At 38.1% G+C, this 72,089-nt stretch overlaps 1 long non-coding RNA gene across 1 annotated transcript; it reads right to left on the reverse strand.

Moving 5' to 3' along the window:
• Positions 1–20,564: 20,564 nt before the first annotated feature.
• LOC120737613 lies at positions 20,565–41,591 on the reverse strand. Its single transcript, XR_005696779.1, has 3 exons — positions 41,580–41,591; positions 35,830–35,832; positions 20,565–20,914 (listed from the first exon to the last, which is right to left on the reverse strand). It is a non-coding gene; the product is annotated as an uncharacterized LOC120737613 (long non-coding RNA).
• Between the last annotated feature and the right edge of the window lie 30,498 nt (positions 41,592–72,089).

Consider the following 72,089-nt stretch of genomic DNA (forward strand, 5'->3'; position numbering starts at 1 on the left):
TGCCGCTGACCTCTTGTCTGCATTTTGAGTCCAATCATCATGCTAACCATGAATTAGTGACTCAATGGAGTAATCATATTCAGGGTATTTTTCATCCCTTGTTTGTTTAATGCTTATTTAAAAAAAAAAAAATCATGTCAGAAAATGAACAAAATACAAAATAATTTCTGTAGAAACACTAAAAAGTTGAGATTGCTGAAAATTGTAAGTTTCAATATGAGATAATTACAGCAGATTACAATAAAATAAAAGTCTGTAATATAATTTACATTATCATTTCAACATCAATTAGTCATATCCTTTTAAAATAATGTTTAATAATAATAAAGCAAAAACGTAAATCAACAAATACATGGGAGGAACACAAAATGTTTTTTAGTTGTTTTTTTAATGAATATATTACATTGTTGATAGATGTCAATAACTTTAATAAGATCAGAGTAGGGTCAGCCGTAAAAACATAAATGTAAGGTAAAAGCCAAACTGTTTCAAAGTTGGATTTAGAGTGAAAACTTGTAAAAAGAACATAATTCCCTTTGGAGTATATAAACTATAAAGTGTATAGTATAAGGTTCTACGTGGTTTATAAGTTCATCCTCAGCTACCTACTAAATCTATCTAAAGTAATAAAATGATGACGAGAAATCGTCCTTTCTCAATTCTCATGTCGCCATATGTACATCTTTTCTTTCTCTGCTCCTTGTAATCAGCCATGAGCCATATGTTCACAATTTTAATGAGGAGTTTGTTTGTACTTTCAAGTACTAGGCAGTTGTTCATCATTATACCTGTACTCATCAGATATACATACTCAAGATGGCAGCAACATAACCGGACATAAAAGTTTCCGATCACAGCAGTGATTTTTGCGATGTTAATTACATTTTCTTTTTAAAGCTTTTTTTTTTTTTTTTACTTTTTTTTATTTACCATTTCAGCTCAAGTGCTTTCAGCTTGAGCTTGGTGTTTTATGCTTGCACTGGCAGCTCCATATGCATATTAGTCCAGTAATCATGACAAAACATGTAATAGACATGCTGGTCCATCGTGAGCAATTCACGCTTTGTCTCTCCAAAGTGTGAAATGTGCATGCATGCAGAAGTTGCATTGCTAGTGGTGGGAGATAACATGTTTGAAGCTAAAAAGTCGGTAGTGAATAAAAAATGTTGGCTTGCATTAAATATCTCCCTCTGCTGTTACTGCAACGTCCTGCAACTACAGCAAAGCGTGAAAGGGACACAGTTGACCGGCGTGTCTATTACATGCTTTGGCATGATATCCGGTTGCGTGAAAATGCAACAAAATCTCAATGTTCAGGAGGACGAGAAGAGTAGATGTAAGGTAATTAAGACGCTTTTAAACCACATGGAGCAACTTCAACTGGTAAAAACATGACAAACTTTTTCGTTAACTCAACTGAATCAACTTCAGACTTTGTCTATAATAATCCTATGATATTTACTCGACTGAAACTAAAAGAGTTAAGATGCCTACACTATGACTAAACATATGTTTTAATAATTCAAAATAAACATAAATATGCTGTCAAAAAATAATACTGTTTCCCATGTTTTTGTGAATGAAAATATTCAAATGGATTCTAAAGTATCTGGAGAAGTTAGATTTAGAACGTCATGTTTCTGATTATAAAAAAAAGGAGCTGTCTGTGCAGAGGGCCAGTCAGCTAACAGGAGCACCAGCGGACCCTCTGTTCACTCTCCTGGTCCTGGCAAAACTTCATCATGGCAATTGCCTCGCATTTGCTTTGATCTACCTCGACAGTGACAACCGGGGATTAACGGATAGTCAGGGATACGATGTCACAGAGGATTTAGGGATAGATTTTTGATTTACTAGCGCTTGTCCCGTTTGTTTCTGGATGACACATGCGAGAGATGACCTCGAAAAAAACTATAGGATTTGGGTATCCTAGCAACGGCTGGAAAATGGAGCAGTAATTGTGTAAAAGGCGGCGACAGACAAGTCTGTCACAACAAGTACAGTTTTTACCTATCCTACATCCTCAATGGAATAGCAAGCTGCCTTTTCATTCACAGTTGGAAATAATCTTTCAGATCCATAATATCCAGTATTCCAGGGTTTTCCTGACATGATCCCAGGGTTTTTGTGCTTTTGTTTATTATTAGAATTTTTGATTTTGTGATTCTTTAGAGCTTTTCTGTTATTTTCATGCTTTTTAAGAATTTCTTGTGTTTCCTAACCTTCCCCAGCGTTTCCCTTCATATACAGTTTTGTGCATAGATGTGTCTCATCTTTGTTTTTGTTAGCTACTTCCTGTTCTTCTATTCTTGCATTTAGTTTTATTGTCCATAGTTTTAAATATGTCCAGTTATCCTGATTACCCTTATGTTTATATATATAGAGAGAGTGCTTCAGTCCTTCAATAGTGATTTTCCCTTCATTCCTTGTCTCAGCGTCTCTGTAGCCTGTGTTCATGTGGATTTAGTTTTGCTTTGCGTTTCCTTTTGGATTTTGGTGCTTCACAGCCGAAATAAATAGCCTCACTTTTTGTTCAATGCCTTATGAGTCTATGATTGGGTCCTTGACCTGTAAATTATGACATTTGACTCACTGTACATCCACAGCAACAAGTACATTGTTGATGCTGGGTACACTAGTCTTCCAAAAGGTTTACTAAGGCTTACTGGATATTATATCTGAACCTATGTGTTGCTAATATGAACTAACTAAACCAAAACCATTTGCTGTGAAAAGACATTAGATCTGAAAATGTGCCTTGGATTTCAAAGATCTACAATGGTGAGCCCAGTTAAACAACACACTTGTCTGAGCATAGCATTCTGAGTCAGGCCCTCCTTTTAATCTGGCCCATACATAGTGCCAAAACTCAACGGCTCTCGGGGCCAGATCCCATCGAAATGCTTTATCTCCAGATTTCCTGTCAAAACTTTCAGCAAATCCGCTACTCTCACTCCCCTGCAACCCCCCCCCCCCCCCTTATTTTTCTCTGACTCATTTTTTCCCCTGCCATGAATACTGATGTACATTCAGCAAAATAATATTTTTCATTCAGCAGTGCAGCAGTTAAGTGCTCCTTATCACATAGCATTTAGAAATCTGTGCTGAAGTCCTCCAAGTACGAAATATCCCAAGCATCTCAAGCTTTATTTCATACAAAGAAACCTGTCTTGAACTGGTATAGTTTCTATAGCAGTTCATATACAATAATATATGCGTGAATCCATTTATACTAATTTAATTAAATCACAAACCAGAATGTAATAAATACAGCTGACGACAGTAAACTGTAACTGTCACTATCAATGTGTTGTCTCCTTTGATATTTGTTTTATCAAATATCTCTACATAACTGCAAGTGAATGACAGTGACGATATCAACTTCATGCCCTTTTCCCTGTAATCTCAAGAGACGTGAATGGCACTGTCACCATTTATACATGGCACCAAATAGCCAGTCAGTTTCCTTACTGGTGTGAGGAAGAGATAACACAGGAAACATCTTCTTTTGCCAAACGTCTGTCACAGAGTGACTGGAAGAGGAGAAAAAAAGAAAAGTGAAGAGAAGGATTTGACGGGTGACAACTGGAAATCACTGATAGAACTTTGATGATGTCAGACATTGCTAATTATTCATTATGTTTCAGATGGTGACACGCATGTAGACATTTCCAATAAACTAATATGATAATAAAAATTGCAACTAGATTTGCAACTAGAAATTAAATGTGTGATTTTGCTATCATAAATATTGAAAGCCAGGAGAAAAAAAATGTTGCTTATGACAAATGTCATTTGACCTGAATACAGTCACTGGATACTGTTTGTTACACCTTGCCCAGGAGTGGGTTTGGACTCCCTTTTACCTTCCTAAGTGCCACATTTCTCATTGGCACAGATTCAACAAGGTACTGGAAACATTTCTGAGAGATTTTGGTTCATATTGACATGATAGCATCATGGTATTGTTGCAGATAGGCTGCACATCCCTGATGTTCATATCCCAGTGGTGTGCTTTAGAGATTGAGATCTGGTGACTCTGGAGACCATTTGAGTCATGTTCAAGAAACAAGTTTGAGATGATCTGAGCTTCATGATATAGCATGTTATCCTGCTGGAAGCAGGCAGAAGTTGGGCACCATGTCCATCATAAAGGCATGACAAGGGTCGACAACAAAACTCTGTAGGCTGTGGTATTACTCAGGGGTTGAAAGTGTTGCAAGAGCATATACACTACACCAGCAGTCCCCAATCTTTTTGCGCCACAGACCGGTTTAATGTCAGACAATAATTTCACAGACCAGCCTTTAAGGTGTCGCACATAAATACAACAAAATAAAATTACACAACAAAGACGAAAACTGTGGTAATTTGTAAATATAATAATAAACGCAAATTCACTGTGTAACTTTATGAGTAGCGTCCTCCTGAAATCCGCCAACAACATTGAAAGTAACATCCTCCTGTCTGCCCCTTAAGGCTCTCTGGTTGCTATGGTAACACGTAAATATTTCTTTCAAAATAAGACACATAACTACAACACAGGAAAAGACCCAGGGAAACCAAGTTAACGATAAAAACCCTGAAAACCATAAATTTCATACCAGAGGCTCAACTCTCGGGGACCGGTACCAAACGACTGTCCGTGGCCCAGGGGTTGGGGACCACTGCCCTACACCATTATAGCAGCAGCAGAAGTCTGAGCAGTTCATACTAGACAGGATGGGTCCACACTGACAAAGCATATAATTAGTACTGGATCAGGTGACCCTGAATCCTCCCTCAGGTGGCCGCCCCTCCCTGAGCCTGGTTCTACTCGAGGTTTCTTCCTGTTAAAAATCAGGGTTCTTTTGTTAATAGGGGACCATCTGACTGTTGGAGTTTTCTCTGTTATTATTGCATGGTCTTTACCTTGCATAATAAAGCACCTTGAAGCAACTGGTGTTATGATTTGATGCTGTATAAATAAAACTGAATTGAATCTAATTGAATTTTGATATTGTTTATGCCTAATTTTGACCATAACATCCAAATGTTACAACAGAAATCAAAACTCAGACCAAACAATATTTTTTCCAATTTCTATTGTCCCATTTTGATCAGCTGGCATGAAATCCAGCCTCAGTTGTTTGGCAAATGATCGTTGTGTTGCAATATCTTAGTAAATCAGCAGATTCTGAAATGCAACAACCATGTCGTGTTCAAAGTCACTCAAATCACCTTGATCATGTCTACTGAATGTGCCTAAATCAAGTTGCTGCCAATGTGGTTGGCTGATTAAACATTTGCTTTATTAAGCAGCTGAAGAGGTGTGCCAAAAAAAAGTATAAAAACTCAATCATTTTCATGTATTACCATGACTTCTTTGCAAAATATATGCATGTTTCTACACTGCTAGACACAGCAAAATAAAATTCCCATGTCCACTTTAGTGTTAGTTTACATTTCTGATATTATTTTGTTTATTCTGTAAGGATTGACGTCAGTGTTCAGCTGAGGCATCTGTTCACTGAGCTGCAGCACAGCTTCCAAGCCTCTGCTGAGATTTTAGTTTTCAAATTCTTCTTCTATTCTAATTTCTAAAGTGAACTCTGAACAGGATGCAAACAGTTTATAAAATTCTCTTATGGTATACTTTCCTTAAAAGTCCTTTGTCACCATTCTTTTCAATAGATCATATTGGCTACAGCTGAAAATAAATTGCTAATTTCACCTGATTTAATAAGTTTGGGGGTTATGTAAGTGAATTATGTTGCATTATTCAAACATTTAATCTCCTGGTAAAGAATCAAGGGATTATTTTAAGCAAAATATCCTATTTAATTAATACAAAGACTTCTTAATAGACTTAACAGACTTCTTAACCCCCGATAAAAAAAAAAAATCTGCAATAAAAACATGTATTCACTTAATGTCATAATGCTTAGGCATACAAACAAATAAAAGAGATTATTTATATAGATTTAATCGCATGTTCACACATGGCCATACAAACCTGACTATACAATGACTTTACAATATTGAAATGCTGCTATAGTCTATGTATGTATGATATATTAACCTTACATTTCTTAATTATATGTGTATCATAACCCTTAAAACCAAGTTGATCAGATAATTAAAAATGTCATATTGACAAAGTGTGAGAATAAAAAAAATATAAAAATATAATTAGCCAAATTTAAGTCGGGCACTTGAAAAAATAAAGAGTTGTGAAACAGGACTACAGAGCTGTCTGCACCTCTACCGGCTATTCAAGAGCATATTACGTCATTAAAAGTGCGTCATTCCATGTCAATGTTGAGTCTGCCCTCCTTCATCTCCCCTTGCTACTTGCTACCCACGTCATACACACATGCAGTCTCAAACACACATTTTCCCCCCAGTTTATTCTTCTTTTATTGAACATTTTTAAACTGCCATTTTTTTTCTTTTTTCTCCTGGCTTCTCTACTTCAGAATGTTAGAAAAGCAGAGTGTCGAGCTGCAGCTACACAGACTACACTGTGTGCGTGGAGAGAGTGCACAGCTTTGATTTTGAAAGCCTTTGAAGATATATACTTATTTGTGTTGTGCATGTGTACATATGTGCCTCTGATGTTGTCAACACTTTGAAACATACTACATATTTCACAACCATGACATCATCTGTAGTGCTTTCTCTTCTCTGCGTGGACGTGTGATTCTGTGAGCGTAGTCCAAGCAATGTCTTAACCTCCCGCATGACATATAATCTGAGGAAGCGGATACATCAGTGATGCCAATCAGTCAATCAACCAGGAAAACATCAACATCAGTGGGGTCTGAATTAGGATCCCTGCAGAAAACTACCCACTGAGACTCCAGGCCTCAGGGCTTCAAGCACTGTGCTCAAACAGCAGTGCACTCTGGCAAATTTTGTTGCTTTCATGTTGTAGGAAAACATCATTTAGCTTAACACACACACACACACACACACACACATATATATATATATATATATATATATATATATATATATATATATAGTCATTTTTTTTATCCTATCAACTGAACTGGAAGCTAATGAACTGAAAACATTAGCTAAAGGCAATAGCCTATATTAATTGACTGAGATACCACATATTGATTTTTTTTTTTTTTTAATTCTTATAAAGTACAATGACACAAAATGCAAGGAAGTGATGGGAAGTATGGTGGAGGTGGAGTATGGTTTAGTAGGCTGCTAAACTCCTGGTGGAGTTTAGCAGCCTCATGGTCAGCCAGTTAATGAGTGACTTCACACTGAGTTCTAGATAACAGGTCTAAGTTTAGAAGATTTATGGTGAAGATAATATTATGTAATTTGGGGGAATGTGAATACACACAGAGCTATACTTCCTCTGCCATTTGAACAAAATTTGTCATCTTCCAGTGACTACAATCGGGATTGATAGTGTAATAAACTGACCACATTATATCTGGTTGAACAATTTTCTTCTGCTCATATTTAGAATCATATCTCTTTAAAGATGTCTGCATATGAATCTGCTGAATCTGCTAGTAAGGGACATATTTTGGAAGCTTTCTGGTTTCAATTTATCGTTCGCTTGTAGTCCAGGTTCTATTGAAAAATCATGTTTGAGCAGAGAGCAAAAAGAGTGACTGCATTTGCCAAAATGTCCCCAGAGGCTAAGTTATCAGACTAGCCCTTGGGTTCCCAGACATTTTCTTACATCATGTGCATGGAAATGGTATGTGGGTTTAATGAATAATGTGTTTGTAACTTGATTCCTAAACAGTGTTTATTATAAAAGAATGGATCATAGACTGAGTCCTCATCAATATAGCAAGTAGATTAAGCAATTCTCATTGCTGCGGCGAAGCTGCAGTTACTCCCATGTGACCATTTAGTTTCAAAACTAATGCAAATGATTCACAACTGCTGCACTGGAAGTTATTTGTTTAAGCAAATTGTCACCCAGTGTAAAAGCAGTAGCACATTAGATCTGCAGTGATCATGTTGGATGATACTGAGCACGATTTTTGCCCTGAAGCTTTACCCCAGGAGGCAAGTGACAACAGTAATCTACAGTTGAACATATACACTGGATCGCTTCAGTTTTGTAGTAGTTCCTGACAATAAGCGTGAGTGACAATATGAGTAAGAAAGGTTAGGACACTTGGGTATTTGCCACCAAGAACAAAGATAAGGGATATGTCAACATTTGTGAGAAGTGCAAAAATGCCTCCTCTTGGTGAGTGTTTGTAACCTGTTCCCAGGGTATCAGATACTGCTGTTTTGTAGCCACTGGCGACTCACAGATAGGTAAAGTCATCCTTTGGCATAATTTTCTTGATGCACCAGGTGTGTGAAAATTCGTTTGTCACTCCCAATTCTGTCACCCTCGACTTACACCTAAAGGGAGTATAGGATGTCGTGGATTTTGATTTATTTCTTGAGCTTTCCCCACCCCATGTGTATGAGTGTAGCTGCTCGCTAAAATAGAATTCTGAGCCACAAAATACAAGCATAATATAATATCCCATAAAACAGGGAGGGAAACACAGAAAGGCAAAATGCATAATGGCAAAAGTAAAAATGGCATACGTAAAAGTAAAGGGGTGGAGCTCTCACAAAGACTGGATGATTTAACATTAGCACCAACATGAGCCTCATCACAAGGTGAAAATAAACATGCTACATCAATGAAACACAACTTCTAAAGCTGAAGTTGTTATTAAATTAACTCGTGTACAGCTGTCCTCGAGTGATATCTGCTAGCATAATTTGCTACGCCTTGTCCCAAATGTGCTTTAAGTTTCTAATCATAACTTGCAAACAAGCACAAATGCACAACTGAGAGTTAAAAATTCTGATTCTGCCAACTCAAATGAAGTGACCATATTCTCTGGTACTTGTAACGTTGAGTTGTGTTCAGTGGTTGAGAAGAGGCAGTAGACGCCTTAGCAGGATAGTAGGTAGAATACACAGCACATTCTTTTCATCAACCATAAAAGACCCAGTTGAACAGCTGCTGCTTATCAAACATGACAGACAGTGTTCATACAACCCATAACGTTGCAAAGGTTTCTGGAGAGGTAAAACATATAAAGTCTGTCTCTCTCCATGTATTCGCGTGCAAGCATGTTGTTCCCATAAATCACAGAGAGGGCAGTGGCCCTAATGACCTCATAACCCCTTGACTTATATTACCTTAAAAAGACACCACACCATTGTGGCTGTTACATACTATAAGCAAGTGAGCTAGTTAACAGCTAAAAACAATATTGTTTTAGCTAAAGTATTTCTAAATAGAAGTTTACATTTGTGTAACTGATATAATTTAGATGAAAAATAAGGACCAGTGCGATTTTTGACTGCTGATAGAGTAACGCTGGCTAACATGTAATGAACTGCCAATTCCTACCTAGAGATATCATTTGGCTAATATAAAAACATTAGCCCTGGCAGAGCAGGTTTTTGAAAAATGATTAAATTGTTGTGGGCAGGGTCACAACCAGGATCCAGTCATTTTTACTCTGTGTCATAATTTGGTTGCTGCATCATATCTCTGGTGTAGCACCAACAGTGTTGGGGAGTAATGGAATACATGTACCGCCGTTACGTATTTAAAATACAAAATATGAGTAACTGTATTCCGTTACAGTTACCGTTTAAAAAGGTGGTATTCAGAATACAGTTACTTTGTTGAAATAAATGGATTACACTGCGGTACTTTCCTGTTTCATATTGTCGCGGGTCAGGACTGTTTGGGTTTTGTTTGACAGCTACGTTCTGTTGTTCCAGGCGGCAGCGTTACGGTTGCCATGGTTACAGGGCGACGCTCTCTCTCTCTCTGCGACTGTGTGTTTCCTGGGTGAGAGAGCGCCTTTTCGTTGTTGTTGTTGTTGTGCTAAGCTAACAGGCAGAATGCTACAAGCATAGCTCTAAAGAATGTAGCATCATGGGCGGTGTAGTCCGTGTTGCAGTGAGAATGGACTGCCATACACGTTATGGGTCTGTGAGCGCGAGGAGGGAGAAAAAGGGGAGTGGAAAGGTACAAGTTGTCATCGAGCAAAAACGGGAGCTGGAAGCATGTAAATATAATACTAACCACTTCAGCCAAACAGAGAGCCTGACGAGCCCAGTTGTAAGTAAGCTATTAAGACTCGACTGTACACCGTGTTCGTGTTTTCCTCCGAAAACAATAAGTTCCGTTGGAGCAGCCTTTCAACGCCTCTCTCTGTCTCTCGCAAGAAAAGTTGATCCACACAACAAAGTAAAGCTATTTTTCGGCTACGAGCCGACAGGGACCCCGCCGTATTAGCCAGAGGTCCCTTTACTACAGTTCGGAGTCACGGACCTTCAGTAATAGTAATAAATCACACAGCAATAGTACATTCACGTTGTTGTAAAAAGCATGATAATATATTAAGTAATCCAAAGTATTCAGAATACGTTACTGTCATTGAGTAACGTAACGGAATACGTTACAGAATACATTTTGGGGCATGTATTCTGTATTCTGTAATGGAATACATTTTAAAAGTAACCTTCCCAACACTGAGCACCAATGACCCAATGACCAACAGAAAAGGCTATATTTCTAAAGAACCTAGAGTTAAAATACAAATTTAAAAAGCCTGAAATCTTAAAAAATTCTAACTGTGAAAATTAATTTTGTACAGCTTACTGCTTTTGCATAAGTAGTATAGAAAACCATTGCATATGTAAGCCAATAAAATCAAACAAAATGAAAAAAAAAAGAATAATTTCTTTATTTTAAAATTAAACTGGCTCAAGGGGAAAAAAGTATGGAACTATTGGGCCATTGATTCATTTTTTTTTTTACCTAAACCTAATCAATTATCATTTCTCATTGCACCTACAAAGAAAACTGCATTATGGCAAGCTTTGTAGAATTCCTGTTGAGTATTTCCAAAGTTAAAGCCATCTAACCACACAATCAATTTATGCAAATTATTTCATGTTTAGAAAAATAATTTCTGACCTCTACTTATGACCATGGTTACGGGTTAGTCTGTGAGTTACAGCAGTGGCCAGTGCCTGATGGGAAGCAAGAAGAGAGTGAAAAACTAATTTCTATAACAAAGTCTTTATTGCTTAAAGCGTGATGCATTTTCTCTGATACATAATTTTATTAATGTCCAGTACACCAACCCCAAGAGCTGGATGTACACCTTGACATGGCCAAAAGTTTTGGTAGTCAAATATCAATTAGAGACACAGCACACAGAAAAGTAAAGACCCAGGAACATTATGTAGTTAAGTCAGTCTCTGAGCTTAATTTTTTATTTTCTCTTTTTACTAATATATCCACAAATAAAGTCTTTCTAACAAAAGCTTTAAAAAAAACATTGAGATCTGACGTTTGGCTTACTCATGATTAGAGCCTTTCTCTTCTTTGAAGGACAATATTAATTGAACAAAAATTAATTACAAAATGCAAGTGTTGCTCTCCTGAAAACTTTTCTAAACAGAGACACAGAATGAAATTGAAATGCTGTTTCCCCAAGCTTCTGTATCATTATAAAGGAAAACAACATATCATGGCCAAACATCCCTCTTCCACTAACCAAACCTGACACCGCATGCCATTGTACATTCTCGCCCACATCACCAGGGAGAAAACTCCCACTTTATTATATATCACTTAGTACGAGAGCCCTTTTATCTCGCTGCAGAAAATAACAAAAATAAAAATCCTTAAGGCTTTCCGTCTATGTTGGCTTGTTGTTATTATTATTTGTTTGGTTTTTTTCTTTCCCCCCCTCACAATTGCTTCTAACTCTCACTCAAATGTCACCCAATCAAGTTCAGTTATTCACAGCTTTAAACGGAAAATCCCCTCCAGGGTTGTTTGTCTTTGTGATTCCAAAACTAGCTGCAGCCCAAGTTCAGAATTACAACCACCAGTGAACGCTTGGATGTTAATTAAAGAATGCAAATTTCATGTTTCTGGTCCAAGGCTGATGCACACACACACACACACACACATTCGAGGCCCAGAGGTCCACGAGAGAGAGAACACACACACACACACTAAAATATAAGCACAAAGTTTTAGAGGCTTATATCCACACAAACACACGCACACTCACACAAATACACAGACAACTGAAGGCCCTAATCAGTCTCCCTCATCCCCTTTGTTGTAAAAAGATAGAGATCAGCCAGCGAAGCAAATGACCTTATGGGGGGGTGGGAGGGGGGAGACTGAGGAAGCTGATTATACAGAAGTTACATGTTCGTAAATATGTTTACCAATATGCAAAGAGAAGGCGCAAAGTGGGTCAGAACTTTTTGGGAAAGTTTGGGGAAGGGAAACATAGGCTGCATATGAATGCAAAGTGGGGGGACACCCGCACCACACGGAAAGGAAGTGGAAATGCACCATGCATATGCAGTGAACTGTAGCCACTGGATTCAGACAGTGGTGTTGTGTTCTAAAAACCACGGAAATAAACTAGCTCATCGTTAGTTGTGGTGATTTTTAATTGTGCATGATTGTCGATTGTTTGCCTGCACACATGCACTAGGAGGCTTGACTTCCCCTGACCAGTATGATGGCTGTACTGTTGCACTGAGCTATCTTGCACTGGTTGCCAGGGTAAAAATGTATATTCCCCAACTGGTTGCACGTCAAAGGAGATCGATGGATGTCATTGTGAAATTCATTGCTAAAGCCCCAGTCACATGGGCCTACACACTGGTCAGTGACCCTTTGGTAGACATGAGCAGGTTTCTGGCCATTACTTGCTGATATTGGTAACAAAGAGTTATACAGTGCTGGACTAAAAAACCTCTTGTGGTCGTTTTGGTTGCTACCAGATTCCCACATTCGCCTGTGGTTTGCATGGAGGATGCTGACTTTCATCCAAACACTTGCCAACTGCTGAGTAGTTGAAAAAATGTAAATAGTGCAACACAAGCTGGAGACAGAGACTGTTGATCTTGGAAGTAAAAGTTCAGTAAACCTTTTGCAATACACTGGTTTGAACAGTAAAGCGCAACTTTGACAATGAGGGCAAATGGTCTACATTTTTAAATTTACGTCATGCTTTTTCAAATTTCTTCGTTTCAACTTTACTTTGTTGGTAAGTTAATGAGTCTAAAGGGCTTGGAAAGAAAGCAACTGGACATCTTTACATTTTTTGAAGACGTTTTACCTTTTGTCCAAGATGCTTCTTAAGTTCTAAAATCAAATGGTTGAGAGTCCCAGGTTTTTAAACCCTACTAGGGTTGACCCTTTAGGAGGGGCGTTAACCCACTATTAATTATGTGTATTATCACATGTGTGGAAAAAGGCCTGTGCCATTGCCACCAGAGGTTTCAGGTGAAACCAGTGTGAGACCTTGCCTAACCTTATCAGTCACCTATTAAGGTCACCTAATGCAAGATGTGAGTGGGGGTTGAGGCACCTGGGATGAAAACTGAATTGTTGATGTTTTAATATCCACACTGATGATGTTTAAGATGATCGTTCACAGTGGACATGGATGGTTGGAAAGAGGAGTGAAAGAAGCCATCTGTCTTCTCTGTCCAAAATGTGAACCCTGGCATTCCTGAAAGAGTGACCTTCATCATTTAGAAACAGACATACAGCTGAGTCTTGTCCTGTCGAGGTGGCTCTTTTATTCTGGGCCATGTATGGAGTAATTGTTTTGATTCTCCAGTGTAGAGGTCCAAACACTCTACACTGGTGTTTTGTCCTCATGATGAACCAGTTTTTTGTCTAAGGGTGTGGCTAGATGTAAGGTGCAGTGGGATATGCTTGAGAAAATTGAGTGATAAACCTGCTACATAAAGGATGACAATGTTGTTCCATTTGTCATTCTGTTTCTCCCAAGTTGGTGTCTGACCTTCTTTCCTGTATACATTCACTGATGGGATGAAGGCCCAATTGGGTTGACCACGTGTTTTGAGAGCTTTCTTAAAATGTGTGTTCTTTTCCTTTCCCTTCTGCCCTAAAGGGAATGTACATCTACACCTAAAGGATACTCTTTAGGAACTCTTTCAATGAAGCCAATGTTTACACATTTGACCAAGAAGATGGATGGTTTGAAAAAGGAATAAAAAAGGCCATCTATGTCCACTCAACTTGAAACTTGGGCATCAAACCCAACAGAGAGTCAACTTACCAAGTCAACGTTTGCTACAAGAACCTTAATATTTACACAGAATCTTAAATCATGTATTTGGAAATAGTTTTATACAGCTTTTCTTTGTTTTATCCACCTATCCATTCTCCATCTTCTGGAAAATAAGGTGCTCAGTAGAAGCTAAAGCATCACACAGCATAGGTGCACTAATTAGACCCTGAGATCCAAAATTTGAAGTCAGTAGTGATGCCAGTATCTTAGGATTTTAAGACAGCTTAATATTTTTGAGCCTAAAAGTTTAAATATTCAGCGCCTGTGCCGATGTTGAAAGGCTTCTCACTCTCCAGACTCTTACCTCTTTCTATAATGACTTAACTTTTTTTGCTGGTTAGCAGCCCTTGATGTCTGGGATGGTTAGTGCTGTTTCAGGGTTTGCTTACTTAATAGTGAACCTGATATCATGACCCATTTTAATAAAAAAAAGAAATGCAAATCAGTGTAATTAAATAAACAAATATTCATCGCAGACCAACTGTTCATTGGGTGACAGAGTAATTCAAAAGATCTAGGATTTAATAGAACTATAATGTATAATTCTAATTACAGCAGTGCATATTTATATATTTATATTTAAACTGTTAGCTAATGTTGAGTCATGCACTGATACAGTGAGCAGTGAGCATGAGATACAGTGAGTATATGGATGTACATGGATGTTACATAATCTATGCCAGCAGGAGGCCACTTAAAAGACTTGGCATTCGAAGCCTTTAAAGCAACTAAGCATGCTCGATTTCTCTTGCTCGCACACTCATGCTTGCACACCTGACAGGGCTGAAATCATACATCTGAAGTGGTATGATTGCCCTGGCATCTAACACACAGGGAATATAATGACGCAAAGCTGGAGATGTGTGTGTGTGCGTGTTTGTAGGTTCAATTTAAAGTTGACGTGCTCTGCAACTTAGTGTGGAAATTCTCGAGGAACTGACACGTATTCCTGCCGATGCATGAAGTGCACCCACGTATAGGCAAACTCGGAAAATGCAAATAAACATTATAGTTTCTCATCAGCAGTGCCATAAGTTAACACGTGTCCTTGCGTATCTCAGCACTCTCCAGCAAGGCTCTCATCTCAGCAGCAGAACTTGGGTGCACAGGAGTTAAACTTCCTATATCTGTGCCATAAATTTAGCAGCATATGCATAGAAATCATTCTTTGAATTTTACTCTGCAAACACCGGCCATTATTGCTTTCTTTCTTCATATCAGCATCCAGAAGAATCCCAGTCAGAGCTATGTATGTGCATGTGTGAGTGTGTGTGTAGTTTAGGGGAAAATATTGCCTGGGATACTGAGAGATATTGCTGAGTTCTTGTAAGTATGCAAAGGCTCAGTTTTGCTGTGCTTACATTTTTTTTTTTTTTTAGGGGAGAAGTCAGAGCAAACTATCTGCACAGCCTGTGGAGATATAGTTTCATTACACTTGCATAATGGGTCAAAATACATTTTCGTTTCTCTCCTTCTCTCTTTATGTATAGTAAGCATGCTATCAATCGTGCATTCACTGGGGCAAAAAAAAAGAATGAATAAGTGCTGAGATGTATGCATCTATACGTGTTCAAGTGCACATAGGCGGGCAGAGAAAAACCTCAAGACAATGCTTTTAATTCAGCAATAAAACAAAACAAATTACCTCCCCCACTTTGACAAGCTAATGTGTTGTGTTTCACAGCTATGTGCCCCGCAGGCCAGAGTTCCAACACAATGCACATTTTTCCTGCCTGATACTCGGTATTTCTCTTTCAGAACACTTGAAACTTTGTAAAACCGCAGCGAGCCTGTTGGCAGGATAGTTTAAAGCTGCAATCTCTACTTAGACAACAAAACAAAATGATATAATAGCTCTTCTGGCTGAGAGCTAAAGGAGGGATGTGGCAGAGATGTCGCCTGGACTCCCCATCAAAAGCTGAATAGAGTATGACACAAAGAGCACAATATCTACATCTGCAGAATGTGGTTTTCTTTGTTTTGGAAAAGAAAAAGAGAAATGTGCTAAATTCTTGCTCAGGGGATAACTTGAGCATTGCGATGGATATTGAAAACTCTATTTTTTTACCTTCACAAAAAGGGAATTATCTGTTCTTACTGTTTAACTGTAAGCAGAATTCAGTAAAGCTGAATTCCCGTGAAGGAGTGAACACTAAACTGTGGATTTTTATTTCTCTTTTGATGGAAATACTGTAAGTATATATATATATATATATATATATATATATATATATATATATATATATATATATTTATATATATATATATATATATATATATATATATATATATATATATATATATATCAAACAATTTTAACTCTATAATACAGTAAAATAAAAAACAAAACAAGAAAAGACCACCTTAAACTTTAACACTTTCTTGGGCACTACTGAGTTGTGCTTGCCATAGATTGGCAAATGAATTGTTCAGGTGACGCTATGGGTGTTACAGTTCTGAAACAGAGACCAAGATGCCTACAATGCTGTTCCATCTTCCAGTATCACAATGCTCATGGGGAGTTGTTAATGCCTGGCTACAACATACTAGTCTGGTGCAAGCTGTAATCTTTGTAGAATTTTTCCAGTAACGAGTCAGCTGGAAATACCTTGGACTAATGGAGTTTATTTGTTGTACATGAAGCTCATCATGATCAAGACTGTGGTTATGAAAAACAAGTTATTTATCACCTGTTAAAAAAAAGACGAAAAGTACAAAGTATGAAATGAAACTGTTTTTTGAGAATTGCTGCACCCCTAGGAGAACGAGATGAATAAGATAAATTGTAGATGTGAGACACAGCATGCTAAAAGCCAGCCAAAAACACATTACAGAATCCCAACTGTGCAGCAAAACGGGTAAGCAGTGATGCAATTGAGAACAACCGGACTTTCCAATATTTCTCTGCCTGCAAATACCTGTGAAAACTATGTAACTGTAGTTTATTGATCAGTTTTTGGTGCATAAGCTGCAAAAAAAAGAAAGAAGAATGAACATACTACAAGTGCTAAACTACATATTCGCCTGCTCATAACTGGGGTCCCAGTTCAGTTGGGGGGGACTGACAAACTTGAAAATACGGCTGTGACAATCTGCATCCTTTGATAGTTGACCTCCACCTGGCTCCATTCAGTTGGGTGGCATGTACTTTTTTGTTTAAACAAATGATGAGGAAATCCACTAAACGAAAATGAAGAGGAGTTATCCTGCTGGGAGTGAAAAAATAAAGAAAAAAGAGGAAGACAAGAACAAACCAAGACAGTGGTGAGTGGAGCAGATAAAGCAAATTAAATACAGTGCTAATTAACTAAATCCTGCTAGTTTAGCCTTAACTGTGGAGCAGAGACACTTGAATAATGTAACTTCACATTTAACACTCCCCTGCCTTGACCCAAATGAGTAGAGCATGCAACTTTGATTCTTTGGTCTCATAAACATAAATTAAAGTGTGAATTTTAAGTGAAATGCAGCTGACATATATAAAAACAAAGGTTTATTTATTCAAGTAACTGATCATCAGTCAATATAATTTGGCCAGATTCCACTAAATTTATTTGCTATATTGTTCTTATGTAACAAAATTACCTGGAAAATTGACATGCAGGCAAATTAAATCAGAATTTTGAGCATAAATATGTTTTTAAGTGTAGAATGGTCACTGGAAATATTTCAGACTTGACACAGTTTGATATCTTAAAGTTGAAATCTCATAAAACATAAACATAATTAAATGCTAATCTAGAAGTTCTAAAATTTCAGAAAACATAAAAACGTCTGGTTTTCTAATGTTTTGTCATAAGTATGTTTATTGTGGAACATCACCTTTTACAAGAAGAAGCATAAACACATGACATCATTCAAGGTCGTCTCAATCTGAAGTTTTCCATTTACCCTTCTCTCTATGTCTACTCTCACACAATGTGTTTATGCTATCAGAAAGGAGCTACGCTGTCCTCGAGGCATGTTGTAGAGCCAAAACACACGGCAGCACACAGTAGACGCTCAGGATCAAATTTTCTAAGCAGGTCAAATTATTGTGATACCACAATTGCACCAATGGGAGTGGAAAGTTCTCCAGGTGATCTGCTAACAATGCTCTAATTTATATACAAAGACAGACTCAGTTCGTTTCAGTAATGACCAGCATTCTACCAAGAGTAGAGCAAATTAGCCAATTAAAAAGTAGTAGACCTGATGATGATGTGTGAGGGAGCAATATAGTTATGTAACAAAACAATGCAGTGTAAGTGCAAGTTGTATGCATTTGTTTCACAGACAAGCTTTTAGGGTAGGGTAAACAAGGCATCTGAAGAAGAATCAATATGTTTGTGACATAAGGGTGAACTGATCTGTTCGAATATGCTGGGGACTTGTGTGTGAGATGCTGTATATTAAGACACAGGTATCCTGAGGACTTATCCAGATGGATGCATTACCACAAACTACACCATCATATAAACCTCAAATCAACATCTAAGAGATGACCCAACACCTCGCTTTTGTTTATTACTGCAGGCTGCAGGTACTTATTGAATGTTACACATTGTAAGATTCCAACATTAATACAATGACACAGTCCCACCTATAGCTCTTGTGACAATATAACATAGCATTGAGTATTTTTAATAGATAAATAAATAATAAAATTAAAATGTAACTTTGGTTGTGTGCAGTGCTGAGAAAGACAAATAGAGAGATTTTAATTGTGTTTTTCTGTGTAGAAATGTGACAAAACCCCTGAAATTCTGCAAACTGTTCTTCTCACTGCAAAAAGTAACTCGATTGCCTTTAAATCCTGGTTTGCTTCTTGTGTCTGGATTTTCCTCCTCCTCCTCTCTCTCTGAAGCTCAACATTTTCAATTCTCTTAATTTACTATTACTACTGAGAATCACAAATATGTGGGGCATGGGTCTAAATAAGGACCAGTGCTGGAGTAGTTACACACAAAAAAGCAATGCATTACACATCATTCTTTACTTTTCTTAAAAGTAGTTCAGTACGTTAGTTACTCACAAAAAAAGGTCATTTATTACACTACTTGTTACATTACTTTCTCGTTACTCTCTAAAATGAAGCACACTGTTACATTATGTCCAGTTAACAGTATAAACCTGATACTGTTCAACACACCAACACAAATCCCTACCCTAATGAGACACACAAAAGATCTTTCTTCTAGTTTTTACATGTGAACACACAGCTGACAACACAAAGCAAAGATGAAAACCAGCCTAAAGAGACTTCAAAGTGATTGCCACAGTGATTCTACTTTAGTAACAACAGCCTGACTGCTCATCACTGCCTTTGTTACCTGTTGAAGATCAGGCTCTGGATACTGTACTGTGGTCTGCATACACTGAGCTACACTGTAAAAAAAAAATGCAGCTGGGGCGCCAAAATAATACCGTAAAATAACAGAAAATAACTTTCTCATAAAAATACGGTTTATTTCAGTAATGACAATACAGTTTGTTGCCCTAATTTTACATGGGATTTTGCCTTTTTCAAGTGCTTTTAAACGTTAAATTAGGAACATTTTAACGTGATTAAACAATGAAATTACCTATAAACAAGGTCAATGAATGCAGCAATATGAATAATAATACTTAAATGTGCAGAAATATACAGTTAACAGCTGGTTTAAATGATAATAATAATGGATTGCATTATACCATGATACTAACCGCGAGACACGTTACATACAGCATTGTTTGCCAGAAATGAAGGAGAAAAATGTTTTGTTGGTCATTCATTTTTGTCATGACATCACTTTGATTAGTTGAATATCTGAGGCTGAGACCACGGGACTGTAAAACATGATTGTTGGGCTTCATTTCTGTGCTGAACAGTCATTTAAGATTAGTTAGTAAATAATAATTAGTTAATGTTGTTCATGAGACTAAAGTCATCTCACTGTGGTAATGTAAATATAATATGGCCAATATTATAGGATTGTCAGATTATTATGATATATATATATATATATATATATATATATATATATATAAACACATATACATATATCACTGACTTTCAGCTTGTTGTGCTTGTGGATATATGACTGACTTTAATTATTAAACATTCGCACATAAATAAGTGAAGTCATATTCAGTACTTTTGACAGTTCACTCTTCGGCCGCTCCATCTTATTAGGGAAATTCCATATACATAAATGTAAATTTCAAAACTCAACCCCATCATTTAATTTGTTTTTGATTGAAATTGAATATTACTTAAACTCTTAAATTAACTTCCAATAAAAAAGGTTTATCATTGATTGAAATTCATTCAGAAATGTTTAACGAATGAGCTGTCACAACTTTCAAGTACAAAGTTGTTATGAAGTCTGTCACATTCCCCCCCTTTTTTTTCCTTTTTTATCCTTTATTTATTTATCCTTCTTATTTCATTGTACTGTATATTGTTACTCTTATTTGCCTTGTATGTCTACTGTACAAACTGAACTGGAATGACTGACTGTTCGCTTTATAAGTTCAATAAAGTTTGGAAAACAAAAAAAAAACCGTCTTCGGCTGCTCCCTTCTGCCGCATCTTGCAGCAAAATTATCCACACCCACCGCCGCGCTATGAATTGTGGGATATATGGGACCACGAAGCGTGCACCAGACCACGCTTGATATCTGGGGAAATCGACGGCGCATTTGGAGTATGCATTTGAAGTACACTTCGAATTGGGACAGCCGTTGTCGCGTGGTGGTGACGTAATCGCACTTGAAATGTGTACTTCAAGCGTGCAGACCCTGAATTGGGACACAGCCTGTGTCTGCCCTGGTCCCACATCTCCGTTCCCTCTGTTGCAGTGCATGCGTGTTAGTCTGTGTCTTTAGTTCAGTCTGTGTCATGTTTCCTGTTTTATTTTGAAGGTCCTTGTCTGATGTTAATGTTTCTGGTTTCGCTTCCCCTTGTCTCGTTATGCCTGATTTGCCCCAGCTGTGTTTCCTTCCTGTTACCCATTCCCTGATTGCTCCCTCTGTGTATTTAAGCCCTGTGTTTCTCTGTGTCTGTGTCATGATCCACTGTTTACTATGCTGTGTGTTTTGTCTGTGTGCCTGAGTTTATTTTTTTGGAGTCTCAGGTTTGTTATCTTTTTGTGTTCATGTCTGTCTCCGGAGTCTGCATTTTGGATCCTTTTCCTGCCTGCACACAACCATTTCATAACAGTTGTAGCCACAGCTGCCCTGGGGCAGACTGACAGAAGCAAGGATGCCATATCGCGCCAACACCAGTAGGCAGTAGGTGAAGTGTCTTGCTCAAGGACATATCAACTGAGACTGTCTGAGCCGGGGCTTGAACCAACAACCTTCTGATTACAAGATGAACTGCCAACTCTTGAGCCACGATCGCCCTAAATAACATTATTTGATGTAAAACAAGTTTATGAGAATCGTTTTATATATTTTTCCATAGCATTATATTTGAATTCAACAGTTCAAGCTTTCAAATAACGGAAAAAATATTTGTGAAATTATGATACATTTGTGAATGTATTTTAACAATCTAAATATGCATATGTATAGACAAATATATTTTAAAAAAACAAGAAAATTGTGTTTTATTACATTTACAGTGATTTTATGTTAATTTACATTTGAAATGTAAAATCAGTCTATTTATGTAAATGTAATGATATTCTAGAAAAACTGTACAAAACTGTAAACTACACATACAAATACAATATATATTACAATTTCTTTTTCTTTTCTTTTTTTCTTTTTTTTCCTTTTTTTTACAGTGTATGAAATCTCTCTGGGTCTTTGCAAGTACCTGCACTGACAGCATTGCTAAAAAGCTAACCAAAAACTCAAAATTCTGTTAGCAGCATAACAATTGTTCCTCTCCTGGATGCAGTTTCCACTTTATCATTGTGCTCTTGTATTTTTGTGCAATACAAATAAAAGTAATGTTGATATCGCCGCTGTAGACCGATCCACACGTTTCCTCCTTCAGTGCACAAACATGTTTACTTGATGCTTGTTTTTCTTTCTGTCTGCTCTGCATGAATATAACTAAAGAACGTTTGTAACACAAGTAACAATGTAACTGGAGTTGTAATATAATTACTGAATTTAGTACAGTAACTTATGACATTACTGAAAAATCTAAATGCAAATGTGTACAATGTAAATCATCACAATGTAACATGTTACACCTAACACTGGTAGGGACTCAGGGAAGAGTGATAGGTCAGTGCTCAGTTTTCAGCCACTTGTTCAAATAAGCGCTCCTACTGACAGCTATCACAGACACATTTTTAATGTGATAATCTAAGTACAATTTGAAATTATTGTGCCACAATCCCTAATAAATCACATGTGTTTTATTAATATAACTATTTTTTCCCATAAGAGAAGGAAGAGAGATGAAAATCCCCTGTAAATAAGGCCAGCAACAAAAGCATGTGTGTTTACACCTTTTAAGTCACAAAATTGACACTGCACCTCTTTAGAGTGGATCTTGACAGCAGCTTTTAACGCAAAAGAGAGGAACTGGCACACATGGTGTCTGCCTTGTGGAACATGATGACCTGACCTTTTATCAGGCCTCCAAAAGTATTGAGATCTCATCAAATGGAAAATACACTGTATTATTACTGCTCTTCATCTAAAATTTTGTGCAGTTCTCTGTCCTAAAAAAAGTTTTCAATTATAATTTCATTGTTTTGGTCCTCATAAGTGTACTTTTAAAGTTAAAATCTGGGGAAACAAAAATGTCACCTAAAGCTTTGGAGACTACCTTCTATGCAACCACTACTTAAGATCTCGCCAATATGTATCTATCAAGCAAGATGGATCTCTACTTGAATTTCAGTTTGGAAAAAAGTAGTAGTGGTAGTATAAGTAGTATAAATGGTGAGTAACGGTGGTGTTGGGTGCAACTCAAATATTCAAAAATTCAACTTTTGTCTTGTCAGTCCATCAAATGTTTTTTTCATTTTATGAACAATTCCGAGGCAAGTGAGCCCTACAGTTCTTTTTTAAAATTGTTTTTCTGGCTTTATTTGATAGATACAGTGAAGACTGACATCTTAGCAGAGGGAGAGAGAGGAGAGGCTGCGGGTCTGCCTCCATCAGTCATATGGCATATGGGCTAGACCACTGAGCTAAACCAGGGTTTCTAGGCCTGCAGTTCTTCAGATGTTGTTCTGGGTTCTTTTCTGACCTCCTGAATGAGTTGTCACTGTGCTATTAGAGTCATTTTGGTTGGCTACCTACTCCTGGATATGTTCACCGCTGTTTCCAAGTGACTTTGTTTCTCAGTTTTATTTAGATTGTGACATGATCCACATTGTCAGACAGGTTCTATTTAGGTGATTTCTTGATTCAGCAGATCTGGGAGTGATCAGGCCTGGGTGACTATATGACATTCCAGTAAAATTTGTTGATAGTCCAGAGGGCCAAATCTCTAGCACACAACCCTATGAACTAACTCTAATCAGGTAGACAAAGAAGTTGAAGTTGAAATTGTAATTGCACACATGCAAGTGGTTGGAGTGAGGCCTATAGGGATCAATCTAAAAATCTGCCTCAGTTCACGTTACTTTGATCCTGAAACAGGGTCTGACAGACAGGATAATCGTACAGTTGCCTTAACCACTTATGCAGCTAGGTTCTCCAGGGCGACTGAAGTCTATCCAAGCACTCATTGGCTGAAACTCAGAGAACATGCCGGCAAGGTCACCTTATATCAAGTGACTTGGAATTTGCATTAAACTTTTCTGATCATGTGATTGTCTTTAAAAATTAAATACAAAGTCTTTAAGTCTTAAAAAAAACACAAACACAAGTTCCGAATATGACTGTTTCATGACATTTTTATGTTCATGCATTGACCTGGTAGGTGCAAAAGGGTCAAATAGAGTTTTTCAGGAGCCAGGTCTGGGTTGTAACTTGTCATGCACCATCTACACTATACCTTATAAAGATGCTTCCAGTCAAAAAAATAATTACATTTGTTAATGAAAACTGTACATCATTTACACATGACAGTAATCTTCTTGAATAAACTGCTTGCACTGCACGGCTCGTTTCTCTAAACCAGAAAGGTAAAGAGGGCTCTCCCACAGCGCTCCATGCCTGACACAGCTCAATGGCCATGAAGGACAGGAGGCCAAATTTAACTGTCTGTGAAGACAACATTTTGTGAATTTATGACCCTTGACCTTCACTGTGTGTCTCCAGGCAGGAGGGGGCCTTGCTGCTTGTGGTGCAGCCTGGGATGCATGAAGGCGTCAATGACAGTTTGGCTTTGTCAGCTCGGCCAGCTGTGTATTAATCTTCATACTTGTATTTGTTTGTCCGAAGGGAGTGAAATCGGAGTCTGTGTCTATATCTTCAATCCTCGCCTGCTTAATTATAAATCTCTCCAACTGTCACAAGTACCATGCTTGTATGTTAATATTTCATGCCACTGTTTTGTCCCCCAAGCAAAATGGCCGACCAGCAATTAGGCCCTTCTGCAGACGACCCTTTCAGAGGTTAGTAACTCTCTGTGGATACGAGGCCATGCTTACAAGCAGAGGAAAAAAAAGCAGTAGAGAACTGTTTTTATCTTTTCCAAGAAGTATTGCCTGCTTCCTGGGTAATTTGTGGAACATTTCCACAGATGTAACATTTAACTACATGAACTCAGTAAATAAACGCAATGAATAAAATGTACCTATCAATCAGCTTGAATGCAACTGAGTGTTTCTGACAAAAAAAAAAGTGGAGCAATTAAATTAAACCCAAACACCTCCCTAACACGCTCATTTGTAATGGATTATGCTCGGTGCCGGCGTTTTGTAGGGGTCACCACAACTCTGCGATGCGTCTGCCCTTTACTGACTCTGTGTTTTCGTGTAGACGAGTCATTTTGGAAACATGATTAATTCATCCTCATCTATCCTCTCACCACGGCATCACATAGATTACTGAAACAGCGGGAGAGGTAGATGGAAGGAGGGAGGAAAAAAGACAGAATGATGAGAGAGGAAAAATATCTAAGAGGAAGGGAGGGGAGCAAGCAAACATATGACAGTGAGCAGTTGATGCTGAAATTCTGTGCACACAAACCTACGCCCACATACAAACAAACACTTCTACTTTACTTGGTTGTACTCTGCAAATCAATACTCCTCCAAGCAAACCCAACTTCAGTGCAGTCCCTGGGCAAACAGGGAGCTGGGATGCATCAGGGTCCCATAAGAACAGATGCCACCACGCTGACCCTGCGGAGTCCTTAACAGCACAAATTTGACCTTTTGCTTCCTTCAGAGAGATGGTTGCTCCCCCCTTTTCAGGCTGTTCAGGTGCTTCTCCCGCTTCTCTTGTGCCAGACAGCTATGGTGACCTTTATTTAAGCCAGCACAGGGATATAGTCTTCTTGAGTCTTTAGGGGGACTTTAGACGACTCCCTACCTCCAGTGTTGCCCATAGCCCCACACCAAAATGTTAAACTTTAGTTTTAGTTCTCTCCAAGTCACCAGGAATGTCAAAATTATTGTGAAACATTAAATGGTGTCAGTCTGGATTGAAAGGAAAACTGAACTGTGGAGTTTTGGAATTCGTTTTTTTAAAAAAGGATGGAATCGTATAATTCTAGTTGTTGGCAATGAAGCACAAACAGCTTTAGTATTGCCATTTGTGTTCCATAAATATGGGATTGACAACAAACAAATACAGACACAGAAGCTAAAAAATTATAGTGGCCTACAACACTGTATCCTGCACTTCTGATAATGGAACTTGACTTTCCTTTCCTGCCAATTTCTCCTTTTTTTGCCATATTCATAGTTCCCAGTTTATTATGCAGTCAGAGGACACCCTAGTGACTTAGAGGTTAAGATGCTGACCATGTAGTCTTCGTTTCCCCAGATCAATTATGGCCATTGCACACTCTACTCTCTACTTTGTCACTAGCGCTCTACTAGTTCATTTGTGGATTAAAATGAAAAGAAAAAAAAAGAAATAACCGGGGGTTATTATTCAGACTATTTTCACGGTAATAAGAGGGGTAAGTCGACTTGCGGTAACAAAACGGTCTTAATACATGCACGAATGCCCAGATTACAGCTTGCACGCATGAAAGTGTCACCTACTGCACACTAAATACTGGCTGTTAAAATGACAGGGCAAAGAGGTACACACACTATCCAAGCAGTTAAACGTATATATCTGGACGGGTTTTTTTTTAAATCAGTGAAATTAATCAGGATTGAAATCTGTGCCCCAGTTTCCTCTCATGGCATGTTATTTTAAACTCATTCTAAGCTGGCTGTAGGTGCAGATTTGGGGTGTCTCCTTATACAAATTTGCACAAACAGCACCAAAAATGGATTAAATTCATTTTTCACCATAAAATTCTACCTCATATTGATAAAATGAAAACTGTTTGCTTGAAAATCTTTCCTTCAACCCTGATTAGTCTCACAGTTCCTGCTGCCAAAAAGGATCCCGACAGCATGATGCTGTCATCACCATGCTTCACTTTTGTGATGGTATTGGCCAGGTGATGAGAGGTGCCTGGTTTCCTCCATGCCACTTGGCATTCACGCCAAAGAGTTCAGTCTTTGTTTCATCAGATCAGAGAATTTTGTTTCTCATGGTCTGAGAGTTCATCAGGTGCCTTTTGACAAACTCCAGGCGGGCTGTCATGTACTAAGGAGTGGCTTCTGTCTGGCCACTATAAGATACAGGCCTGATTGGTAGAGGCTAATTTTTAGATTTCAAAATGTGTATTTAAAAACAGTGGATGGTCTTATGGTAAAGGAGTGTATGTGAGCTAGAATGATTAGATTTCATTCAGTTATTGAGCAACAAAATCTGATAGTAAGATTAGTATATAATACTGTTGGGTGAGTTTGTTTTTCTTGTGCTGCAGCCTAGAGTTGTTTTCAGTTGATGGGCTGGAAATACATAATCAAATAATGAGATGCTTACATCCTTAAGAATTCTTTTTTTCCCCTCTCGTCCCTGTGTTAATGTTATGGTCCTGTTAGCATCTAAAAAGTGGGGATGAAAAGGAGCGAGCATGAAGTAGTAATGAGTATTTTGCTTTCTTTTTAAGTGTGTTTGGAGATATTTGCTGAGCTCTTTGTAAAGCTCCATATTTCTGTACATTTAAGTATTATTATTCATATTGCCGCATTCCAAAGCTCCAGTTTAACTCCAAAAAAGTTTATATGCAATTTGCTACACAAGCTATATACTAGGTAAAAGTGTAGCTGCTATTGTTTCCAGTCAGAGTGAACAAAGAGGACAGGAGAGGAACATTATTTTCAAAGAAAAGGACTGCTCAGTCACTTTTGATGAACCCAAAAATTTTAAGCTAATTTGTAAAGTCCTAATTCTCTTTTCAATAATTAGATATTGGATACATGAGGTGTTGTTGAAGCTGTGCTTTCCTTCACATTGTGAAGCAATGTTTAGTGCAGGCTAAAATATTTAGTTTGAATATAAAGTGATGGTGAGTGTTACATCAAGGTGATGAGACCTTTTAAATGAGCTTTATACATATTTATACATACATATACATAATAAAAAATCTGCTGGACCGCACAATATAAATTGAGACATATCTTGAAGTAATTCTTCTCCTCAAGCTGCAGCAATAAAACTGATCTTAGGGTCCCCAACCTACCTTTTGATTCACAACTCCAACCAGAGCTGTATGCATTATTATTTTGAAATTGTATCTTGATGCAAGACATATTTCTCTCATATTGTAAGTTATAATATCCTGTATGTGAAGATTCAAATTTAAACACTGAAAAAAAAAAAAAAATAAAAAAAAATTAAAAAATTAAAAAAATAAAAATAAAAAAAAAAAATAAAAAAAAAAATATATATATATATATATATATATATATATATATATATATATATATATAATTTTTTTTTTTTTTTTTTAACTTTTCTATATATCTGCATGTCCGTGCAATTCTGTCTGCCGAGTGAAATCAGTACCGACTTCAATCTGCATGCATACAGTGCTTAAATCCCTTCTCCTTTTTTTCCTAACCTTCATGCAGTTTCATCATTATGTTAAAAAAATCTCATTATGTTTTACAGTCCTACTGTTTTAATATGAGGAGTTGTGATGCAAAACCCTCAAATGCTGGCTTCATCATATATGCTCACCACCTCCAGGTATGAGGAATTAATGAGCATTTCTGTGCTGCACCTGAGCATCATCATGCAGCCTGGTGGAGCGGCCAATTTTCCTCTAACTGGCACTGCCCTCCTAGTTATCTGCTAAACCCCCTAAGGCAGTGAAGGATTGTTTTCAGCGGTTAATTGACAATATCCTGGTTGGGTTCCACATGCGAACACATTCGTGGTGGAGGTTGTGCACGCAAGCCTTCCATGCAGGTTGCCGCTTCATGCAGCCTTGTCATGCATTACACTATGACCTTCCCACTGAGGCATTTGTTTAAACTAAAGGTTGTGCCAGTCAGCAGCATGAGAGTTAATTATATGCATTGAGCGTATATCTTTTAATATACTTTAACTAGAGGCATTGGTTGTGTTGCGGCACCGCACAGTCACCAACAATGAGTCAGCCTTGACTGGCTGTTAATAAATAAGATGATGACTTTAACAAAGTTTGCAATAGGCCTACGTTGTTTAACGGCAATGGATTTTGCAACCTGTAATAGGAGTTTGAATCATAAACCCTGCGAGCATATGCTTTAAAAAAAAAATGGAATTAAGAGCTTTTCATGCAGCAGCAGGAGCAGAGGGAGAATTGAGTTGAGAGAAAGGAGGAGAGGAAATAGCCCTGAACAAAAATGGGCCCACCGTCTGGTTGTCACTGTGTCTGTCTTTCAGTGTGTGGCGGACTGACAAAGAGCCTGAGGGGAAAGTGATTCTGTAGCTCTGACTTTGCCAACAGGCAACTAATCCCCACACAAAGCTCAGCTGACCTGAAGCTGCCTGTCTGCAGCATTCACAACTCAGACACCTAAATCCATATGCACATTTTGTGTCTTACACAAGCAAATACTCACCGGCTCCCACAAGCAGCCCTCACTACTGTGATAACATGGGATTGTGTATAAATAGTCCTAGCCATTTCTGGTGTGGATCTTGTGTATTATAAGTATTATATTACATTTTAAACCTGTTGCCCTAACCTTGACCTTAATCCTAACATGACATGGGAAAAAAGTTGTATATTGATGTGAAACTTTCATAAAGTGAACTGACTCAAGAACACCACAGAAGGCACTAGGATAATACACTAGGTTGACTGCATAATAATGGGCTGCCCTCAAAAATACATAAACTTGAGGCATTCTGAACAAGCATTCATGAGTGTATTAGGATCCTATAAGGGAAAGGCAAATTTAACCTCCTAGGACCTGGCATCCACATATGTGGACATCACATTTTGGGTTGTCCAAACCAAAATACTAACTTTTGCTCTACGAGGGCCTGATATCCACTTACGAGGACCATGAAAGAGTTCGGGTCTTAGGACCTTTTTTTTGTTTAATAGAGTAGCTATGCATGAGTTAGAGTCCTACATGACTCTTAGTTATGTTATACTATTCCTTGCACTGTAAAAAAAAAAAAATTGTAATATAAAAGTATTTTACTGTGTAGTTTACAGTTTTGTACAGTTTTTCTAGAATATCATTACATTTACATAAATAGACTGTGATGTTACATTTCAAATGTAAATTAACATAAAATCACTGTAAATGTAATAAAACATAATTTTCTTGTTTTTTACATGTATTTGTCTGTACATATGCATATTCAGATTGTTAAAATACATTCACAAATGTATCATAATTTCACAAATATTTGTCTATTATTTGAAAGATTGAACTGTTGAATTCAAATGTAATACTATGGAAAAATATATAAAATGATTCTTATAAACTTTTTTTTACATCAAATAATTATTATTATTGTTGTTTAGGGCGATCGTGGCTCAAGAGTTGGCAGTTCGGCAAGACACTTCACCCACTGGTGATTGCCAGAGGGGCCGATGGTGCGATATGGCAGCCTCGCCTCTGTCAGTCTGTCCCAGGGCAGCTGTGGCTACAACTGTAGCTTGCCTCCACCAGTGTGTGAATGAATAGTGGAATTGTAAAGCACTTTGAGGGTCTCGAAAAGCGCTATATGAATGCAATCCATTATTATTATTATTATTTAAAGCAACTGTTTACTGTATATTTCTGTACATTTAAGTATTATTATTCATATTGCCGCATTCATTGACATTGTTTATAGGTAATTTCATTGTTTAATCACGTTAAAATGTTCCTAATTTAATGTTTAAAAGCACTTGAAAAAGGCAAAATCCCATGTAAAATTAGAGCAACAAACTGTATTGTCATTACTGAAAATAACTGTATTTTTATGAGAGAGTTATTTTCTGTTAATTTATGGTATTATTTTGGCACCCCAGCTGCCGTAATATATTACTGTTTTTTTAGGATTTTTTTTTTTTCAGTGTGGTTTAACCCCTCACAAATGAGCAGTTTCAGCTTCCTTCTCCCTGGTTTTACTGTAAGTCTACTGATTGACTGCCCCTCACAAACTGACAGTTTGAATATCTGTTTAACTTCATCTGATTTTCATGTCTTGGTGAACAGTGACATTAATTTGGTCTTCATCTTTAAATTTTCCATGTCTTTATGTTACATTAGTACAGTGTAAAACATTGCATTTCATAAAATCCAGTCAAATGAAATTTACTTGACTGGTATACATTCGGTATATGTCAAGCATGTTTTCTAATGATTAATAATTTGAATAAATAAACCTTTAATCTTTATGTATTTCAATGGCATTTCACTAAAAATCATTGCTTCATATTTATGACTGCAAATATTTATTTATTTATTTATTTTTTTAGTTAACTGTATAGAGACATTACAACAGTGGCTTGTGAACTTTTCAATTTGCCAATCAGGACTGTTGCTGTATTTGGGTAAAACTGTACCTACCGCAAATTATGTTCCAGTCCAACCAAACAGGTTTTTGATATAAACACTGGTATAGTCCAAAGTGCAGAAAGCAGCTGTAAGCACTTGTATCCTAAAAGATGAGGCAACCTTAAGTGGGTTATTCAGTCCATCTGCGTTCTAAAAAAGAAAACCCAGCTTGTCTGACTCCAAGACAACTTGGCAAGAACATCCATCACAAAGTGTAATTTCTTAATCTTGGATGGTTCATGTCTGGTTAGCAACAGCACTTTGAAAATGATGCCTGCTCACAAAAATATTTTCTGTTTGTAGGAGAGTAAGAAAATTTAGTCAAAGATAAGGAACTTTGAATTAACATATTTTATATACCTCAGTTCTTAACTGAAAGGGTCATGGTTCTTCAAAAGCTCACATCATCATGATCAGACTCAAATCAAATATTGGTATATACTTACATCTTGATAAGTTATGGTCAGTATATTAAATGGATTAGAATATTTAAAAACAAACAAGCACACACACACAAAACATCATTAATCAATGCCAAGAACCCTTTCTCTAAAAACATTGTATGACAGGTTTTGATTGATACACAAACAGGATAAATAGACTGGACACTGACATACCCAATGGTCTAACTTAATTGAAACACTTTTATAATCTAAAATGACCACTCCTCTATTCTGCCAAATATGCCTTATGTAGACACATACAGGCTTCAGAAAGAAAGTTTTCATGTCCATTTAGAATATTCTTGAACTTTCTGTCCCAGATCATGGATAAATAGATATTGCATGGTATGTGGTTACATTACTATGTAGAAGCTTGTGTGTGTGTGTGTGTGTGTGTGTGTGTGTGTGTGTGTGTGTGTGTGTATGTATGTATGTATGTATGTATGTATGTATGTATGTGTATATATATATATATATATATATATATATATATTTAAAGATCCACAAGACTTGTCTGGCTGTGCCACCATTCAAGTCAACTGAAACATATAAAGTGGAATTACACAAAACAGGTTGGATGCATTTATGGTCAGTCGTAGATGATGAACTGACCTAACCTTGAAAACCACCAACCAGAGACTTCATATTGAAATAGAGATCCTGGTTTGATAGTGGGGTTTGGACCAACACGCACCAGTGGCGTGTATTGTACGCACTTGATGTACCTACTGTCAACTCAGAATCATTAGTTAACCTAACGGGCATGTCTTTGGACTGTAGGAGGAAACTGAAGGAGGAATAAGAAGGAATACTAATCCTTGACTCTGTCCTATCAAAATACTGTTGTGATGTTTTATTTTTTTATTATTATCTTGGTTATCTAATTAATTCACATCTGTGACAATTTATTTGGATTTATTTGCACACGCTGACCTTTGAAAATGTTATAGCCCACATAAAAGAAACATTTTAACTTCAGAGATATGTCTTTTGTAACTCTTAAAGCACTGACCCTGTGTATAAGCTCTGCAAAGCATGCTCTGGAATAACAAGATATGTGTTTCTGCTGTATTATGTATAAGAGTTTAAAATAATGAGCCCTTTTGATACACAAGCAAAAAAAAAAAAAAAAAAAAAGGAAAAGATATACCTGGACTTAGACACTCAAGTCAAAACACATATTCCACAGCAAAGGGATCCCCTTAGGGAGTTCCTGTGCACACGGGTTTTTCCGCTCTCCTCAATTATTGATTAGTTGTTTTCCTTCTGTTATGAGAGGCCACCCCATATGAACAGGGAGAAAGGCCCGCTCATAAAAACTGCAGTAAGGCTCTTTCTCTTCCACCAGGCTGCACTTTATTGACCTCAGCCATCCACCTAAACAGGACACTTGCTTTTTTCAGTACTATCTCATCTTCTCGGTTGCTTATTCTTCCCGTTTTCCATCACTATGTCTTATTTATCTCGTTTATTCTCATGTTCCCTCCCATTTCTTCTTTCTTGCTCTTTTTTTTTTTTTAAAAACTTGTCAGACCCTGGTCCAGGGGACCTTTTCAAACTGAACTGCAGACTATTTGCTCAGCAAAAACCTCCACTAGCTGTCAGTTAGTACTAAATTATTAAGAATCGGTTTACAGTTGGAAAATGCTTCGAGTGCAGTGTGATGCAAATTTGTGGCATGATATAGAAACCTAAACGGCTCGTGTAACAAATGTGGGTACATTATCAAGTTGATTTAGCTTTAAATAGCTAGTTGCTAAGAGTTAATTGCTAAGAGCTAATTGTTCTTAGCAATTAGCTATTTAGGTAATAGCAATTTAGCTATAAATTGTTAGATATAAATGCTAATATAAATGATCACATACTGCCAATAGTCCCAGAAATCAGGCAGCATATCAGCTTCTTAGACCCTTATGTAAAATCGAGCCTTAGAAACCTCGGTGTCATATTTGACAGCTCGATGTCGCTCGAGCAGCATTCTAAGGAGCTGGTCCAAAACGGTTTTTATCATTTACGGAATATTTCTAAACTCAGACTAATGGTATCAAAGCTTGAACTTGAGATGATTATTCATGCTTTTATTTCCTCTCGTTTAGACTACTGTAATGGACTGTTTACTTGTTTTAACAAATCTGCCTTAAATCGTCTTCAGACTGTGCAGAACGCTGCAGCACGTCTCTGCAGCACGGTACCAAGAGAAGATCTCATATCACTCCAGTTTTGGCCTCCCTTCACTGGTTGCCTGTAAATTTTAGGTTTCATTTTAAAATTTTAGTTCTAACCTTTAGGGCCCTACATGGTCAAGCTCCTCAATATTTATCTGACCTGCTGAAACCACATTCATCTTCTCGGGCTTTAAGGTCATTAGATCAGAGACTGCTGGTGGTACCGCGCACTAGTTTTAAAACTCGTGGTGATCGGGCCTTTCAGACTGTGGCACCACGGTTGTGGAATTCTCTTCCACTGTCTATTCGCTGCACGGACTCCATTGATTCTTTTAAAAAACAGCTGAAGACATTTTTATTTAGAAAAGCATTTGATTAATTTCCTCTTATGCTGTTTTTATAGTTTTATTGTTTTACATTGTTTTATTTCCTGTTTTATTTACTGTTATATTGTTTTATATTTCCATTTCCTGTGTTGTAAAGCATTTTGTGATTTATTTTTTTTTTTTTTATCTGTGAAAAGTGCTATATAAATAAATTTTACTTACTTACTTACTTACCTACTCTTTCATGTTGTGTCTTTTGTCTTTCTTCCTTTAACCCCCAGTCGGGCACGGCCCCTTTGTGAGCCTGATTCTGCCGGTGGTTTCTTTCTGTTTCCTTCCCACTGTTACAAAGTTCTTCTCAAAGGGGGTTGTTTCATTGTTGGGTTTTCTCTCTATTATTAAAGGGCTTTTACAATACTATAAAAATGACTTGAGGCAACTGTTGTTGTGATTTGCCACAATAACATTGAAGTGAATTAGCCTTCCTCTTGTGTTAGAGTTGGCACTGACCCATTTTTTGGTTACAAATGTATAAAAGTGCCTTTTAAATGTGTTTATTGCATCAAGGCTTTTTGACTTTTTCAAGAATCTATATTTAAACAAAACAAAACAAAAATTTAACTGAATTATAAAATTCTCTGTGAAAATTATGACCCTTGTGTTGCTTGGGTCGGTTTCAACCCAGTTATAATAAAAGACTATAAAATAATAATTATTGCTGAAAATGAAATCATAAACACAGTATGAGCTCACTAACACTGTCGGAGAAAAGTTAGGGGCTTTACCTGTTTTTCTCCTTCCCTGAACAAACACCTCCCTTTATCCCTACTGCTTTGCTGGTCACAAAACAGCATAGCAATATTGATGACCATCTTTCTGAGGAGGAGGACAATACAGATTATCAACCAGAGGACAAAAATGCATCTGATAAGTTTGATGAAGAGGTTACGGGTACCGATGCTGCTCCCGCTTTTGCTGAAACATAAATCCAAAAGCGGTAACATCTTTTGGAGTGTAGTACCTCCTGGCTTACATGATTGGGCAACTGCTGCAAATGTCATCAAAATGACCTCTGTGAATACCAGGTTTGTGACATCACCAAAGAAAGAAAGAAAACCACCTTTGATATGACAGACCTTTAAGGAACAAAAGTCCATAGCAACATTTGGATTGACTTTGATGAGGAATACCTGGATGCCTTCTTGCTGAAGTGTACAGATCCAGTGACAAGACCATAGTTTCTGGGACACATCAACAAGCAGAACTATTTTTCAGGCATCTCCAAAAGTTGATTTTGTTAATCTGGACGTAGCGTTTTGTGGTAGAAACGTTTCGTCACTCATCCAAGTGACTTCTTCAGTCTCAGCTGACTGCAGGTTTCCCCAATCTTATAAACAGTACATTTGCATAATGACTGAAGCCAGCCCACTGAAGGAACAATGGGCTGGGAGGTCAGAGGTGAACATAGATGAGTATCCCAGCAAGTCAGGTAAATATGACACAATGTGATGTGATTCAAAAACCATTTATGCATGGATTTAAGAAGACGGGAAGATGTGGAAAAAGCAAACTTGTGAGTGGCATCCCTGAGAAAAAGAAAGGAAAACATAACGTAAGAGCTGGTAACAGAAAGCTAACACAAGAGCAAGGTTAATCAATCCATTTTCTTCCACTTATCCAATTCAGGGTCATAGGGGGGAAGGGAGCCTATCCCAGTTGGCAGATGCCGACAGCCTACAAAGCGCGTACATAGCAAACTTGTAGTTTCTCCAAATTTGCATTTCTAAAACTTTTGGGCCACTTTACCTAACCTACTCTTCCACCTTTTGTTGACAACATGCATATTTAATTCTAAAACCTAAGAAACACTTAAGACGGGGCACTTAAAACCTGGCAATCAAATTCACATCCACTGGCGGAGAATCTTGGCTGCCCAGCCATATGAGGATCTCAATTATGGCACCCTGGCTGCAGCACTCCGACTCCTGACGACTGAAGATAAAATGCAGTAATAGAAATGCCATCCTGTTACAGAAGCCAGGGCTCCGATGTTGACAAGAAAACAAAACAAAGTCAATACTGAAGAGGCAAAACAATGAAGAAATGGAAAATTGTCAAACGGCAGTCCGACTTGGCAGGAGGAAAACAATCTCGAATGGCATGCAAAACAATGTCAGCGATGGGCCTGTTGTTTTGGTTGTGTCTGAGAGCGCAAGTGTGTGTTTGTGACTGTGTGTGTGTGTTGAGAGAGCAAGAAGAAGACGCTAAAAGGTAGGGCATGTTTTCTTCTGCAGCCTTTTGTCAAAGGCAGCGTAGAGAAAGGTGGCATGTGCTATCTAAAAAGCTCCACACGCGGTCCCAGCTTGCCCACCTGTTCTGCTCCTGCTTTGATTTCAGCTTGAGAGGGAAGGGGAGAGGCTTTTACTGAACAAGCTTTAGCATCCAGAGGCCTGGTCGTGAGGTTTACAGAAACAAAGTAAATTTGCCCTGCCTCCTAATATGTACCAATTCAAAAAAAAAAAAGAAGAAGTTTACATTATCTAAAGCTTTTACAAGCAAGCAAAAAAAGCATTTACAAGCCACCTTTCTTTAGACCATTACTTTAACTTTAACATGCCTCGGGATTCTTTTCTCTGCATCTAAAGAGGAAGTTGGAGGTCGTTCAAGAGGGATACACAGGAATCGTTCCGCTCCCTGAGGAGTTAAGCAAACTGAAAAAGATGAGACAGAGGAGAGAAGGAGTAAGTGATGCAGGCAGAGACAGAAACACAGTATACGAGAGGAAGGAGAAGAAGTAGCGACGGAGCACTTCAGGGCATACCCAACTTAGACATGGCCATCATAAATGATTAAAGGGCGATTTCCCATTCCGACAAGCCTACCAATCTTTGCACAGTGTAATGGAAGCCAAAGTGAAACAAGCATGGAGCACTGCATTTGCATCAAGCAATCGCCAAAGAAATGTGTTTAAAGAATGCAGGAGGAGTGGGGAGGAGGAACGGTTGCACAGAGAGGTTTTACCATTATGGTCTGTTTAAATGGAGGATATTACCTGTTTACCCAGCTGCCGAGGGCAACCAGCATTTTGTTTGAGGTCCTTTCACTAATATTCCTCCCACCGGTGGACAGTCTGGCAGGAGGGAAGGTTGCGATTCAGTCTTTTATAATTCTGTGATGCGATTCGTCAAGAGAGGATGGGCCATGACCTCCAAGGCAGAGGTGGAAATTGCAACGGTGGCACACTGAAGAAGAAAAAAAATGAGTGATACAGCTGGAAAGGAGACGGGACTCATCATGTAAAGCACAAAAGTGCGTGCCTTGGTGAGCACATATGTATACTGTATATTATCCAAATGCTTTGTTTAATCTAAGAGATGAAGCCAAAGAAGTGAGGTACATTTGATACTAAATTAAGATGAAACAGGGGTAAATGGATGGAGGGGGTTCTACTATGTTGGTCCCAGTAAAAACATCATGGACCCGTCGCCCTAAGAGGACAGAAAAACGCAGTGGCTGATGTGTACCAGTCTGTACCGAGAGACAGATGAGAGTTCAAGCGCTATAACCTCACCTGTGGCTGAAAATGCAGGTAGAGACCGAACGAATAAGATCACAGATCAAACATGTTCAAAGTAGGGAAACTCATTTTGCATTGCGGGCCACATACAGCCCACTTTGATATTACGTGGGCCAGGCCAGTGATGATAAACTGCATGATAAATAAGTAAAATTAGAGGAAAACTCTATCCTGTAATATAAAAGATAAAGTTTTTGTCCATTTACTGTGAACCCATTGATACTTTCCTGCCATTTCACTGTTTGTGTGTTAGTTAATAACTTGTGATCAGTGTTGGGAAGGTTACTTTTAAAATGTATTCCATTACAGAATACAGAATACATGCCCCAAAATGTATTCTGTAACGTATTCTGTTACGTTACTCAATGACAGTAACGTATTCTGAATACTTTGGATTACTTAATATATTATCATGCTTTTTACAACAACGTGAATGTACTATTGCTGTGTGATTTATTACTATTACTGAAGGTCCGCGACTCCGAACTGTAGTAAAGGGACCTCTGACTAATACGGCGGGGTCCCTGTCAGCTCGTAGCCGAAAAATAGCTTTACTTTGTTGTGTGGGTCAACTTTTCTTGCGAGAGACAGAGAGAGGCGTTGAAAGGCTGCTCCAACGGAACTTATTGTTTTCGGAGGAAAACACGAACACAGTGTACAGTCGAGTCTTAATAGCTTACTTACAACTGGGCTCGTCAGGCACTCTTCTTGGCTGAAGTGGTTATTATTATATTTACATGCTTCCAGCTCCCGTTTTTGCTCGATGACAGCTCGTACCTTTCCACTCCCCTTTTTCTCCCTCCTCGCTCACAGACCCATAACGTGTATGGCAGTCCATTCTCCCTGCAACACGGACTACACTGCCCATGATGCTACATTCTTTAGAGCTATGCTTGTAGCATTCTGCCTGTTAGCTTAGCACAACAACAACAACAACAACAACAACAACAACAACGAAAAGGCGCTCTCTCACCCAGGAAACACACAGTCGCAGAGAGAGTGAGCGTCGCCCTGTAACCATGGCAACCGTAACACTGCCGCCTGGAACAAAAGAACGTAGCTGTCAAACAAAACCCAAACAGTCCTGACCCGCGACAAAATGAAACAGGAAAGTATCGCAGTGTAATCCATTTATTTCAACAAAGTAACTGTATTCTGAATACCACCTTTTTAAACGGTAACTGTAACGGAATACAGTTACTCATATTTTGTATTTTAAATACGTAACGGCGGTACATGTATTCCGTTACTCCCCAACACTGCTTGTGATGTTGTATGAAAGGCAAAGGGTGGGAAGTCTTAATAAAAAGACGTACAACTTATTTCTTTCTTCCCCCCTTTTTCTTTCTTTCTTCCCCCCTTTCTCACCGTCTCTTCCCCCCTCTGTTTTTTTTTCTCTCCCTCTCTTTCTTTCATTCTTTCTCCCTGTCCTATCCCCCAGTCATGTCTGTCCCGTTTGTAGCAACCGAAAATAAAATAAATACATAATTATAATAAAGGTCAATCAAATGGACCAATATGGCAAGGCCATCATGATCCACTTGGTAAAATAAATCCGCTTGGCATCTTTCTTGGCCTTAAGACAACAATTCTGATGGCTAAAGATCCAAACGGGACACAAAAAAAAAAAAAAAGAAAAAAAAAAGACGTACAACTTGTGAAAATACTGTTAAAAGTTCAAAATCTATGCACTCCTTCACATTCCATTGTCTAGGCCAGATTTGGGTCTTTGACGGGACAATTCTGCCCCCCAGGCCTTATGTTTAACAACCTTGCTCCAAAGGATGTCAAGCTTAGAGATGGATGTGAGGTGTTTAATCATTCAGGAGTGGCTAAGACTAAAGCAGCTATTCTTTTGTTTTAAATGGAACACCGAGATGGTTCTGCCTAGTGTGTCTCCTTGTTGGTGTTTTAGGTGTGTCTGAGTGGGAGAAGCTCCTGGGCAGATGTTGAGTAGCTATCTTGTCTCATTATATCTTATGAATGGTTCCAGAAGGTCTCAATATCCTCCTTAGTAGTTGGAGGTCTACGCAACTCTTCTTAAGGCATTTATTTTACAGTAGTCTGAATCAGTTGATGAGTTTGTAAACTTTTAGCTTTTTACCACATGGGAATATTCAATATACTTATTGGCCAGATGTACCTGGGGCAGGAACAACAAAAGGGAATACAGGAAGAAGGTTGCTGTGTTCTGAACTATCAGAGAACATGGAGAATTCACAGATAGTTGGTAGCCTGCACAGACACTTACACATCTATAGCATCTTGACGCATCTATGAACACAAAGCATACCTGGCTATAGGACATTGTTTTTAGCTCAAACTTACAATGTAAACCTGGTAGTTGGCTTGGGGTGAGGTTGGATTATGTTCACACTAGAAAATAACTATTCTCAAGTTTGCTTGGAATTGCACAAAGACCTTTTGGAGGAGGTGGTTTTGTTCCATACCCCAGTCTGATTACTGTATTCACACCTGCACAAACAAACTGCACAAAGGAGGGATTTGAACTAGAGTTTGATTTAAAAGGAGGATCACAGGTGAGAAAACACTGCTGCCCCCTGACCTAGTTAAGCAGTACAAAACGGATGGGGGATACTTTTTTTTTTTTTGAGGAGGTAATGTCAGTAGAAGAAATCTATGAGTGCAGGTAGAAATTATATATGTCTGACACATCAAAAAAAATTGTTTATCTTCAGTACACATGGGGAAAACTGTTGACAGCCCCAGATGTATTGCCTGACATGTTGGGAAGTATTGAGGGGCTGATCTGAAGGTTGTAAACACCATGTTTAGTCTTAAGTTTCAGGCGTAGCCCCAAGCAGCACTAGGCTGTGAAGCAATGGGTGTGCATCTTCGAGGCCATGGATGATGGATCATTTGAGTAATGGTATTGTTAGCCAGTGGGTTTTCCATATAAATGAAGAGTCGAAAGAGTCAAACCTGAGCAGTCTTTCAGTGATAAATAATATCACCCTATGCCCCAAAGCCTATGCATTTAAATTCATTAGATACCTTTTTGACACATTTTGCTAAGTATTATTTTATGGAATCTTTTACAAGACTAGTATTTCCAAATGATGAGAGTAAGAGAAATAAATCAGCCATATGAAAACTATTTGCAAATTTCCGGTCTGTGAGAATCTATTACACGCCACTCTGTAGTTGTGCCACGCAGCACATATTCCAAATGGTATCAAGCAATGCCTCATCTTGCTCATTTTGCATCTTTATGGGAGCAACACAAGCATGTTATTTTCTAATGTTGAATTTCCTGCAGTTTGCAACGCTAAGGGGCGTGTAACATGTTTTGGCAGCTCATATAACACTGTGCTGATTGATGATACACCATGCTTTGACTGCTCTCAAAGAATGCCATGACGTTGTAATATTTCTGACCTACAGACCACCTCTGTTTGTTGTTAAATCCCTAAAGTGCATTGCTCAGTTCCCTTTCCATTTTTACATGGTCCTCTTTTTTTTACTTTTTGTTGTCGTTGTTATTGTGAGATATCTGGGTCTATACTCCTTCTTCTACTTTCTATAAATAAGGCCATTACTCAACAGGCACTTTGTAGGACATTTACAAAGAGAATTTTTTCATGGAATTGCTGGGATTCAGTCAAATCCCGAAAAGGTCAGTCGTAACTGGTTTATTGCATGTTGTTATTGTAACAAACTGCAAAACAGCGATGTGACAGGATTTGATTCGGTGTAATCTTCCCTCCAGTTTAATCTTCTAAACAAGGACACATATTTCATCACAGACATACATGACAGCATTCAGGCGAGGAGCTCACTAACACAAAAAGACCATTCTGTAAAGAAAAAAAAACCAAACAAACCCGGATCCCTTGTGCAAGCTCTTATTATGATCTACAGTTACATTAATGTGTTAATATTGCTGTTCTGTAATGGCATTTACATCTCACGGTCATGCACAAGGTATCCTGCTGCAGCAGTTATTGATGCACCAGCTGAGACAATATTGGAAGCCAAGAAACAATGGTCCCCTTTTAAAAAGCTACAAAGTCCACATTAGGAGGTTGCTGGGGCGGGATATTAAACCGGGACATTGCTGTTTGCTTCCTGTTTGGATCATTGTGTTTGGTATTTAATTTTTAGTGCTTAAACCTCATCAGTGGGGTAAAACAAAGCAAAACAATTTGGTTCAGTTTAGGAAAACTTTAAAATATGTGTCTTTTTAAGAATAACCCACCATGTCCAAAAATGATATTCACTCAGAATGCATTTTAATGTAATGCTACAGCTTGGGAGTGCAATGCTGTGACAGGGCACTTTGTGCTCCCGTTAGATCAAGCTGTTTTGACAAAACAAAACTATTTGATGTTTCGAGGCTGAGCAGAAGTGAAAGGTATATTTAAAATGCCGGCACCAACTTTAGATGAATGGTGAAACATCAAGTATCTTCTTCTAAAATGTAAGCACTTCAAGTTTTGGCAAACTATAAAGTGTATCAAAAAAAATCCTGCTGTAATTCCACAATCACTCATTGGTAATCATATAAAAAGCATTTTAAAGAGAAATTGATCAGAAATTCATTTGGCATCAGATCTTTCTTTGAGTCATAGATCATGACCACTGAAGAAGGTCATCCATCCATCCATTCATTACCTGCCACTATATCTGGGTCCAGAACACAGGAACAGCAGTTTAACCAAAGCTGCCCAGACCTCTATCTTCCTAGCCACCTCCTCCAGCTCTTCTGGTGGGATACCAATCAAGAGATGTAATCTCTCCACCATGTTCTGAATCTGCCCCGGGGCCTCATCCCAGGTGGGACATGGCCAAAACACCTGACCAAGGAGTCATTCCCAAGATCTTAAAGTCAGATGCCGAACCACCTCAATGTACTCCTAAGGAGGAGAAGTAGTGGCTACTAGTGACAGTAGTGACTGCTGACCAAACTCCTGACCGTGTCTCTAACACCGTTGGTATTCAAGACCTCATTCGTTCAATCACTACTTACAGGTCAAGACCACAGATAAGGTAAGCTACAGTAAGTAGCAACAGTTGCTTGTGTGACAAGTATGGGAAGAGTTCAACTATTGAAACAACGTATGCTTTACATCTGAAGGGAGACACAGTAAGCACTTGAATATTGTACATTTTGTATTTAAAACTTTATATTCAGTCATGTATTTTAAACTTGTTCATTTCTGAAATTGAATGATTCTTTTTGATACACTCTGTATTTCAGTGGAAAACTGAATCTTTATCTTTAACTCATTTTTAAAGGAAAAAGACAGCAGGACCAGCAGGTAAAGATTGTGCTCACGATTTGATAATCTATCACAACATCCTTCCCTAACCAATCCCACAACAAAGGACTATTTTCATATGTGAATTGTTTTTTATGTACTTTATTTTATAACAAGACTTTAAGTATCTCCAAGTTTGTTGAACCCCTTTTGGGATATAAAAGTCATTGATTGAAGACTATAATTACCCACACCTGATGTGCGTCTACTTGATTAGACCAGTGGGACCAAAACTTTAAATTAGATGTCTATGACATTTTTTTATAATGCACAGTAAATGTGATTGCCTTTTTCTTTTTTCTCTCTTTTTTTTTTTTTCGCTGTATATCTTTTTTGATTGATTTCAATTGTAACAAAAAGTTACACCACCAGTTTCTCTTGCTAATAATTCGAGAGGGCTCTAAGGTATATCATGAATGATGAATCCCAGTGAAGAGTTAGCATTCAATTTTTCAGCAGATAATCTCGATATTATCAATAAAGATGCTGATATAGTGGGACAAATGTGCTGTTTAAGGGAAGCACACAAACACCAGAACAACTGAAACACACAATATCAATCTTGGCATAACCCAAATTTCTTTTTCTAATCATATTTTTTTCATTATTTCCTTTTTTGCTAAGGTAATAATTCTCCTGAGTGTAGTATTATTGCCAACTAATCTAACCATTTTATTACTGAAATGCCAAACCATAACCATCCGCAGTTCAAAGGGAGGCTGCACTGCTCATAATAATCTGGAACACATGATTACAATCACATGCTTGGATGGCAAAGACGGAAATGCAATTATTCCAAACAACTGTAATAGAAAGGGAGATTACAGCAAATAAGGTTTTTAAAAAAGTCTAGAATGAAAAGCAGTATGACCAAAAATTCTAACTATTAATCCAATGAACTAGAAAAAAGCTTGAAATCCAACATTCAGAATGAAAACTGTATAAATGGAAAACTGTACAGTATGAATTTGGACAACGGGTGATATGGAAATGTTGAGCTGTTAACGATGTGCCAGCCAGTTCATTACATTCAGTTCCCCAGCTCAACTGCTGAGTAGACTGACGAGATAAGGGGAGCCATGCTGGTAACTAGTACTAGCAAAATTCTGCTAGGTGAGATTTAAGCTATAGTATATATAGTATAGCTGACACTTTTATACTCCTTTTACCCTGAAAAACTCACATATGTTCTTTTTTTTTTTAAGAAAACACTTAAAATACTTAGGGTGTTGCAGATGATAACGGCAAATGGCCTGTTTGTCTTAACCAGTCCTCTATCTAAATCAAGCAGGGGCATCACAACACAATCCCAACTAAGGCTTTTGGCATTTACTCTCAGCTCTGTCCTCTATATGACTGCAAATGCCACCCCTCATGCATCTGATAGCATACAATTAGGTTGAGTTCTTGGATGAAAAAAGGAAAATATCCAGCCCCTTCATCCTCTTACCCCTGTGGAGGAGGATGAACCATAAAAGCAAAGAGTATGGTAAATAATTATCTAATAGACAGAACAAAAAGTCGGCAGGTCAATTGTGCTGCCACTTCTACCATTCAGTATAATATGATAGGAGACACACTAGTAAGGGAACACATTTATGAGTGTGTGTGTGTTTGGTTGTGGTAACATATACCGTGCTGTATTATACTGTGTAGTACGGAAACATTGCAACTTAGATATTGCTTTTTGTTTGAGGTTAAATTTAGAGCACGGTGTCCCTCTGCCCTCCTTTAATATAAGTGCTCGGAAACAAACCCCTATTAAGGATCCCTCTCTGTGCGTGTGTGTGTGTGCGCGTGCTCATGACTAAGACTTTAGCACATGTGCTGTGCGTTTGAAAGTCTTATGCATATCTGTTTGATCACGTGTGGTAGCACAGAGCCAGGGCACTAACCTCAGGCTGATTCATATTGTCCTGTTAAGCTAGTGGCTCTACTCATAATGCTGAAACGAGGCAGATTTGTCATAATAGGGATGAACTAGACAGCCCAGGCCATATCACAAGAATGGCCAGCTGGCGTCCAGAAAATAATAAAGTACCAGAGAGACTCTGACTTCTTTTATCTGTTTTTTTCCTTTCTTTTCTTTACAATCACACTAATGGCAATCCCTCTCTTCGTGTGTTTGTCTCCATTAATGCCGTATTTTCTCCCTCTCCCCACTGTCTCCTTTACTCTCTTTCTCAGGTTTCGCTGTCAACTTTTTTTTCCCTTCTGTCCTCAACCTGCCCCACTAACTCTCCCCATCTCTTTCTCTTTTCTCCTCCATCTCCCACTTGCTCTCCCTCTTTCTCATGGGGAACAATATATATCACAGTCCTGCTCAGAGCCCTGCTCCGCTAGTTGCCACGGCAACCGACCTCATCACAGCATCTACTCCGTCTCTACCCCCTCCTTTCCTCCTTTTTTTCTCCTCTTGTCCTCCATCTCTCTCTCCCCCAGTCTCATTGTCCTTTAAAGGGGGGGGAGGGGGGGCTTTAAATCGTAAGTGGGCTGCCTGGCCCATCGGTGACCAGAGCGTCAAGGTGAATCGTTGGTTAGACAGAGACGCTGACCCCAGACATTGTCTTTCAAAGACACACTATTCGACCCCGATATGGTTTACATATGTAGTCTGCAAACCAGATGAATCTGAGAGCTCATGTATCATTTGCTCTGCCAGAATGTGTTATCTGGCCCCCTCCCATTTAAACAGATTTTCACCCGGCCTTATGCATGCCTGGCCAATCACAACCATTTATCTAATGGGGCGGGATTGATATGATGACTGACACTTCTGCACACTGTAGTCCAGTTACATTTCTTCCACCAATCAATGCTGCATCTCATGTTTCATTACTCCGATTGGTTTTAGGTCCATCCAATTGCATCCAGGGACATTTTTGGTCTGTGCCCATTGACAAACCCCCTGGAAATCAAGACTGAACTGAGGCACTCCAGACTAATTTGCATTTGTGCATTTGTCTGCAGATGCCAGGCTATTAAATATGGGCTGGTATAAAGACAAATATTTTTCAGTCTACATAAATAGCTGAACAGCAGGCAAAACTATTTGGACACCCAGACATTATACCCATATGTGATCTCATTTCAAAAGCACAAGAATTAAAGGGGGTACTCAGTTGTATAATTGTCTTCAGTGGAAGGCGAGCTTAGTTGAGTCTTTTTAATATGAATATAAATACAAACCTTGACTGATGTTTCACACTGCTAATACTCAAACACTGACTTTGTGTATTGTGAGAAGAATAACAGTCTTCACAAGAATTACATGAAAAGTCATGGTCTTTTAGCAGACATTATTCTGGTTCATTCAGCCTGCTCCCATTAATCCTTTTCTCAACGTTTTCAGACAAAAAAATTAAAAAATTAAAAAAGCCATGTTAAACCTACCTTATGCTACCAAATGGCAAAAAGCAGTTTGATGCAAATTTAGTCTGAAACAGCACTTTGGATAATTGCTAATCTGTTTGCTAGATTTGTATAGACAACTGTTACCTTTTACATTCTCCAGACAGTTTAATAAGGGGGGCATGTTTGTTCTATTGCATGTTCTGCTGCTAAAGTGTTTGGAAAAAAGAGAATCCACTATTATTGCTTTAATATTCTTCTAAAACATCTTGCACTCCTAAGGGAGAAGGCTTCCCAAAGATGCTACTACAGCAAAGATTTCCACCATTCAGCCATAAGAACATTAGTGAGGTTAAGCAATAAAGTCTGGCTTGCAGTCAAAGTTCCAGTACACAGTACATTCAAAAAGTTTAATGTGATTGATGTCAAGCCTCTGTACCTTTAAATGATAATAATAATAATGAAAATAGAAACACACACACAGCATGTGAACGTCGGGCATTTGAAATGAGAAAGAACCTTCCCCAAACTGTCAATGACAAGCTAGTCTATAGGTCACTTTTCAAAATGACTGGCCACTAGAGGTTGTTGTGACAACAGACTCAAGTGAATGTAGTATTCTATGTAGAGGACAGGAGAAAGAAAGGTGAGAGTGAGAACGTAACAAATGTCTTTGTTGGGGTTGATAGATGGGTAGACAAATAGTTAAGAGTCAGACTCCAAAATTTACGTTCAAAGTCTGTTTGTTATTATTTTTACCTTATTACATTTAATGCACACACACATATATACATGCCCACACACTTCCACTCAACCTCCATTAATGGTAGATTCAGTCATATTTCAGAGGGTGACAAGGGCAGGGGAGCCTTTTTCCTGCTGTGGGAATTTATGTGCTATCATTATTTAACCTAATTGCATTGGAGACAAGTGGAGGGCAGCATGCTTTCTTGGAGTGACGAGTACCAGAAACCATTCATCACATGAACTCATACCATGCACACATACATACACTGCATGTGCTTTATGCAATGTGCAGTACACACATGCCCAAACCTCTCTCTCTCTCTGTATATCTATCCATCTATCTATCTATCTATCTATCTATCTATCTATCTATCTATATATATATATATATATATACACACACACACACACACACACACACACACACACACACAGCCAATAGTAAAGTGATAGATGAGGCAACGGATTTGTCGCACACTTCTCAGTCATACATTTCCACATAAAGATATTATATATCAAGACAATATACAGACATGCTTGCCAAAGTTCACAATCTCTTCTCACCCCTCTCTTTATCTCGCTTAGGCTACTCACTAACAAACACATATATACTCACACAGACGTACACACTCCTTACCATGCAGAGCGACAAGACAGTTGTCCTCCATCTGTCAATGTTATTCATGAGGAAACGGAGATTCATGAGTGATGAGTTCTCCTACAGAAAAGGCCTGGCCAAAACCTCTAGCAATTTCACCTAACCCATTTATTATATGAAAAAGTGAATAAATATACCAATAATAAGTCACAAGCAAAAATTCAAGGCGTAAGTTAATGGCTAAGTTATTGTATATGAACTTCAAGCCTACTTCATCATGCTTGAATCTATATGCAAGGGAATTTCCTTAATGCACAGTACAAATTTATTTGGAAAAAGAGCAATAAAATTTTTCATGAAATCGCAAAAAGTTTTCATTTTAAACATTTTCATTTTTGTTTGTTTGTTTTTGGTATTGTCTAAAGTTCAGACTTTGCTAAATTATACAAATAGATAAACTTAATTGTAATTATTGGCTATTGTAGCAGCAAGAGATGAGGGAGGCAGACCAACTTCCTTGTTCAGCATGCTCCAAGACCCCCAAGGTCTCCCGATCTGACCCCCTTAGACTTTTATCTTTGGGGTCATCTGAAGGCAATTGTCTATGGTGTGAAGATACGAGATGTGCAGCACCTGAAACTACGGATACTGGATGCCTGTGCTGGCTTTTCTCCTGCGGTGTTGCTATCAGTGTGAGAAGAGTGGGAGAAGAGGGTTGCATTGACAATCCAACACAATGGGCAGCACATTGAACACATTTTATAAGTGGTCACCAGATATCAACACAATTTCGATCCGCTCCTCACGTGTTAACCTCTTCGACGTGTCAATGGCTCATCCTTGTACATCCTCGTATCTGTACAACATTAAAAAGTTTTTGCATCTCTGTGTGTGGAGTGAAGCTGTGGAACAGACTAAGTAAAGATATGAAGCATGGCGCAGTTGAAAAAGCGGTTTAAGGATACGGTTTTTACACGGTACAGGGAAAGGTAGAGATTTGATAGGGTGTTCTTGTCTAATATTTTCATGTGTGTGCGGGTGCACGGGTATGTTGGTATGGGTATATATATATATTTGTAGGTTGTGTATCCTTGAGGTGAAAATGTGTATATGTGCGTATGTGTATATACGTATGTATGGATAGACAGAAACATATATGTATATATAAAAAAAAAAAAAAAAAAAAATTACACATGACATATAATGTAATTGCAAGGAGGTATTTTTGTAGTCTATTGATACTATATAGTGGAAAAGGGGTGGGATTAAATAAGCGTATGCTTCTTCCTGCTCCTTTTTGAACATGAACTTTATTTGGAGTTGTGGTTGCTCGTTTTCCTTTTGTTTTGCTTTGTTCATTTGTCTCTTTTAATTCTATTTTGTTGTACTTTTTCAACATGTTCAAAATAAAGATTCAATCAATCAATCAATCAATCAATCAATCAATGGCTGTGAAGAAAGAGAAACTTGTAAATAACTCATGAAAGAATAAAGTTACGTTGAAACCAAGCACACCATTGTTTTTCTTGTGACATTACCAATAAGTTTGATGTGTCACATGGCCCTCTTCCTATTGAAAAAACAAAAGTTGTATCCAAGATGGCCGACTTCTAAATGGCCACCATGGTCACCACCCATCTTGAGGAGTTTGCCCCCTCACATATACTAATGTGCCACAAACAGGACTTTAATATCACCAACCATTCCCATTTTATTACGGTGTATCCATATAAATGGCCCACCCTGTATGTTGTGATGTTGAGTCCTGTTTAGATTAGAATTCCTGTTTTTCTCTACTGTTGTTTTTTATGATGACCTTGATTTTCGTATTATTATTGAATCTCTTGCTGTTTTTACTTTTTGGAATTTCTAGTGAGTGCATCTTTGTTCAATTGTGGGTCTCTGCTTGGTATCCTCCACTATCTGTTATTTTTTTTTAATATTCCTATCTAGTCTACTTTTTGGACTTTGTTACTTTTACACGTCGCCCTTGCCTCTATGAAAGGCACCTTTTTTTTTTGTGAACAAGCTTACAGTACCCAGGTCTTTGCGAGAAGTAGTATACTTGGAGTTGGGTAAAACATCTGGTTTTAACAATAGAAAATGAATGATGATGATTTAATAGATTAATAGAGGTTGCTAAAAAATGTTTTTGTAGATTAAAAAACTCATGTTTGCTTTGATTATCTGAATGATCTTGAAATTAAATGTAGCAAGGTCACTGTGTTCCCAGGTCTCTGCAGTTCCATTTTGTATATCTAAAGGAAATGGACAACACAATGAAGACACTTTGTTCATAGGAATGATATCTATGAAATGACGAGCAAATATATATATAAAAAAAGATGCAATAGCTCTGTGAAACTGTGGAAACCACAGCCAGATTTACTGGCTACATCATATGATAATTACTGTAAAAACATAGCTATTGTAAATTCTAATAATGGTAATGTAAATGAGATTTCTAAAAGTGCTGCCATCACTATCACAGTCCCAGTGTGACTTTATTTAAAAGAACAAGATGGCTGAGTGAAATGGCAGGTAGGAAAGCTGCCATGTATCTGCCAGTCACACTCTTGCTCTCTCTTCTTGATTCTTGCTTTGTGTCTGTTGCTCTCAATTTGACACAGTCACCCTGCACCTTTCTTGCAACCTGGACTCTCCCATTACACAGATGTCAGACACAGTTGTGATATCATCATAAAAAGTTTCTACTTTAATTTGGTCTTCTTTTTTTGTGAAATACACAAACATGCATACAAGCACTACCTTCCGTGTGCTTGTGAGTAAGCAGGGAATGGAAGAAGAGCGGTTCGGGTCGGCGGTAGTCAGACAGAAGTGCAATTACACTCACTGATGTGCTTTGGCTCATATTATGATGCTGGAGAAAGATAAGATGGCAACAGCACTTGCGCAAAACACACACATAAACGCATACACACAGACAAAACCCCCAGCTATGATGGAGGTTGAGATGCAGACCTACTCCAAGCAGAAAATAGATGAGTTCCCTTCCACTCAACCACATGACATATACATCCTGGATAGTTTCAGGATATGTGTCACGTGAGCTCAAACCTGGAATTTTATAGGAAGTACAACTGATAACACAACCTGGGGTTGCAAATGAAAGAATAAAACATTACAGTTGGACAAGACCATTTCACTGATGTGCTTCAGTTCTTTCAACCAGGCTGGATTTTTCAGTATGAGAGTAATGCAGAGATTTCATGTTGGCACCTTTATAATGGTTTTGGTGAGTTCATGTTGGGAAAAGAAACTGAAGGTCACTGGCCTTTTGAAGGTCATGACTAGGGATGGGTATCGTTTAGGTTTTATCCGATACCGGTGCCAAATCGGTACTTTTGAAACGGTGCCGGTGCTTAAACGGTGCTCAAACCGGTGCTTAAAGAATGGAGAACACAAAATTGGTCCAAAAACCTCTCATGTTCAGCTGGTTTTTTGTAAAAAGATAACAATGTTAGCCTTTTCTGCAGCTGTGGGGCATATATGGTATCACTCTTGGCTGGAAGCAGTGCTTAAACAATGGAAAAAACACAAACTTTGTCCAAAAACCTCTCATGTTCAGCTGTTTTCCACTTTTTCTTTGGTCATTTTAGCCTTTTTGGCCAGGGTGAAGGGAGCATCTGCCATCAAACAAGAAGACAGCTGCATGTAGCTATGATGATGTTTGCTAGTTCACCTTACATGCATTAATGTAATAACGTGGTTAGCCTACTCAACGTAAATTGCACCCGAACAACATTAAGCTACTCACGCAGAGAAGAACGGCTGCTGCTGCCGTCATCATCCGTCATCATTTCTGCTACACTGGCAGGGCTAGGAGCCAGGACTCTCCTCTTCGTGTTTTTGGGGGATGTTGCTAACTCCGGGTCAGATAACAGGCAACCCACCCGCAGTTGATGTGCTCGGTGTGAGGTCTCGCAGCAAGCTATCAAATACGGCGCATTTCTCGGCTTTTTAAAAAAACGCTATGCGTCGCCAGGTGTTTCATCGGATTTGAGGTGTTACCTCCTTTGACAGTATCACAGTATCACCTTAAAGCACTTGTTGCAGGCTGCTGAGTTTGCATATTTTGCTGTGAAGTACAGCCAGACTTTTGACCGCTTCGCCTTGGGCATTTTAATCTGTAGCTCTGCTCTAAAAAAACGTACGTACCTGGACCCGCCTACTATCCTCGGAAACGTAAAATGATTGGCTAGAAGTGTATCACAGCTCAGGAAAAAAAAGCACCGAAATAAAGCACCGAAATGTGCGCTGCTTTTCGGTCTGGTTACTACCGTTTATGTCAGAACACACCGGTACCCATCCCTAGTCATGACTGTTTCCAAAATAGTGATCAACTGTGTAAATAATCGAAAGCACAAATATATATATTTTTTAAAAGAATTACAAAGAAAAACTATTAAATGTTAAAATTGAGTCTGAGTATTTTTTTTCCATTTTCTCCATTGCTCATTTTATGCTCCATTTTTGAAAAAGCTCAGAAAAGGGCAAGTTTACTACTGCGGAGAAGGGGAAGTTAGAGTTCATGTTATGCCTAGGTTACCCCTAGGCCATGACGTGACACTTATATATCCTCTTCTTTTAACAATGCTCTAAACCCAGCTTTGAATATGTGAGGTTTCTGTATCAAGCAAAAATGGGAAAAATTTCAAACACTTTTGTACTTTTGTAGGGTGCTGAATGTCGTCAGTAAATGAAAGGTATGAACTCTAGGAAGGCCAGTTGTAATATTTCAGTAGTCACAATCATTTCATAGACTAAAGTTTTACTACAGAGTCATGCTGCTTTAATATACACAGAATGTGGTTTAGTATTATCTTATTATAAATAAGTGAAAGCCTTCCTTGAAATGACCTTGTCTGGATGGCAACGTGTTGGCATTGAACTTAACATTCAGCATGAATGGTGCCTTCACAAATGCAGATTACCCATGTCATGTGCAGTAATGCCTCCCCATACCACCTGTGAATTGCCAATTAAAAAGTCAGATACTCACTTTTCCCCTGCCTGGAAGATGCAGTCTCCATGATTTCCCAAAAGGATAGCAGACTAGATGTATTTTTTTTGTTTGTTTGTTTATTTGTCTTTCCATGACAGAATTTTGCATATGTGAATGCAGCACTGCAGTTTGATCTGACAGTGGTTTTAGGAAGTGTTTCTGCTCCAATAAAATAAAATGTGACTAGTAAAATATTACAATTCTATCTGCAGGCCTAAATAACACACCAATTTCTACATCCATTGTGCAGTCCTCTAGATGCATTAAATTGATTAATGATTAAGCACAATTTGGTGAGGAAAATTTCATTTTGTTGTGAAGTTGACAATGAAGAATGGAATTAAAGTGAACAATTTCCCCATACAAGCAACTGAACAGCCTATGTTTGTTTGTGTTTAAAGCGCTGCACGTATGTATAGAGGACAAATAAAATGTGCAAATGATAAGGCTTGAAGTTTAAAGTGCTTTGAGGGGTCAATGACACTAGAAAGTCTTGCATAAATGCATTCCATTAACTATTAGCAGTCTTTTAGAGTGATGAGCTCTTTCCGTCTAAAAGAAGTAGCCCTCTCTGAGATGACTCTTATATAAAAACGTATGTTATTAACCAAATTAGCTTTGAGTTTTTCCACTTTCTCCTTTTCATTGGGCCCTGCACAGCTTGTCCAGGCTTTTGCCACCATTTTTGTATTGCTGGCATCACACTCAAAATTAGCATAGAGTTTAATGAAAGATCTCTTCTATCTCTAAAGTAGCTAATTTTCAGTGTTTACACTCACTGGCTACTTTGCTGTACCTGTTGAAAGTCTTATAAATCAAATATATAATCAGCCAATCACATGACAGCACAGTAATGGATTTAGGGATGTAGACATGGTAGAAAAACAACTTGAAGTTCAAACTAAGTGACAGAATAGGGAAAAAAAGAAATTTAAGTGACTTTGAACGTGGCATGGTTATTGATCCCAGATGGGCTCATCTCAGTATTTCAGGAACTGCTGGGTTTATGGAGAATGAAAAAAAGAAACTATCCAGTAGGGTTTCTATAGGGTATAAACATCCAGGCAGTTCCCTGATTGAAACTGCCTTGTTGATGTCAGAGGTCAGAGCAAAATAGCCAGACTGCTTCAAGTTGTTAGGAAGCCAAGAGCAAATAAACACTTGTTACAAATACGGTTTGTAGAAGAGCATGTCTCAAAGCACAACACGCTGAATGCAGAAGGGCTACAACAGCAGAAGAACACACCTGGTGCCACTGTCATTTAAGAACAGTAAACTGAGGCTACAATTAGCAAGGGTTCACCAACATTGGGCAACATAAAATTTAAGAAAAAAACATTGCCTACCTTGAGGAGTTGATGCTGCTGCAACATTCAAATTTAGGGTTAGAATTTGGTGTAAACAACATGGAAGCATGAATCCATCAGGACTTGTATCAACAGTCCAGGCTGGTGGTGATGGTGTAATGTTGTGAGGCATGTTTTCTTGGCACAATTTTGCCCCCCTAACACCAAATTAGCATTTCTAAGTATTGCCTCTAGATATCAGTTCTCAATCCAACAGAGTATGTTTTGGATGTTTTGGAAAAATTATAAAATTCATGCCCATGATGAATATATGTAAACTTTTGAGTCCTGCTGAAGTATAAAAACAACATGTTTTCTGTTCATTGTGGCTTACCAACAAACCCTGCTAAACTTACTGAGCTTTTGACATCATACATTCAATAAGGAGACACAAATGAACTTTTGGGTTTGACTGAGGTTGTCAATCAGTCGGTCCACACAGGTCGAACTTTTTTCTTGTTCTAACCTCGTCATAACCTCATTATACACGCTACATAGGTTAGATGTAATTTGTGGGTACACTTTAAATGTAAGCCTTGCCAAGAAATAGTACATAATAGACAGTGGATGAGCGCAATCACTGAGAATACAGGAATGATGATGTCTGTCATCCAGTCACCTGTTATGTAAGCTGACCAATGAAACAACCTCTCAAGCTTGCATTACTCTGCATTTTCCAGCCTGTTAAAATTACAACCCTGTTCTGCAGCAGTCTCAGTCAGTGGATGTTTCAGGGTGAAATAGTAATTTCCACTTCCAGATGCATATGATTGCTGTGACTTTTTGCATTTTGACTTATCACCTTCTATCTCTCAATCAGTCCGAAGATGCCGGCTCATATCTATCTGCCAGCATGCCCATCAACCACTGGAGTTTTACTTTTTTGAAGATCTGTGCTTTTCTGTCCAGACTTCCAATTTCACTTTTGTGAAAGTTTCACAGACACGTCTTACTCTTTTGTTTTAAAACACATTTGGGGTATTGACGGTGTACCTGCTTTTTCATTAAAATCACCATAGTTGTTGGGAATCACCTATGTAAGAGAAAAAAATTTAAGGCAAGACAAAATGTCTGAAATGGGAACAATACAGGAGAACTGGAAAGCACTGAAAAATAGATGTAACACTTTGGTCTGTTTCTGAGACACCTTGACAAAAGGAAACAATTTGCAATATCTGCAGCCTCATCCTGTCAACTGCAATGTCTTAACATCACCTTGGACGCCCCTAGTCCTTCTCAAATGTGCAGCCCACACAGGAAGTAAGAGCTTACAGTAGTCCTGTACAGCTGTCTGGCAAAAATACTCTTTCACAGTAAAAGTTCATGGCTCTGGTCACAAATACAATGTGCTACAACATATACTTCACATCTGCTTTTCCTGTAACTCACACTCACATACCCCATGGTATGTCCATTTTCTAAAACCTATACCTACTCTGGTAAGGTAGTCTTAATGCACAGAGTGCATTATGATGTTAACAATTGCAAAAGCACAACAATTCGCTGCTATGCAGTTTTAAATTAGCCTTGAAAGGTTTAGTGTTTTCAGAAACATCACAAGTGATATTTTTCACTTGTTTTTTCTTACCCTGACAACCTTTACCTCCTAAAGACTAGAAAATAACACCGATTGTGTGTGCTCAGAGCTAGTCTAATTAAGCCTGTCAGACAAAGAGCGCTGAAAAAAGTTTTACAGGATGAAAAAGAAGGATCTAAATAATAGAGAAAACAACCCAATATGACATCCCTGCATGTTTCCAGAATCATTTTGCATTACTTTAACAAGTAGCTGCTGACAAAATTATACTTTATGAGCAGATATGTTTTATGTTGCAATTTAACACCGGATCCATTGAATATGCAATGTCATTTATGCCAGAGTTCAAGTTTCTTTTTTGTTTAAATTTGTTTTTGTTTCATTTAGTTTGCAGATCAAGGGGGAAAAAAGGCAACTGATGTGACAACATTAACCCCTCTGTCATTTTGTCATACTTCTGTCATTTTGTCATACTTCTGTCATTTTGTCATACTTCTGTGTTTTCACACAGACACAGATCATTTGTCTTTTATTCCTTGTGTCAAGGCAGGAGCCCCTGCCAAGCCTCAGCAGAGGCACATTTTCAGTGCCTTTTGTTTGTCTATCAGCAAGATTATACAGATGACACTTGTTGAAGTGCTTGGGCATGGAAAAGGGAAAGTGTGTGTGCGCGCGTGTGTGTCTGATAAAACGGGCTGTTCTTGTGAAAATGTTCCATTGAGTTTTTGAGGGCATTTTAAAAATGAGTACTAGTAAATCAATAACTGAAAAGTGGCTTAGGCCTCTGGAGTCAACAGACACGTCCATGCATCTAAATCACATGACCGATTTAAGATGACCTGGCAGCCTTGCTCAGGCTCTAGTTCTTGTGTCAAAACTATTTACCAGGTTTTAATCATAGCTTTGCAGTTTGGTTTACTGTACTGACAATTTGTTGCGTATAAGTCCTACACCACAAAAACAATAATACATTTGTTGTCTTTACTGTGGACACATTTTACTCTGAATAACACAGAATCGTTTTTTAGATATGTTATCATCCAAAAAGTGTGATCATGATACTGTTAGGTAGTGGTGCAACGGATCACGGTTGATCCGTAATCCGAACTGATTCCACTCCAGTTCACAGAGTTGGGACCACAAATAATTTCAGAGAACCGTTGACCCAGAGCAGCAACTAGCTGCGTGTCTGAGGTAAAATCGTATTATTTTAGTCTTTCTATATTATTGTATATTTAGTACCAGTGCATGTTTTCATGTTTTAAGTCACAAGTGCCCTTGTTGCTGAATGCAGTGCTGTGACTGGTCAGATCTGTTTATTCTGATCCCGAAAATTGGAAGAATCATGCTTGCTTCAAATAAATATATGCCTCAAATTCATCCAGCAAAATTACAGAGTTGATGTAAATAGTTGCATTAAGAAAATATCTTTAACACACTGAAGTCTACAGGCCTTTAAACACCGGACATGTTAAATCAGAGTGTTAGAACTAAGAACTGTAAGTTAACACAAACAATAATTGACCAATATGTTGTTTCAATAATTTTACTTCCTTCACTATTGCAAAAACGTACATTCATTATGAAGACATGATAATGTCCTCATTTTAGATTGTTTGTCCTTCCATGTTCTTTAACCATCTCAACAACTGTTCCATTCAGTCCATTTCAGCTACAACTGCAAAAAATGTTGCTTGGACTATCAGTTCTTACATTGTTTCCAGTTTCTCTCCTACAATGATGGGGGAAATGCACAGATACACACTCAGGCATGTTGGCTTGATAATCTCCAAGAAGGCATTCAACACATTCAATGCATTCTCAAGCTTCTCACCCCTTGGTTTATCCATCCCAGAAAGTACCAAACCCTTACAACGACCATAAATTAGGTTAATTCAGTCCTGCATGGGTGTAAAAATAAATAAAGCTGATGTAAAAGTTTTTTGGTTTTTTTTTTTTTTTTTTGGGGGGGGGGGGGTTCCCAAAAACTGAATCTCAAACATTCACTTTAAGGAGTATCAGTGAATTGTGTAACTTAGCTTATTTTGTTTTAGCTACAATTTCTGAATGGGCTGTGCAGTAGTTTATACAAAATCCACAAGAAGACGCGTCAGTAGAAAACATTCTCACTCCAAACTTGCCACATAAACACTTGGTCAGAGTCTCTTCTAGTCACATTTTAACAGAACCATATTAGCTTTCAACAAGAAGTTCAAGAATTAGTGCTTCAATCACAATCTGGATCGGTGTTGAGAGTCCTAAAGTGAATATTTTCCTTTCTGCATTTTCTGTTGGAGTGGGGACAGGTGTGTTTCAGCTTCACCCGCTGCAACTGATTACTGCAACCGCTTCAGTAATCAGTACCTCTGCAAATACTTAGCCCTGCCACCTTCACGTTGCCACAATGCTCTCTTTGCTACCATTCAGTGCAAATGTTTTAGTCTTCTGTTCTTTTTTTGTTTTGTTTTTTTGCAGTTCTGACTGCCTGAATTTATAGTTGACCAGTTTGTCTGTGCTACAAATGAACTTTGTTTGCTATTCAAGCTTGCCTGCATCAGCTGATAACTTGACTGATAACCCTCCTTTGGTTTAAATATTGCATGTTCTGGCTCCAAACTTGATGATATCAAAAATGCTAACATGGAAAATACAGCACACAAAGCAGACTTTTGGTGGCCTCCTTTTTATATGTAGTCCTCAAGACTGAAGAGCTCACCAGTGGCAGGCTTGTAAAACTGCTGCTTTTAGGCATCTCCGGTCAGTGGATCTCATACAGTAAGCCCTTTATTAATAATAAACACAGAAATACCAAAAATACTCTGTAGATGTTCATTTCTATTGCTTTCTTTTTTGTTTGGGTTTTTTTTTCTCTATGGGATTAAATTTTTTACAGTTCTTACAGTAGGGCGCTCACTCCTTGCTGTCCTTGTGGTCTGTTTGCATTTGTGCTGAGGTTTCATTATGGAGTCGTTAAAAACATAAAGAGCTGACTCGAGTGCTCTGTTGTCATGCGATCTTACAGCTCTGACACTGGAAAGTCATCTTCAATTGCAATGCAGGGGACTCGTTTCTTTTAATCATCCCTGAGAGCCTTGTTTCAAACACTTGAACCGTGGCATCAAACCTCAGAGTTGGTCTACCTTTTCAGAGTGTCTTGTCAGAAAAGAAACGCTGTGGGGAGTGGCTTTTTATCTGCTGCTTTGTCAACAGAGACTAGTAAGAATCTGCTGAGGGGAAAGATCTCCAAGCATGTAAACAAATTACATAATCACTTGTTATGCTTAGTGTTCTGCTGTGCCTCAGAATACCTTGGTATATCATTGAGTGTTTGTCTTTTTGTGTTCATGATATGAATGCTTCTAAAAAAGAAGGAATGTATAGCCTGAAATCAAGGACATGCTGGTATTTAATAAAAGGATACATTAAGATTGTAGCAAGTATGTTGACAGTGCTTCTCTTTTGGTTAGTGTGAAATAGGTCACCACGCTCTTTTCGGACAACAGCAAGGGTGGTGACAATGTTTATATCTCTGATGGGCGAGAGTGTGTGACAGGTTCCTACCTAGGGCAATGCAAGAGACTGGTGGAGGCCTCAGGGTGTAAGAGCAAAGTGTCTAGGAGTGTTGTCTGTATCATGACAGCAACCCTTGACGATGTTTGGTCTTTTTAGCTTAGGACGTCTGGCCTCAGGATTGACCAGCAGCTCGTCGGAGTGGTGTACTATGAGTTATTAATGTCATGAATTGACCAGACCGTTATAATAACTTGAGCTAGTTTGGGTTTAAAACTGGCTTTAGAGAGATCTACATTTTTCTGAAGATATTATGTATGGGAGATCTAACTCAAAGAACCTATTGTATAATAGCTGTCACTGGGCTGTAACTGCTTTGTAGCTGTAACTGCAAACTAGCAAACTAAGATGTATAGTTAGAGTAAACTGTATCTGTGCACAGATTAGAGTCATTGGCATTTCCTGGTAATTGCCACAGTTAATCACTCAAATTAATTTAACTTGCATTTTTATCAAAAACAAAAACAGATTCTATGTGTCCGTTATGTGCCATTTTCACACTAAATGCATTAAAATATCATGTCTACATGTGTATACAAGCAGCTGATGATGCAAGTTTAAGAATTCAGAAGTCTGCAGTATGTTGCTGTCTGCTTGGGGTTAGTGGTTTGACGCTCCAAACTTACTACTTCTGAGCAAGAGGTTGATTCCTGTTGTGGGCAATGTAGACTCTAGAATCTGTCAAATAAAAAAAAGACCATTCATACTTTTTTGATCTATAGTTGGTAAATGCCCGAAATACAAAAACAAAATACTTAATATAATCATCAGATATATAGAACTCAATTTTATGCTTATTTTAATAATAACATGAGAGAGATTGTAGCTGTTTACATTATTTTTCACTTCATAGTAGATTTACATTTTGTGCTTGACAAGTGAATTCTTTTTTTAACTTTTTTTCCCCCATTAAATATCTGTAAAAAGAGCTGCCCCTTATTTCTTTGAGTTTTGCTTCCATGGAGTGATAAATCCAGATCTGAAAATTTTGGTTCAATTGTCATCAATATGAGGGATGTCAGGAGCGAGTCTAAGGTAAGTATCTACAACCATCTGAGGCTCTGTCATGGTTTGTGTTTGCATTTCAGCCAGCAGTGTTAGGGATTTTGTCAGAATTGGTGGAATTATGAATGCAGAAAAGTACCATCAGATTTTGATCCATCATGCAGCACATGCTGAAAATATGGAGCAGCTTCCAAAACACTATCAATCCAGTCCAAATGTAGGAGGATATAAAAACATACAATGAAAAACTTCCATCAGCGTCCATGTTTGAGGCTTTCTCATGGCTTAGGGCTCGAAAGAAGTGTAAGCCTGGAGAACTATACCTGAAGACTAAAAGGAATTACAAGAAAGTTGCCTACAAGAGTTTAGGCTATGTTGAGGAATAAAGGCTGGCCATACTATATTGAAATTTCATGCGTATTAGAATTGTACAAACTGTGTTTTTGCTTTATATGCTGTATTTTTATGTATGCTTGCTCTTGTTATCACTAAATCGCTACACCTAGCACCTATGTCATTTACCTTACAAAATACAAAGAAATGAGAGGTGGCTCACGACTTCACGACTCTGATACAGAGTACTATGCAAGGGTTTGATTGAGACCATGTTTTAGGTCATATTCCATGTCTGCCCCGTGAGGAAAATCATTTCATAAAAATGAAACATCACTGACCTGAGCCATGCTGCTGAACATATTTACAAAATTGTGTATATATTGCTTTTAGTTGGCTGTCCCTGTGTTCACTGAGGGGTTACAATATGCAGCCATGTGTTCACAGTCTCACCTAACCTCTTCTAATGTCTGCACTGAGAGCAGCATTATATTTGACATTTAGTTCTGTTAGCACCAATTACATCATCATTGAATATTGGGGTGTCTAGGGGCCTTTATTATCTGCATCTCCCTGTCAGCTACATCTCCTGCTTAATTTTATTTGTTGTTAGCAGAACCCATTGCATCTCTACTTTCATTTAAAATGAGCATTAGGGTTGCTGGTAAAACCTGTCCATTCCAGTGTTAAAAACACATGCAGGGGTAGGTAGAGATTAAAGGGCTAACACTCCTAAAGGCAACATAACCTTCTTTTTAAGCTGATATAATTTGAGGAAAATTCTGCCTCAGGGAAGAATGATTTCCTTCAAAATCGCCTTGTGAGCAATTCATGCTCAGCTGCAATGAGTCCAGATACATCAGTCTGGTGTCACACCCACACATTCTCATGTCATGGAGAAGATGAAAATGCCATGAGCAAGTGACTGATACTTGCCCAGATCCTCGCAATGGCTTCACACAGGAGGAGAAGACACCGCACACAGCTGCATGAATAATTTCAGTGGGTGCCAGGGTCTTGTTTTTCACAGAAGATAAAATGAAGAACAACAAGTACTACTTCCGCTTTTTTTCTCCCCTATGATTTATTCAGAGTTGCACAACGTTTCAACTCTCAGTCAACCCTGATGGATACCATACAGAAAAGACAGCAGTTCAAACATAGCGGGGGATTTAATTAATGATAGGAACAATGTGGCTTTTTTTCTTTCAAGGAAGTGAAGAAATTCATGCCATCTTTTGACTACATGTGCACCACCATAAACACACAACCTTTAAAAAGGTAGATTAAGAAAAAATAATCCTGTAATGCATTACAAAGACACACTAGTGACACTGGGCCGATGGAAGCGCCTCTGCCAGGTGACTGATACCTGCCCAGATTTTGTTAATGCCACCATTCCCATGACAAATGATCCCAGCAGACAGCTGTAATGCGACTTCATCTTCTGCTAGTGTCATTACACACAGCCAGTCACAAATCAAGGCCTTTCCTAGCACTGATGAGCAGAAAAAAATAGTTCCTGATGAAAGACTTACTCATACAGGTAATCATAAATCTCAAGAGAAATGGAGCAGAAATCTGCTTCAAGTGGCTTGCTGTGAGGCATCTGCATAGACTTTCTTTTTTTTTAAATGAAACATTTATTTATATAATGATAAGAATAAGTCATTATGGTCTAACATGTTTTAAAGTCTTTGTCCAAATGATGATTCTTGGTACTTGATTTGATAATCAGGTTCATATTTTATGCACCAGTGAAATTCCCAGAAGACCTTGCACATTCTCCTTATTAATGTAATAAGAAATGATGGTTATCTTTAATCTTCAGAGATGTTTGAAGTAAAGAAAGAAGCCCTTGTACACTATATTCATCTATATTTATTTCTTCTTAGACTTCTTTGAAAAAGTGTGTCTTCTTTTCATTAAATTTTTAACATGTTTAATAATATGTAAGCCAACATTAGAAAGAAGTCAAATCCTATCCTCATGATGCCAATTCATAATTTAAAAATTGAAAGTTATAAGTTATTTCAAGCTTTTCCTTTAAAATATAGTTGATTGTTCTTTAGTATAATTATTGCTTATTTACCTAAATTTATTCTTTTCGCTTTTATCAAACTATTTATAGATTTATTTTCTATTTACAAATATTTTATATCCAGTATTTTGTTTGCGGAGTTTAGAAGCTGTTTTATTCATTCTTTCAAAGGATTTAGCAAATAGAACTGTGTAATAAATGTACTCTCCAAACTATCTGTAAAAAGGTTGCACATTCTAAAGTGATAAGTATGTTTACATGGTACATGTCACATTGAGTTGCACTCAAATATCAGCCTCCAAATACAAAAAGTGAAGTGCTAATAGCAGCTGTTGTAATGGCCACGAGGCTGGCTCCAAAATCAAGTCAAACGCTAGTCAAAGTCAAACCCCATGTCCAACATTCTTATGTTAAAAAGCAGGTTTATGGGTTAGAATTGTAAAATTTGTTATAAAGGGGAAACTATCCATTGTAAACCAAAACCAGGTTGAAAAGCTAGGGTCATGGCCACAGGTGTTCTGACATGTACAGCAGGACTAGACTTCTATACTGTGTCTGTGTCATGCTATCTGTTTTAGTTTGTTTTGTAGTTCTATATTGTCCACAAGTCTTAAGTGAATCCTCGTTCCTTTCTATGTTCCCAGGAAAATGTAAAATAGGTACAGTGAGCCCATGAAATGTTCAAAAATAAATACAAGCTTGAAAGTCAATATTTGTGTAGCAGCACAAGGTGGGAATAAAGTAAATACTCTTCACAGTTTAAAAGACAACGCCACCCTGGGAATTTCACCCAGAGAATACTGGAAGTAACACTAATCACCAAGAAGGCAGTTAGGTTTGTTATACTCAGTACAGAGACGAGGTTCAATGATAAAACAAGTTGACAATTCATTAATTATTTAAAACAGCATATAAAAGCACCATCATAAATATCAATGTACAGATATGCTTAAAAGGGTATTCAGAGCCGAGGCTTACCAGTGGAGGGGCAGGGATGCCACGCACAAACTCAAAAAAAGAAAACTCACCAAGACACAAGTGCAGCACACTATCACACACTCACACTAATAAACTAAAAAAGGCAGGTGCGTACACTCAAAGGATCCCACCACCAAGGCACCCTAGTCTCTTCCACGTCGGCACTCCGCATCTGAATAAAAGAAACAAAGAAAATTTTAATAGATTACAACAGAACTAATATGCGGCGCTGGGGGATAACCCAACTGCAGGACCACACTGGTGATCTGCAGCTAGAAAAAGGGCCTCCCACCAGTGGTGTAACGAAAACCCAAACTACAAATCAAAACAACGAAGAAAAACAAAACCAACATACAACCTAAATAAAACTTTAAAATATGGAGCAGACGGAATCGCCGTATTGCTCCAACTTGCCGTCTGCCCGACTACAAGTTAATCTTCCAGTCAATCAATATGCACGCCAGCCGACTCGCGTAGCATGCATATGGCTGTTGTCCACGCCGACGTCCACTTTAAAGGCTGGCAGCAGCAGGAACAGACGGTAAAAGCGAAGCAGCAGCACTTCAGTTAGCGTAGCGTTCTGTAAAACTAAGGCCCACACTTCTGAGTAAACAGTGTCATGAATCATGAACGGAGTGGCTCATAGCAGACTTCTACAGCTACGACCAGCCGCGATGGAGGCTTCAGAAGGATAACCCGCAAATGATCTCTGCAACACCAAGGGAAGTCAGGTGACCAAAAAGGAGATCACAGGTAAGCGATCCAGGAATGCTCAAATGGCCACTATTTATACCAGCGCCCCCCTAATGTGCCAGGCCGAAAGTGGGTTGAACCGAGAAATAACATTCACCCTGCCACATTTGGTATGGCCAACTTTATTCTAGAGCATGGCCTAAACTCTCTTAGACAACCTTTCCTGTAGTTTCTTGAAGTAGTCTTCAAGAATAGTGATGGATCAAAATCTGAGTACATTTCTGTGTTCATAATTCCATCAGATTTGAGAAGATCTCCAACACCAGCGGCTGAAATGCAGGCACAAACAATGGACAGGTTTTTAAAGATGGCTGTAGATACTCGTTGCACTGTAACTAACAAAACTGTCACCAAGACTGGAGAACAAACTTCCTTGGCAGGTGTTACTTCCGTTTTGGCAAGTAAAATTTGAGAATCTTTTTCGATATTCTCTGTCCACTTTACACACACATCCCAAAAAAAAAAAAACGGATGATAACATTTAACGTGTGTATCAAATAAAACAATGGCTACATCCATCTATGATCTAAAGTTACGGTGCTCTGTCCATTTCCTTCTATCCTTAACCACATGTGAAGCCTTCACCTAACTTCAGTTTTCTCTGTTAGGCCGCACTTTATCTCCATTTGAAGCACGGGATCCAACAATTTAATTTGCTTATGCCTTATTCCAGTGAACCAACTGACACCCTTGCTTTTGATCTTTCTGTACAATTCCAAGGCTCTGAACATGTTAGACTAGACTCCTCAGCAGCTTTCAGCTTGGGGTTTTCAGTGCTATATTTCAGTATTCCACATTTCTGTGAAGCAAGTTTACTTTGATGTCTTGCCATCCTAAGGTTGTTCCAAAGAATGTCTTCCCATTTATTGAAACTGGTTGTAAGTAATTGTACAAGGCGGGCATTCCCACATAAGTGGTATGAGACTAACTAAAGCTACTAATCTCTGAAGATTTGACAGAATCTGAATTGGATTTTTTTTTTGGATTTTTTTTTAGCTATTCAACTGACATAAAATACAGAATTCCTTTGGAAATTGTGCATTTAAATTTTTCACCAAGGTTTATATAGTAAAACGAGTGGTGGACATAGTGACTGATAAGTTCTGAACTGATCATGCATTGTCTTCAATTGCCCAAATCAACTACTGAGGATGCAGCAGCACTGGTTAGCAGACAGCATCATTGCAATCTTAGCTTTTCTTTACTTGCTCCCTGGACTTTTTTAGAATTGATTTTAAGATTTTACTGATCACTTTTAAAGCACATCTGGTTCTGGCCTCAAGCTATAGAGCACAAATGTTGACCCCATATGAGCCAGTTTGCAGCCTTAGATCCTCATGTGCGGCCCTTCTGGCTGTTCCAAAGTTGAGGCTTAAATCTAAAGGTGACTGTGCTTTTGCCATCAGGGCCCCTCAGCTTTGGAGGGATCTGCGTGAGGAGATAAGGCTGGTAGAATCAGTGGCTTCCTTTTAAATAGTAATGCCCCGTTCTACCAACTTGCTTTTAAGAGTTATATTTTGTTATTCCACACTATGTCGGTATTTCTGTAGATATAAGGGAAGAGTAGTAGAATGATGAATGTGGTGATGATAAGGATTATTGCTCCTTTTATGGCAACATCCCTTCTTCACATTTACACCTGTTCCAGGAGATTGACAAATCATTTCCAAATTTGTTCGGTCTAACATCACAGCCATTTCTGAATCCAGAAATCCATTTTTCAGTGGTGCGTCAATGTTTTGCAATCTAAAGTCATTATTTTCCAATAGATTAATTTGTAAAGCTGGGTTTCTAGGTGGTGTAATAAGGCTAGAATCTAGATATCCATGGAAAAAAAAACGTTTGAGAGTTTAGTAGTAGCAACAGACATTACCAGAAGCTAGCTAACATAGTTTCAAAAAGAATATACCATGTTCTGTTTGAACAGAACATCAAATGCTGCAGTTCAAATAAATTATTGCAGATGGAAATGATCATATCCGCTTGCTTTTGTAGTCAGCTTGTTATTTGAGTTCTACTGACCAGTTTTCAGAAGGTTTGCTTTAAATTAGACTTTGTTTAGAGTTCTTAATACACTATAGCATACAGAACAGACCCACACCCCCAGTCTATGTTAGCATAATGGCTAGAGTGTTCCCAGATTGTAAAATTTATAATATGTTGAACTCAGATCTATCAAGCACTTTGTCAGTCAGCATTAAAATTCTGAAGGATTACGGAGGCTGACATCATAATGTATATCATTCTTTATGAGCTGTTATATATTAGATTATAAACATTTATAAAGACTTTAATAAAACCTTACAAATTAATTTTCAGAATTTATGAAACAGTTTTCAATGCTAAAAAACAAACAAGGCCATAGGAAGGGCTATTCATTACTTGATATTCCCATATGAACAAAGCTATGAATAAAGCATTTCGTTGTTTTACAGTCAGATGCAGGGAGCATGGCATTGATGACACAAAGACTTTGATTGCCGGTTATTAGAGTGCATTCAGATATTTCAATAGAGTCTGAAATGTTAGGCTATGTAAAGCAGGGTTAAATACAATAATTGGGAGACAAGAAGATAAAGGTTCGTAAAGTAGGGCGGATGGTTTTATTACACGTTACAGGACTAGACAATGCACTCTTAATGTAATGATAAGCTCCCTTCAATGTTCCTGTTAATGACCTCACATTTAAATGAAAATAAATCAATAAGCAATCATATTTATCCTAATAAATATGATTAATAAGAAATATGATAATTCATATTATAATTATGATATGATAATTCATACCACTGACTGATGACTGTCATCAATCATCTTAACCTTTACTACAGTAAGGCTAGTGTCAAAAAATCAAAAATGGAAATGCAGACATTCAAATGTGTCGGCCAGTATTGATTGAACCTCAGTCTACAGTCATGGTATGTTTGAGACTGACTTTAAAAAAAACAATCAACTGATTTCTAGAAATACCAAGAAGCAGGCAAAAGCTTATAAATGTGATACTAGACAAGAAAATGAAGCTTAAAATGTGCCTTTTTTAAAAGATGACTCATCTCGAAGGAGAATCTGAAACTAAATAAAAAAACTTTTAATAAGTTTTACCTGACCTTCTTATTGTTAAAAGTAACAAATTTTCCTCTCTACCAAAATCACACACAAGCTCAAAGAGGAAATTTCATGACGGGAGGCGATTTATTCATGGCAACAGTTTTCAATATACTGCTTTTGTTTGAGACTGGTAACAATTACAATTTAGACTTTCACACTCGGTGAGCCAAGGGGGAAAAGGGAATGAGACCACATGGAGTGGTGGATGCTGCAGGGATGTCTGACACATGACAAATAGATGGCGAGAACAAACAAGGTTGTTTGGTATAAGCAATGGTAAAGATATATGAGGAGGGGGTTCCTGCCTTGCTGGTTGGAAGGCCACTGCTGGAAATTTGGATTGAAAGTATCAAGGAGGCAGAGGGCAACTTAGGAGAATTTAGGAAGGTCGGTCACCTGGCGAGAGAAGTTTCAGGGGAAACACGTAGGAAGCCAAAGGTCACGCCTCCCTCTTGTAATGAGTACCAGAGCCTAGAGCCTGGAGAGAAAAATCTATAGTCTGTGTTGTGGACTGAGAAACCTCTAAGACCAAGCTGTGTGGTTGACTGCAACCATCACAGGCAGGTGGTTGTTTAGGATAATGCTGAGACTCTGGAAGGTTAGTATTTTTTTTATGTCACCCAGAAATGTTCCTATTGATATTTTAGTGACTTTATTGTTGCTTTGTATACTGTATTTACATCTATTTGTGCATATTTCAATTAATTTCTACATTTTCCTACTTAAATTTTTCTAGCAAAGTACACAGCAAATCCAGCATGTCCAAATTAACACTGTCGGATTTGATTTCAACACTATTAAAGTGTCTATATGGGTCCACACCAGAGAGTGTTAATTTAACTCTTTTTGGAGAGTTGGTACATTAACTCTGATTTAGTGTTAAACACCAAATCTGTCTGGAGTTGATAATTTAACACTTGGTGTTAAGAGTTTATATATTAACTCTCAAAGAGTATTTTAGTTTAACTACGTAAGAGTTATCTTCTAATTCATTCTAAAAAGCGGGAATTTTACTGTTCTGAACTTCTAGAAATTTCTTTTGGAAATAAACATTTACTAAAAAGACGCAATGGTTTTTGAAAAACATTTATTCTGAACTGTGCACCACAATTTCAAAACATTTTCTGAAAGATGTAACAGTATACATGTTCTCACTTTCATTAGAATTTTGTTTATCAAAAGGTCTGACATAGGTGAGCTGGTAAATGCAAATAACAGCATTCTCATCACTTATTTCTTCAATACAATATGCATGTCCTTCATTCATCACTTTGTGGAACTTCAACGTACTTCTGCTCTCCCCCATATTCCATCTTCACAAGCATATCCTATGCGGAGATTGAATAAAAATTAGTTGACACTAATTAATGGCACAAATAATCCAGTAAACAATTGCAGCACAGTAAAAAAAAAAAAGGAATCCTTTTTGAGCCATTACTTGTGTAAAGTATTTTCCCAAAAGACAAGGACACAGGCAACAGGTAATACTGAACTAAATGTAAAACCTCAACCTTTTTAATTTTTACCTAAACCGTGTGCACAAAACTCTGGAGGGATCTATGCTAACGTAGAATCCAGTCAGGACGCCTGCTACTGCTGTTTGCTCGTTTTTTTTTTTATGGGAGATCATTTTCAGGCTTCAAGTAGCACCATTATAGGTGTATTTGACCAAAAGTTTGACTGAAAATTCACATGCAAGCTTTTTTTCAAGGCTGTGGTATTTGCCCACAAACAATACCTTTCAGCTAGCTAAAACAGAATATTATGCTATCACCGAGCAACATGGCTAATGCCTTTCACACAGCTTTGTCTCAACTCCAAAGAGCCACAGAAGTAAAAGCTAATAATAATAATTGAAACAATCTTTGAAAAAATGACTTACCAAGCATGGCAAACAACTCAAATATGTAGAGCAAAATGTTCTGAAACGACTTCACTTCAGCTTCGATTGGAGCCTATGGTGCTGGGGGCGGAGTCTGTGAATTTACTCTATTGGTGTCATAGCCCCTCTAGGAGTTCAGAGTTAAGAGGTCAAGAGTTAATGTTTCCATTGTAACACCTCCAGATTTGACATAGAAACACTCATTTTTAACACTCGATTTTAACTACTATCATTTTACACCTCAGAGTTACATTAAAAGAATGTGACTCTACTTAGAGTAAAATTAACTCTAGTTTTGCAAGAAGACTATTAACACCAAAACATTTAACACTTTTGAATTTGCTGTGTAAAAAGTAATGACTGGAATAAGATTTTCAGTAGTTTATTTGAAAATACAGGAATAACAATGGCAAGACGTGAGCATGTGGCGAGGGAATCTCTGATGAGGAGACACTGGAAAGATTGGTTAGAATTTGAGTGGGTCAATACGGAAGTGGAGTGAGAGGCTCGGGAGGCAGGAATTGCCAAGTGAGCGTCCAGGTGAGGAGTAGGTGAGTTGGTTCCAACCTGGTTTCCAGTGATCCAGAGAAGTCAGCAGCAGGTAAGAGCAGTCAGCAATGTTCCCTCTAAGCTGCGCACGTGCACAATTGCGCACTGCTGGCACGGTCTCTGTGCACAGAAAAACTGTGTTGCACACAAAAAAAATCTAACCTGAATTGAAATTAAAATTAATACTTTAACAATTCTGTTTCGCAGTGTTAGTCAGTGAGTGACTGGCTGCTCCCGTATGGGATTAGAACGATGCCACCTTATCCCATAGTCCAGCCAATAATGCGATTCACATTCGTATATATGCAGGCAATCAACGTCGTTGACAGGCTATGACAGCGTCCTTGTGCCAACACCGGTGTTTTAGCTAGCAAAGCGGCGTGGCTGATGTGGAGTGAAGCCACGTTAATGACAACGTGTACAACCATTGGAGATGTGAGCAGGACAGATGGAACAATTGACGGAAAAAGTGTGGACTTTATACCAGTTTTTAAATTGTGTTGATAGACCACGTAAAACCAGAGTTATGATAAAAATATATGCAATGTTTGGTTTTCTTCCCGAATACTATCTTTGTTTATATTTACTGCAGGAAGAAACGGTAAAAACTGCATTTTATGAGGAAAATGCTTGAAAGTACTCTCCGCCTGTGAGCAAAAACAAAACCAAAAACCCCACCCTTTCCTATTGGTCGAAAAATGTACCATGTCGACCAATCAAAAAATTATATGGCGACATGGCATTTAGTTGTTTAGGAAGGGGGGAAGTTTTAGGAGTGACGGCGTTGGTTTGAGAAGCGAGAGATTTTCGACGTTTAGCGAAAATCTTGTGTAGTTAGTGTGTAGTGTAGTCAATAGTTTTGTTGTGTGTGCCAGAACAATGAGGCGACTGCTGAATGTTACAGGTGTTACAGGAGTGATACATCTCCTGTTGTCAGGCCTGCAGGTATCAGGCTGTTGTTCTCCTTTAACTCATAGTGGACAGAAATTATTTTTTGTAGTGGCACAAGTAATTTGTGTGGCATCAAATTTGACGCAGAACAGCTGATTGTTCTGTAAATAGTTTGAAATGTTTATTTAAAAAAAAAACCTTGGCTGCATTTTTAGGTAAAGAGCTGCAACAAACTTTGTTGTTTGCATAACTTTTTTGAAGAAGTAACTATATAATTAATTGCCCAACATTGGTCTTTATATACTGTATTTTGCAGACAGAGAGTTACAGGACTCTCTCAGAGACCACAGACTCATACTCATAATACAAGTCAGAGCTTTATATTTTAAAAAAAAAGAAAGTTGTGTTTTTGAAATTGGAGTTCAAGTTATTTTTACTGCTAATAGTGTGAACATACTACACAAAGTCATGAACAAGATGTTTTTTAATTTTCATTGTAAGTGGGCTAAAGCAGTTAATTAAAAGTAGTCTAACATAAATGTAAATGCTGTAATTTGATTATTTTAATAAACCATGTAACTTGGATGGATTCGATGTTGGCGTGACCACAGTGCACACGTCTAATGTTGCTCACAGTTGTCCAAGGGGCCACTCAGGGAGTTTGTGTGTTCGCTCAGACACATGAAAATTTAGAGGGAACATTGGCAGTGAGTAGTTTTGAGTCCGGAGTAACGAATTGCCAAAAGAGCTGATGATTTTTGACATGGAGACCAGCGTCCAGAGAGAAGAGTTGCAGGTGAGTAGCTTGGAGACTTGGCATATGAGAAGAGAACAAGATAAGCCTGACTATAATGGCTTTAAACAGTTTAAAACTGAAATCCAAAGTTCTGCTTTCTTTTGATTTGATCATACCAAGCATGAGTCACCACTAGCAATCACACGTTTTTGCTTTTTCAGAATTGCTTCTCTTGCTGTTTTACATCGCCGCCTCTCTTACATTAAAAAAAATTCTGTTTTGAATTAATTTAGGTGAGTGCTGCATTATTACAGGGTCATACAGAACTTTTGAGCCTCAAAGCCTTTAGTTTGTACAAGCTGTCATAAAGAAAAGAGAAAAATATTAAACTTTGGACTTTTTAGTTTTCTTGATGATACATTTTGTTTTACACACATACACATAAATGGGTAATTTTTTTCTTGAAGCAAAAACAAACCTCAGAACTAAAAACAAAGCACACCATATCAATGTAGCCATCAATTTACCCTCATCCATACAGCCCTGCATATAGATGTGATTGATCAGTCAACAGAAACAATTATATACTGTGTGACTATCTTTACTTCCCAGTGGTTCCCTTACAATAGATATTTCCATCAGCAGACAGTTTGACTTCTTACAGCAGGGAAAGCACAAGTGGAATTGGTGATGGCAGAGTTCCATTAAGTTTCCCAATAATTCATTACAGTTTACATGCATGAACTAGAAGCAGGCTTTCC

This window comes from Simochromis diagramma, unplaced genomic scaffold (genome assembly GCF_900408965.1).
Source record: "Simochromis diagramma unplaced genomic scaffold, fSimDia1.1 OVJJ01000413.1, whole genome shotgun sequence".
In the NCBI taxonomy this organism is placed as follows: domain Eukaryota; kingdom Metazoa; phylum Chordata; class Actinopteri; order Cichliformes; family Cichlidae; genus Simochromis; species Simochromis diagramma.